Source organism: Musca domestica, unplaced genomic scaffold (genome assembly GCF_030504385.1).
Source record: "Musca domestica strain aabys unplaced genomic scaffold, Musca_domestica.polishedcontigs.V.1.1 133, whole genome shotgun sequence".
NCBI classification, from domain to species: domain Eukaryota; kingdom Metazoa; phylum Arthropoda; class Insecta; order Diptera; family Muscidae; genus Musca; species Musca domestica.
The window spans coordinates 1547079-1619167 of NW_026712178.1; positions in this window are offsets into that span (position 1 = coordinate 1547079).

Below are 72089 nucleotides of genomic sequence, written 5' to 3' on the forward strand. Positions count from 1 at the left end.
ATGATTCAAAAATCTCAAGCCATTGAAGATCAATGATACTGACCCAACTGTCATTTTTCCAAACACATTTTTCGAGTCGCACTCGCACTACAACAGGATCAAAATTGCATGTCTGCAAATTGTTGAACTGAAAATTTTCGGGCAGCAATAGCTTTCGGGAAAGCCTTTTAAGCACCACGCCTCTTTGGGGAAATTTTGATATGAACCGAGACCTATAACTGCCTAAAGGCAAGTGCGTAGCGGAAAGAATCACAAATGTCTAGGAAGAGCTTTGTTTGGTCTAGAGAACAACAGAACCTTATATGGAACTTAGAAAACTGTGATTTTTTTCATTCAGGTACTACGACTTTTAAGGAAACTTCGTTGATGTTCGAGAAACACGATTCCTTAGGGAATCTTGAAAAGCGTTCGTGTACCATGACTGCTTAAAGAAGGGATATAGAATCCTGATGGCTCAGAATAGCATAGGAAACCAGTGATCATTTAAGAAAAGTCGGGTTGATTTGCAAAACTAGGGTACGGGTTGATACTACGATGGATAAGAAAATGTTAGGTTGCGTTACAGAACCAAGTTTGCTTGAAAAAGTTTGGAAAGTTTGATAAAATACCGACGACTTGGAGAAACTTGAGGATACCTCTTCGTTTGCTTAGGAAAATTTTCGAAGGACCACGATTTCTTGGGAAAATAATAACAGCTTTGGAGAACAATGAAACTGTATGTGGATCTTGGACAAATACGCTTTTTGGGACACCAACATCTTCTTTCGCTTTCGGGAACCACGATTTCTTGGGGAAACTTCGCTGATGTTCGAGATCAACGACTTTTTAGCGAAACTTGGAAGAAGTTCGAAAACGAAAACTGCCTAGTGAATCATGAGTAACGGGAATCAGGAGTGTTAGGAAAACTTTGATGGCTTCAGAGAACAAGGAGACTTCCGGCATAACATGGACAGAGTTCTTGCACCTCACTCAGGAGAACCACGATTGCTTACGAAATCTTGGAAAGCGATATAAAATCGTGACGGCTCAGGGAAAATGGGATAGCATAAGAAAGCAGCTGTCATTTAGGAAAACTTGGATTATTTTGGAAAACTATGGTAGCGGTAGACATTACGACTGATTAGGAAAAGTTGGGTTGGTTTGCAGAACCATGACTGCTTGGGAATCTTGACAAAATCTCGACGACTTGCAGAAACTTGTGTTGAGGCATCATCGTTTGCTTAGTTACGATTGCTTCGGAAAAAATGACAGATTTGGAAAACAACGAGACCTTTTGCGGATCTTGGACAAATACGCTTGTTATCCATAGCTTGTTTATCATTCGGTAACTGGGTACGTAGATTTCAGCAAAATTGTGAATGCCAAGAAATGTGAGGGATGAAACATCTATCAAGTCTCATGATTTCCTTTGGGTAGTGAAGACTACCTGTGAGATTGTGGATTCCTGGGAATAGAAATGCCCCGTTAGAAGTCTGATAATTTCCTAGAGATTATAAAGTTTGTAAAGAGACACTGTGCTTTTCCATAGTTAAGAGAGGATGAACGTCTGAGGGTCATTAGATCCGTCGAAGTGTTTTCGACGAACATGGACGCCTAGCAACTATAAACAAAACTAATTTTAGAAGCATATGTTACTAAAGAGAATCAGGACTTCCCGCTGCTGGCAATAGGTAATAAAAAAGGGGATTCCTAAAAGAATTCACATCTTGAAAGAGGACAGGAATCCATGACCCTAAGATATCATTATTTGCTTAAGAGTCGTTTGCCCCCTCGCACAAATATGGGCGTTTGGTAGATTGTTATGCTTTCCTTGGGCTTTTGAAAGCCCAGAAATACTTCTAGCGATCGCTTGAGATCTCCAAATTTCCCCCGCAATAAAGTTTTTGTGATATACTGTGTATAAAATCCGTTGAGGAAAATAATCTGAGGCTCATGGAATCCATAGTGGTGTTTTGGGTGTCTCGGCGAATATGGATGCCTTGCAGCTATAAATATGACTATTTTCAGAATCGTATTTTTCTAAAACGAATCAAAACTTACCGCTGCTGGTCATAGGTAAAAAAATATGACAGCGGATCATTGATACCGCGGCGCTGGGTACGTAGATTTCTGGGAAATTTTGAATGCCAAGAAACGTGAGAAATGAAGATTTCAAGTGTCTTTGGGTAATGAAGACTATCTGTGAGACTGTAATCTCTTGGGACCTTTAAGGGTCACTGAGGGTCCTAAGAATCAACACATACACTGATAAAAAAAATTGAGTAATCCGTACTTAAATGAAGCCGGAGCGGTGTCAAAAGTACGGTAAGTGCGGTTTTTCTTGCACCAAGTTGAAAAAACTTGATTTAAGTACGGTTTTTTCTAGTGTGGACTTCTTAATTTTAGCCCCATTTCAGCCGGATTGTGCTTGATATAAGCTCAAAAAAATCTCGATTTAAGAAAATCTGAATTAATTTAAGTTATTAAAAGTTTAGATCTAAGTACGAAATATACTTCAAAAAAGATCGCTAGGATTGATTTAATTTTTAGTAAAACTTGATTCAACAGCAACGTGGGCTTGATTTAAGAATTATATAGATCAAAATGATCTCACAATATTCATGGTTCAAGATTTTTTTTCTGATTGGTAGCCGAATCCGTGCTTGATTTAATTCAAAAATAAGATTGATTTAAGAAAATGCAGTTATTGAAATGATCCTATAAGATTTTAAATTGAGTTTTCCGAGCTCATTTCCGAGCTTGATATGAAATAAACATGAGTTTGTATACATGAAACATGGTTTATTTGATTTTTAAAGAAAATTATACAGAATTACAAACAATAAATAAAATAACAAAATTCATTTTCAGATCTATATATTATTACATGCTACAAAATAATACTTTACAAATGTTTTACTCGGATATATGTTTTTCCATTATTTAGTGGATATAGATGTAATGGAGGAGTATTAAATTCTGTGATACTTTTTATGGCTATGTCATTAGTTACGGAACCAATTTCATATGCTCGAAAGTGCTTATCAAATTGTATAAGTCTTATCTTTTTACATATTATAAAAATTTTATCGTTGTAACTTACGATTAAGTGAATGATTTTGTATAGTTCAAAATCAGTTGATACAATTCCTAAATAATATGAGGATTTATATCGCGTCCCTTTAAATGTTAAATCAGCACACATTTTGTATCGACCAAGACAAAGATCTTCTATTTTATTAATTTTATCTACATAATCGCTAGTAGCAACTGTAGTATCAGTATTGAAAGACGAACATTCATAAATAGGCTCCAAGCCTGTTCTGCGTTCTAGTAAAAACTTAGCAAATTTTAATCCATTTTTAATTGCGAGGGAATATGGTGGATTTATCCGAGATGTAATGCTATTAAAATAAATTTTAGCATCCTTATGTTTTGCTTCAAAGCGCATGCTCCATATGTATCTTAATGGTCCACATTTTTGTATTGCTGTAGCGTAGTGGACAATGAAATGATGTTTAGGTTTTAATGCTCCGAAAAGTTTTGTGTACAAGGTGTGATGATTTTTTACTAACAGTTTCAGTTTATCTAAGTCACTAGACGTATACTTTGACCTGAACAATAAATCAATAATATCCAACAACAAAAGTAAGAGAAGCCAATTTTGATTATCAGGAGGCACTAAGTCCCCAATCATAAGTGGTAAAAAATGCACAAAACATGCTGATTCACTAGCAGTCATTTTCAACTTACATGACGTTAATCTATTTAAATTTAATGGGGCAGAAGTGTTTCCAATTTCTGTTTCTCCATATGTAAAAAGTTTTTTTCTGCTATTTATTGTATTTAAACATATAATATTTTCATTAATTAGCGCAACTAAAATTTTACAAACATCGTATTCACACACACCTTCGTACACGTCATGCATTATATCAAACGCAAAATTGTCAGCGACATTGAAATATTCTAAATCGTTAAATATACATGAACTTTTCAAACCTGTCTCCTTGTAATTGCCTTCATCTAAATCGTTTTGATAGGTTACATCAGTTCTTATACTTTCTTGTATTTCAGTGCTATCAAATTGCATTTCAGATTTCAGACGTCTACAAGTTCGGCAAAATCTTTTTGCGTTAAAAGACTCCACATAGCCTAAAATACTGTTAACGGCCAAATTGTCCCCTACTATTAAACACAAAATGAAGCGAATTTTTCGGATTTTACCACCTACAAGGACATCTATTCCCATTTCTAATTGCTTTAATTCTTCTGCGAAATGGTAAAACGAGCGTTCATTGCCACACTCCTTAAGATTTGATGTGGATATAAAAGCTGCGGAAAAAATAAACTGAATCTTCGACAATAAATATTTCGGCATTAAAGGGAAATGTATGTAGCAACCACATATGGAATACGTGTGACTGCCAAGAGCATTATTTATCTGAAAGTCGTCGAAATACAATATGTAAGGAATTACGAAAGTAGACCCCAATTGTTCTACCTTTTTTTTGAAAATCTCTCCATTAGCCAGACTGGTATAGTTGCTATCAGATAAACTGTTTTGGATATTTTCCAATGTTTGATTTAACAAATCGGGAATTTCAAAAATAGATTTGATCATAAACTGTAAAGGCATGACAATAACGTCATATGTTTTCACTCCTAAAGTGGGATTTCCATGGCATATTATTTCAGCGATTTTTTCATCAATTGCAATTAATTTTGGATCCTCATATAACATTAGGTTTTTCAATGTTTTAATCATCCTATATTCTGTGGCTATATCTTCGAAAGGATTTTTACAAAAATCTATAATTGTTTTTATATCGCTCTGAATTTGATCGTCTTTAACTAAACTTGAAACTGCAGCTGCGATAGATGAGACTAAAGAAGAAATTGTATTTTGAATTGTAATAACATGGTTTCTTGGCATAGAATTCATATCGTATAAGCTTAAGGATAAATCTAACGCTTTATATTTTAATTCCTGTATAGTAAATGGAACGTGAGTTATTTTTTCAGTAATAACAGAATGTGTTTTCGTAGATGCCACAGTTTCGGAAGAAGAAAATGTATTAGGAGTTTCAGAAAAATTATTTGTATTGCTTTCATTCGTATGCACTTTTTCTAAATGCATACGAAAATAAGAAAAGTTCGTAAAAGTTTGCTTACAAGAATTTTGCATACAAAGAATATTTAGAGATTGTCGAGTTAACAAATGATTAGATTTAAAATGTCTTATTAAGATAGTTGGAGTTTCAAGTTCTTTTCGGCATTTAAAGCAAATATACATTGTGGTTATTTTAGTTGTTATTCAGGAAGTTAACTACTGATGTAACATTTGATGACTTAAAATCAAATTCTGTTTCAATTTCAAAAAATACTTTTGAATGAAAAGCCAAGACTGTTCACATGCAATAGGATATTTTAACGAGAGAACATGAAAGATTTTGAAACACACATCTAGGCTTTGTAAAAATGATTCCAATTTGATTAAGTTTTTATCAAAGTAAATATAAAAACCTTTTACATCCATTTCATTACCTTCCAAAATGAGGAATGGCTGCAGCGTAAGTCCTACGGAATAGTATTTGTTTACCGTTTCTTCAATCTTCCGTTGATAGTCGTTCAGTGTTGTTAAGCGAAGTACGAAACTATCCTGGGAGTCAACAATTGTTACCTTCAAAGTTTTTTTGCCCTGTTTGTTTTTAAATCGTGCGGAGGATGGAAATATTGAATTTAATAAAATTGTTATCAGATAGTCTTCGGAATCTAGAAGAATCGGTATGAAATCAGGGACAATTTAGACAAAAATAAAAACTGATCTGATCTTTACCTATTTGTTGTGTTTCCTTCGCTTTAGAAATTTGCTGCTTGCATGCTTCATTGGTGACGTTTCTTTCGTAGTATCCCAGAATTTTTCCTTTGAAATTTTGCCACTTGGAAAACAACATATGACTCTTGCCTGGATACAAAAGCTCGAAATCAATCTGGATCTGAAAGGATAATACGGAGTATGAAATCTATAGTGGTAAATGTATCAAATTAAACTGGAATGAAGTTTAATAATTGTTACTCTTATTGCAAATCACTATTTAATTAAATGCTTACCAAATCAGCAGCTTTTTGGTGAGAAAATTTAGACCAAGATTCCAAAAAAGCCCCACTGTTTAGTTCTGACAATTCTTGGCGGCGAAGATGAAAAGTTTTTTTCCACTTTTCACAAACATCGGACCAATCAGCCGAATCCCTATTCAAAGAAACCTTTAAAGCTGAAGCAATCGATTCGTCTACTTCAATATTTTCATATATCTGGCTGCTTAATTGGTCAGATGAGCTTTTTCTTTCATTACTTGCATCCCCAATCGAAGCTTTATTGTCATATTTTAATCGCTTAGCTCGGAAGTTTTTATACTTGGAGTACAGTTTTCCGCTAGGACTTCCCTTTTCACCTCTCCGAATAAAATAATAATCCTATAAAAAAGTAGTGATATAAATTATAATATATTATATTAATGCGCAAGCATTCCTCAGAGCTTGACTATCTTAAAACATATGACACGGAGTTTTTACAAAAAAGTATTAAAATATAAACTATTACCAATTTATTAACTGGATATTGAATTCTAAAAATTGTTTGAATTTTCTGTGTCACTGCTAAGAACAAGCTCATGAGATATCGCTTCTTTTGTAATTATTGTTAAAATTATTAAAATTCTACCTGTCACAACAATATATTTATTTACCTGTACGTCTTTTTCGGATGGAAATACCGACACAATTTCATTTAACAATATGGGAAAATCTTGAATTCTAATCGGAATTTGGTTGGAAACGGCTTCTTCGACTATTATCTTTATAAGGGAATTCCTATGATCGGTCGTTAAATTCTTATTTTTGTTCTTGTGTTCTAATAAGGGTCTTGCGCTTGGATATTCTTTCAAAATATTGACCAAACTCTTAAGAATAATAATAATAATATGATAGCGAAATAATAAAATACGTTTTTGTTTTATCTTACCTTATTCAAAACATGTTTGCCATGGAATTCTTTTTCCTTCAACCAATTGTCCACTTTGGACTGCACAGAAATTGTTTCGTCATCGATACCAACTATGATTTAATATTAAAAATCACTTTAATTCGCCAAAATGTATATTTATTAAATCTTCTTACCTGCACTTTTTTCCAAGTGAAAAGTTTTTCTCGAAATTCAATTCGAAGACCAAGAGGAGGTATTGCTTCCTTTATGTCTTCCGCTTGCATGTATTGCAAACTTCTATACGACACTTGAGCAGCTAAATACAAAAAGGTATCAAGTTATTGTCAAACGAAAAAGATAATATGCAAATATTGTCATAAAGCGCAACGACGATAAGACAAATAACAATATCAAAGAAATTCTGTTAAAACCATTTATGCACTTTGACACAATATTAATAAATACACAAGAAACTACATAACTGATAGCATTTTACAACTCAGAACAGAAAAACATACGAAGAGGCCAGCACGCAAACGAATAAATGTAATGAGAAAAGACAAGAGTGTAAATTTGCGTTTTCTTTAACCCTGTTCCCCTCCTAGCTTTAAGAAAAAAACCTATGTAACAGACGGTAACGAAAACTATATAATGAGAATGATTGAGAGTGAATATTTTGGGTTGGCTTCAACTCGGTCTCTCCCACTTACATTAAGTATGTTTCACTTATGTTTAGTATAGGTAGTACTTACAATATATGCGCGTTAAAAATGCAAGAAGTTTATTCTTTATCTAAGAATTTATGCGCTTTGCTTATCGTTTTGAAGATCGCGTTTTTGTTGTGTGGAAATGTGTGTATACTAAGTAGGGGTTTGTGTGTATGTACATACATATATATTTCACACAAACTGTTTGCGAAGCCAAACAGATGTTGTTGAGATTTGTGCGTTGCACATTTTGTTGTCACTTTTTCAAGAAAATACCGTTATGAACATGTGTATCTAGCGTCAATGAATTTGAAACAAGAGTAAATAATTTCATGCGTATAACAAAAAAAAAAAAGAACACGTGCGCACACTTTTATAATCACTTGATAATATTCGAAACCGATTTTTGTTACTTTTTTCACTTACATCTTTGTTATATACTCACCCTTCAAATAATCAAAGACTGACTCCAATTGAAACTCCTGGAGTAATTTGCGCAGGCGGGAGTCGTCGTCCACGGGAGGCGTCTCATCCACAGTTGAAAAAACACTTTCACTCATTTTTACACAGAAAAACAATCAATACTTTAAACACAACCGACCACAGGCACGCGCAAATCAGACTAGTTCTATTTTTTCAAATTTGTCGGTGTCAAAGCTAGAAAGGGACAAAGGCAAACTAAGAACAAACGACAGCCGAGAGAGTTTTTGTATTCCATCTTTTTTTCTCTCAAGGCTTCTTTTAAGAATTTTCTTCTAACTTCAAGTCACATTCGGCTTACTATTCATTAGTGACCGAGAGAGTGAAAATTTTATGCGCTCAAGTTCTTCTCTCAAAGCTTGTTTTAAGAATTTTCTTTTTAACTTCAAGTAAAACATGACTTACTCTTCATTATAAGAAATTGTTTCTTGAATGAAGTACGAAGTTTCACTTAATATCATGCTTGTTTACTTTAGTCAAGAATTCTAAACTTATTCTTATATATTCCGTACTTGATTTTATAATTCTATCCAAATTTTTACTAATTTTAAGAATATCTGAGTACGAAATTTACTTAATTTTTTAAGTGCGATTTTAGTGAAATCTGAGTGTATTCGGCTTAAATTTTAAATGCCATTTTTCTATCAGTGTAGGTTTTAAGTCTGTCGCTTGTTCGGATGAAGGATAAGGTTTGAGAGACGTTAGATCCAAGTAGTATTAGAGTGACTGTTGTTGTCCATATTGAACTAGGATTGCTAAAGTTGCACCTCGGAGGAGATTTTCGGGGGTTTTCCTTTACGGCCATGATCCTGAGAGTCATACCATTTTTTCTAAATCTTTTCACCTCCCCAAACGACGTTATAACTTGCCACCTCCTTTACCAATCGGTTACCCCTCCTCCCACAAGCAAAAGGTCAAACTGACCTTGTTGGTCACCTATTATTTTCCATGTATGTGTGTGCGTAATCCCATGTAAGTCATTTGTTGGCCAAATGGAGTGGTGCACATTTCAAAGCACCAGACATTATCTCAAAATCATATCCTTTGGATGTCGGTTGCAGTCATTCTTCATTTCGTTGCCCTTCGTTGCTTACCTCTCCGTGTCCGTGTGACCCTTGGTTGGATGGTTTCGCACGATATGACATGGCTATGTTGCGAAAGGTGCAAGCGGGTCGACATGCAACCTGCAAGCGAGTCATCGTCATCGTCATCTGTTTTGTTTTACTTCGTTTATTGTGAATTATATTTGACCCAGTTTCCGTTTTGGACGTAACAAAAGCAGCCATAAAAACTGCATGGCAGGGATGCATAGCTGGCGTGGTTTGGATGCCAGCGAGCTATGTGTCTGCATATCTTTGCTATGTATCTGTCTGTCTGTCTCGCCTGTCTCACTGACTGACTGAAGGACTGGGAGTCTGTTCGGATGCCTGTCGGACGGTCGTTCTCTCTGTCTCTCGCTTTATTTGTCCTCTCCATGGTGTCCTGTGTGTGTGTGTGCATGTGCTCGCCTCGCGCAATCCATAACTAAGTGCGAACATAAAATGAACATGAAAAACGCTTGGGAAACTTCTATGCTCTGCGCTCTAACGAGTTACGTGCAAATATAGTTTTGAACAAAACGCTTTCAAATTTAATAGCAGCAATCTACATACATATGTATGTAGGTGTGTGTGTGTACGTGTGAATATATTTGTAGGGGATATATTCAGTTTTATACATCGGATTTATGTTTGTATTTGTTTAGTGCTGCATGTATTTATGTGAAGTTGAGCGAGAATGGATTGGGGATACCTGGATTCTAAAAAGGATTTTGTAATAAAGAAAAATGCTCCAGCATTAGTTTTTAAAGAGAGGGGAATGTGGAGAGATGTGAGACGACAGGGTGGGAGGATTCACAAGCATATTGCTTAGATATATTTTGAGCAACTCGCACCTCAAGAAAAAAGGCAAGGCATGGAGTAGCTGGGCGCATATCTATGATGTGATAAGACTATATATCAGCTGTCCTCAGAGACCCCTGAAGAATATATAGATTAACTGTTTTCATAGCTTGCAATTGGTCAAATAGACCACTACTACTATAATCAGAAATGTTTTAAATTTTTATACGTTGGGCGCCAAATTTATGTTTATTCTACAAAATATAGCTAGAATCTCTCCACCGAAGAAAAGTTGAGGAATCTGGTTTCATAGGTGGCTACAGTATTGTAATCAGCCATAGAGATCACTACAGTAGTCAGGAACGTTTTAAATTCTTGTACCTTTTCTCCGAGAAGACTATTTTTAGCTCTTCAGCAAGTCTGGGAGAGAACCTCCAGGAGACATCTAGCTATTTTCGAAAAAAGACCTCCAGGAATTTTCAGAGAAAATCTCCAGCTCTTCTATGAGAAGACCAGAGCAGCTGTTCTATGAGAAGACCAGAGCAGCTGTTCTATGAGAAGACCAGAGTAGCTCTTCTAGGTGAAGATCAGAGTAGCTCTTCTATGAGAAGACCAGAGCAGCTCTTCTTTGAGAAGACCAGAGCAGCTGTTCTATGAGAAGACCAGAGCAGCTGTTCTATGAGAAGACCAGAGCAGCTGTTCCATGAGAAGACCAGAGCAGCTGTTCTATGAGAAGACCAGAGCAGCTGTTCTAGGAGAAGACCAGAGTAGCTCTTCTAGGAGAAGACCAGAGTAGCTCTTCTAGAAGAAGACCAGAGTAGCTCTTCTAGAAGAAGACCACAGTAGCTCTTCTAGGAGAAGACCAGAGCAGCTGTTCTATGAGAAGACCAGAGCAGCTGTTCCATGAGAAGACCAGAGCAGCTGTTCTATGAGAAGACCAGAGCAGCTGTTCTAGGAGAAGACCAGAGTAGCTCTTCTAGGAGAAGACCAGAGTAGCTCTTCTAGAAGAAGACCAGAGTAGCTCTTCTAGAAGAAGACCACAGTAGCTCTTCTAGGAGAAGACCAGAGTAGCTCTTCTAGGAGAAGGCCAGCAACTCTTCTATGAGAAGGCCAGCAACAGGTCCTCTGGGGAAAGACCATCGTATCTTTTGGAAGAAGTCCTCCAGCTCATCCTAGAAGAACAGGAAAAGAACTGCGGCACTTCTGGTATTCGTAGACCATTCCTCCACCTCTTCTGGTTTACAATTCTTGTAGGAGGAAACTTTCCGTTCTTCTAGGAGAAGACATCTAGCTCCTCTAAGACAAAAACCTACACCCTTTCCACGAGAAGGCTATTTTCAGCTCTTCTGTGGGATGATCTACAGCAGGTCCAGGTCTTCTAGGAGAAGATATGCTAAACTTCCTAGAGGAGACATCTAGCTCTTTTCGGAAAAGACCTCCACTTATTCTCAGAGAGAACCTAAAGCTTTTCTATGAGAAGACCTCCAGTTCTTTTATGAGAAGACCTCCAGCTCTTCTGTCAGAAGTTCTTCAGCTCTTCTCAAAGAAGACCTCCAGCTCTTGTGGGAGAAGACTTTTAGCTCTTCACAAAGAAGACCACCAGCTCTTTTTTAAGAAGATCTCCAGCTCTTCTTAAAGAAGACCTCCAGCTCTTCTATGAGAAGACCTCCAGCTCTGCTATGAGAAGACCTCCAGCTCTGCTATGAGAAGACCTCCAGCTCTTCTATGAGAAGACCTCCAGCTCTTCTGGGAGAATTCCTTGAATTAATTTGGGAGAAGATCTGCAGCTCTTCAGGCGAGACCTCTAGCTCCTCTGTGAGCAGACCCCCAGCTTTTCTGGAAGAGATATGCAGATCTTTTCGGTTAAGTCGTCCAGCTCTTTAACGAAAACTCTTACCGGTCTTCTGGAAGATGACCACCAGCTCTACTGAGAGAAAACCTCCAGCCCTTCTTCAAGATTACTTTCGGGGAAAAAATCTCCACATCTTCTTGGATAAGACCTAGGAGAAAGTCTCTACATCTTCTATGAGAGTTCGAACAAAGCCTCCTGGATGGAGGTCATATCCAGATTTTTTGTGAAAAGACCTTCATCCGAATTTCTATTGGAAGGACTTCCATTAAAATATCTCAGTCCAGTATTTCTTCCAGGCATGGTCTTCTATAAAACCCCTTTCAAACTAAAATTTTTTTCTTTGCTTTTTGGTACAAAAAAATCCTTTTCCTCCATCACCCCTCCTCCACCATCAAAAAACCTGTCTTAGACTTGGACAAATTCTTGTCCTTGTCATAAATATTTAAGCTCATTGCTTTTAATGGAGTTGGCAATGCCACCCGACAACCCCTCCCCCTCAAACAATATTGATTAAAATTTCGGCACGTTTCGCCAAGGTATAGCCAAAGGGGTGCGAGGGGATGTAATTGCAATAAAGCTAAAAACTTTTCCATTTCAAATGATTCGAAGAAAGTTGGAAATTTTTAAAAATTAATGGTGCATGGGTTATGGCCCAAAATCTTTTGTGAAACTCATCTCACCTTACCCCTTGGTCACTCAAGAAACCGGAATGACCATTAAAAGTGGCCACTTTATCTGCCACCTTGGCAAAGGTGTCATTATCCAAAAGAAAAAAGGCAGCGAAACAAATAAGGGTAACATATAAAGAACAATAAATGTCAAATGAAAAAAGAGAGGGGTGAAAGGGGACAGGCCAACAAAAGACCCATTCAGGCCGGAATGTGCCAACAAAGGATAATATTGAATTGAAAAATACCTGCATGGAGCGGCACATACGTTGATGATGGCGGTCGGAATATAAAATTCCATAAAATATTTATAGTATTTTTACACTCAAATGATTCGGCATAATGACCAGCAAATATTACCAGCAGTCCTTGCAAGCCGACCAAGGAGGAGGAGATGAAGGGTAGTAAAGACGAAGGGCGGTAAGGTGAAAAAAGGATAATGTGCCATGAAACTATGAATGGTAAATACTTTTACGTGTATGTGCGGGCTGAGGTTGTTTTAAACAACAACTTTTGTGTTTGCAAAGGCATGGCAACACACATACATAAATCCGATCCCTCTCCCACCTCTAACACATACACACACACATGTATGTTTATGGTCATAACCCAACTATGAATGCCATAGAAAATGAAAACGAAAAAATATTCTCGCACACAAAAGACAAATATGAACTGCCACAGATCCTTCCTGACCATTGCCACTCACACACACACACAAAGACACATATGTGTATGTGTGTTTGTCCATGTGTTCAACCTAGACCAGCTTGCATATCTTTTCCGCCGTAAAGCGTAATAATTGAAGATTTCTTTTTATGGCTCAGCTTTACCTTTTCCCTGTATGTTGCCATAGTATCACAGGATCCCAGGGGAGACTTGATGGAAGCAGCAACAGGCAAACTATTTTCCTCTCTCATACATTTCCTTTATGGCGAACTTGACTGAAAACCGATAGTATCCTTTTAACAGAAAACCACATAATAATCACGTAATACAAAACCTCAATGTAAAAGGATGTAAGAGCAACAACAACAACAACTATAACAAAGGCAACAATGCAGGATTACAATGGCCAGGTGGGCCATGGAGGTGATGGCAAAGGACAGTGAAAAAAATACAATATATTCAAGGCGAAATGGAGGTCTTTCGTGAGAAGACCTTCAGGACTTCTAAAAAATACTTTCAGGTGCTCTGTGAGAAGAGCTCCAGCTCCTCTGTGAGAAGATCTCCAGCTCCTCTGTGAGAAGATCTCCAGCTCCTCTGTGAGAAGATCTCCAGCTCTTTTGTGAGATGATTTCCAGCTCTTCTATGAGAAGACCTCCTGGTCCTTTATGAGAAGACCTCCTGGTCCTCTATGAGAAGACTTCTTGGTCCTCTATGAGAAGACTTCCTGGTCCTCTATGAGAAGACCTCCTGGTCTTCTATGAGAAGACCTCCAGGTCTTCTGTGAGAAGACCTCCAGGTCTTCTGTGAGAAGACCTCCAGGTCTTCTGTGAGAAGACCTCCAGGTCTTCTGTGAGAAGACCTCCAGGTCTTCTGTGAGAAGTCCTCTTGGCCCTTCTATGAGAAGACCTCTTGGCCCTTCTATGAGAAGACCTCTTGGCCTTTCTATGAGAAGACCTCTTGGCCCTTCTATGAGAAGAACCTTCTATGAGAAGACCTCTTGGCCCTTCTTTGAGAAGTCCTCTTGGCCCTTCTATGAGAAGATCTCTTGGCCCTTCTATGAGAAGTTCTCTTGGCCCTTCTATGAGAAGACCTCTTGGCCCTTCTATGAGAAGACCTCTTGGCCCTTCTATGAGAAGACCTCTTGGCCCTTCTATGAGAAGACCTCTTGGCCCTTCTATGAGAAGACCTCCAGGTCTTCTATGAGAAGACCTCCAGGTCTTCTATGAAAGACCTCCAGTCTTCTATGAGAAGACCTCCAAGGTCTTCTATGAGAAAGACTCCAGTTATGAACCTCCAGGTCTTCTATGAGAAGACCTCCAGGTCTTCTATGAGAAGACCTCCAGGTCTTCTATGAGAAGACCTCCAGGTCTTCTATGAGAAGACCTACTGGTCTTCTATGAGAAGACCTCCTGGTCTTCTATGAGAAGACCTCCTGGTCTTCTATGAGAAGACCTCCTGGTCTTCTATGAGAAGACCTCCTGGTCTTCTATGAGAAGACCTCCTGGTCTTCTGTGAGAAGACCTCCTGGTCTTCTATGAGACGACCTCCTGGTCTTCTGTGAGAAGACCTCCAGGTCTTCTATTAGAAGACCTCCAGCTCTTCTATGAGAAGACCTCCAGCTCTTCTATGAGAAGACCTCCAGCTCTTCTATGAGAAGACCTCCAGCTCTTCTATGAGAAGACCTCCAGCTCTTCTATGAGAAGACCACCAGGTCTTTTATGAGAAGACTTCTTGGTCTTCTATGAGAAGACCTCTTGGTCTTCTATGAGAAGACCTCTTGGTCTTGTATGAGAAGACCTCTTGGTCTTCTATGAGAAGACCTCTTGGTCTTCTATGAGAAGACCTCTTGGTCTTCTATGAGAAGACCTCTTGGTCTTCTATGAGAAGACCTCTTGGTCTTCTATGAGAAGACCTCTTGGTCTCCTATGAGAAGACCTCTTGGTCTTCTATGAGAAGACCTCTTCTATGAGAAGACCTCCAGGTCTTCTATGAGAAGACAAGCAGCTCTTCTAGAAGAAGACCAGCAGCTCTTCGAGGAAAAGACCTCCAGCTCTTTGGGAAAAAGACCACCAGATCACTGGTTCTTCTACGAGAAGACCTCCAGGTCTGCTATGAGAAAACCTCCAGGTTTTCTATGAGAAGACCTGTAGGTCATCTATGAGAAGACTTCTAGTTAATCTATGCGAAGACTTCCAAGTCTCCTATGAAAAGTCCTCCAAGTCTCCTATGAGAAGACATCCTTCAGGTCTGCTAGGAGAAGACCTCTAGGTATTCGAATTGAAGACCCCCTGGTCTTCTAGGTGAAGACCTACAGGTCTTCTATCTAAAAACCTCCAACTCTAGCAGATTACCTCCAGCTCTAGCAGAAGACCTGCAGTTCTAGTAGAAGACCTTTAGGTCTTCTAGTTTAAGACCACTTATTCTTTAAGGTGAAGACCTCTAGGTCTTCTAGGTGAAGTCCTTTAGGTCTTCTAGACCTCCATCTCTTGTGGAGAAAGATGGCCTCGAGCTCTTCTGGACAAAGCTCTTCAGGTCTTCTGGGAGAAGAGCTCCAGATTTTGCAGAAAAAGACCTCCAGACGAGAAGAAGGCTTGCTGCTCCCGTTCCCTTCCTTTCGGTCCACTGTCAAATCTTTGAACCTTATAAATAACATTAACACGGTTATGGTTTGGTGTCAGTGTCACACAATCCAGAGACGAAACAACATTCATAGCCATGTCAATGTTTACCATAACCTGACTCTCTTCTCTCTTTCGTTTCCTTCCTCTCTCTCTCTTCAAGCAACTGCTCCCATATGGAATGTATATTTGGGGTTTTATGAAGACCCCAGGGGAGATATATGTGGAGGGGTGTGTTAGTTACACTTTTCGACATTTATTATTGAAAAAAAGGAACAAGCGGAACTTATTCCAGAGTTTACGAGAGTTGTTCGTAAACTAAAGAGAAGAAAAACTTTGTTTTCCCTTCATTTTTTCCCATTAACTTTTCACATAAGTCGTTGTAATATTTACTGGCATGGCCAAACATGTGGGACCCTTTACTTTTGCAGAGCCAGTGACATATAAATCTACTTTGGCCCATTCATACAGTCAACCAGTCAGCCAGCCATCTTCTCGTCTCTTTGTTCCTCCATTCAGCCAGCCATCCTGAGATGAAAAGGAATTTAAATATGACATTAACCGGTGAAAATGAATACAAAATAAAAACACCAACAAAGTGTCGCACACACGACACACGACATTACAGAGCTGTTTGTGTCAACTTTCCTCCTGGCTGCGGGTTCGGTTAAAAAAAAACTGCTGCTGCAGTAAAAACGAAGAAGAAGAAGGAGAAGCCTTATGGAATTCACAACTTTTGGTTTCTGAGTTTTTTTATTATTATTTTCCCATTTAAATATGCCATCTTTGACTTAGCGTTCTCTCTCTCTCTTGTTTACACATGACTTATACGACCGCGGAGATTACTTGTTGTGTGCATTGGAGTACCTGGCTACGATGGCGCCCAAATGCTGCCATGCAATTTCACTGAATTCTTGCTTTGAACATCGGCTGAATGGCGTTCAACTATTCAATGTCAAGATAAGGTGGCATGGGGGGTTGGTTTCCATAACTGAACTGAACGACTTGAAATGTGTGCCACCCCCACCTCGTGACACTCCAAGAAAGTCGTTGTGTTTAACCAAGGATAAGTGTAATAAATCTATGGCCAAAGAGGCATATTAAGGCCAAGGTTTTTAAAAAATATATATATAATTCCTTAAGACAAAGTTTCATGGTGGGGCTGCAGGCACTCCATGGGGGAGGTTTACTTTCTATTTTCATTTTATAGAGAAGGGTGGGGGGATGGAAGGAAAAAATGTTTGTTTAAAATTTTTCAATTTTGAAGGAGGCCAAAAGTTATTTTATAATAAGAAGATGTTTTTTTAAGAAGGTCTACCAGGTCTCCTTATAGAAGACCTGTAGGTCTTCTTATAGAAGACCTGTAAGTCTTCTTTTAGGAGACAACCAGGACTTCTTAGGGAAGACCTAAGGGTAAGTAAGTCTTCTTAGAGAATACCATCAGGTATCCTTATAGAAGATCATTAGACCTTGTTAGAGAAGACCACCAGGTCTTCTTATAGAAGACCACCACATCTTTTTATAGAGAATCACCAGGTCTTCTAATAGAAGACCAGTAGGTCTTTTTATAGAAGACCTGCAGGTCTTCTTATAGATGAACTACAGTCTTCTTATAGAAGACCACCACATCTTTTTATAGAGAACCACCAGGTCTTCTAATAGAAGGCCAGGAGTTCTTTTTTTTCGGAGACAACCTGGACTTCTTAGGGAAGACCTAAGGGTAAGTAAGTCTTCTTAGAGAAAACCATCAGGTACCCTTACAGAAGATCATTAGACCTTGTTAGAGAAGACCACCATGTCTTCTTATAGAAGACCACCAGGTCTTCTTATAGAAGACCACCACAACTTTTTATAGAGAACCACCATAGAAGACCAGTAGCTCTTCTTATAGAAGACCTGGAGGTCTTCTTATAGATGAACTACAGTCTTCTTATAGAAGACCACCACATCTTTTTATAGAGAACCACCAGGTCTTCTAATAGAAGGCCAGGAGTTCTTCTTATAGAAGACCAGTAGGTCTTCTTATAGAAAACCAGTAGGTCTTCTTATAGAAGACCAGTAGGTCTTCTTATAGAAGACCAGTAGGTCTTCTTATAGAAGACCAGTAGGTCTTCTTATAGAAGACCAGTAGGTCTTCTTATAGAAGACCAGTAGGTCTTCTTATAGAAGACCAGTAGGTCTTCTTATAGAAGACCAGTAGGTCTTCTTATAGAAGACCAGTAGGTCTTCTTATAGAAGACCAGTAGGTCTTCTTATAGAAGACCAGTAGGTCTTCTTATAGAAGACCAGTAGGTCTTCTTATAGAAGACCAGTAGGTCTTCTTATAGAAGACCAGTAGGTCTTCTTATAGAAGACCAGTAGGTCTTCTTATAGAAGACCAGTAGGTCTTCTTATAGAAGACCTGTAGGTCTACTTATAGAAGACCTGTAGGTCTTCTTATAGATGACCTGTAGGTCTTCTTATAGACGACCCTGTAGGTCATCTTATAGAAAATCAGTAGGTCTTCTTAGAGAAGACCACTAGGCCTTCTTATAGAAGACCAGTAGGTCTTCTTATAGAGGTCTTCCTATAGAAGACCTGTAGGTCTTATTATAGAAGACCTGGTTATTCTCTATAAAAAGATGTGGTGGTCTTCTATAAGAGGAAATACAGGTCTTCTATAAGAAGACATGTAGGCGTTCTTATAGAAGACCTGTAGGTCTTCTTATAGAGGACCTGTAGGTCTTCTTATAGAAGACCTGTAGGTCTTCTTATAGAAGACCTGTAGGTCTTTTTATAGAAGACCACTGGGTCTTCTTATAGAAGACCTGTAGGTCTTCTTATAGAAGATCAGTAGGCTTACTTATAGAAGACCTGTAGGTCTTCTTATAGAAGACCAGTAGGTCTTCTTATAGAAGACCAGTAGTGGGTCTTCTTATAGAAGGCCTGCAGGTCTTCTTATAGAAGGCCTGTAGGCCTTCTTATAGAAGACCTGTAGGCCTTCTTATAGAAGACCTGTAGGCCTTCTTATAGAAGACCTGTAGGCCTTCTTATAGAGGACCTCTAGGTCTTCTTATAGAAAACCAGTAGGTCTTCTTTTAGAAAACCTGTAGGTCTTCTTATAGAAGACCTGTAGGCCTTTTTATAGAAGATCAGTTGGTCTTCTTATAGAAGACCAGTTGGTCTTCTTATAGGAGAGCAGTAGGTCTTCTTATAGGAGAGCTGTAGGCCATCTTATAAAAGACCTGTAGGTCTTCTTACAGAAGACCTGTAGGTCTTCTTATAGAAGACCAGTAGTTCTTCTTATGGAAGATCAGTAGGTCTTCTTACAGAAGACCTGTAGGTCTTCTTATAGAAGACCCTTAGGTCTTCTTATAGAAGACCCTTAGGACTACTTATAGAAGACCCTTAGGTCTTCTTATAGAAAACCTGTAGGTCTTCTTATAGAAGACCTGTAGATTTTCTTTTAGAAAACCTGTAGGTCTTCTTATAGAAGACCAGTAGGTCTACTTATAGAAGACCAGTAGGTCTTCTTATAGAAGACCTGTAGGTCTTCTTATAGAAGACCTGTAGGTCCTCTTATAGAAGACCTGTAGGTCTTCTTATAGAAGACCTGTAGGTCTTCTTATAGAAGACCTGTAGGTCTTCTTATAGGAGACCTGTAGGCCTTCTTATAGAAGATCTGTAGGCCTTCTTATAGAAGACCAGTAGGTCTTCTTATAGAAGACCTGTAGGTCTTCTTATAAAAGACCTGTAGGTCTTCTTATAAAAGACCTGTAGGTCTTCTTATAGAAGACCTGTAGGTCTTCTTATAGAGGACCTGTAGGTCTTCTTATAAAAGACCTGTAGGTCTTCTTATAAAAGACCTGTAGGTCTTCTTATAGAAGACCTGTAGGTCTTCTCATATAAATTAGAGTTTTTGCCCTGAATACTTGTTGCTTTTTTCGGAAAAATACTTTCCACCCAATAAACCACAAACAATTCGAATGCCATTTTTCATGTCCTGCCAATAAATGTCCTTGTCCTTTGTTTCGCCAAAAAATTTTATAACAAATGTTATTTTTTGTGGCAGAAAATTCCTATTTTTGATAGAAGTCCTTAATAATGTAATTTTTATTTTCTCTCTGTATGTGTAGGAAATTTGTTTGTTCGGAAATAACAATAACAACAATAACGGCTATCAATGGCAACTCTCCTGGCCAACAAAGGTCCTTTCACACACACACACATACACACATTTATTGTTATATTGGCAATTCATTGATTATTGCTGCCTATGAAATTTCCCAAACAATGTACGACTATTGAGTCCATATATAGTGTGTGAATGTATGTGTGTGTGTGTGCCTACTCATGTATGTGCGTGTGTGTTTGTGTATGGGTTATAAATATTTGATTTTGTGCCGCCCGGGTCAAAATTATAAAAACCCCAAAAAATCGACCTTCTATCCATCCATAAAACAGTTTGCAATTTGTCACACAAGTTCCATAGGCCTTGCGAGTGTGTGTGTGTGCGTTTGCTTGCATGTGAGTGCATGTGTGTGTGTGTTGCTTTGTTTGTTTGTTTCATATTTTTACTCTTTTATGAACTTTGATTTTAATTTATGACCATTCAATGGCCAAACAACAACCCTCATTCATTTTTGGAGGAAATTGCAATCCTTTGTCCATTATACGGCTGAATGAATGAATGACAGACTGCCTGACCGACCGAGAGAGGACTGACCGTCCATTTGTCCTGCCATCCATTGCCACAAAAATTCCATCATAAAACATTTAATATTGAATGAAAAGGAGTCGAAGGAGATGGAGAGGCATGACAATGTGGATTGGATTCTATTCCAAGGGGCCAGGATAATAACTAGTCATCATTGTCATGGAGTAAGTCTCACACACACATACATACATATACGAGTATGTAAAGATGAGATATTTTTACTGTTATTTTGTTTGTTTATTTGTCGGGTTATTTGCCGACCAATAACAACAACGACAACTAAAATCGACACTTAATACCCACATGGATAATATTCGCATGGAATTGATCTCTGCATATGCAGAGGATATGCCACTTTGCATCAGTATAACTATGTGTATAAATGTGTGTGTGAGAGTATCTGTGTGTGTGCCGTAAATTACCTTGACATTTTAGCACTCATAAATATGTAATTTGCAGCAACTTATGAAAATTGCTTCAAGTCCTCCCCATTCCCCACTCCGATTACAATAGTTGTTGTAATTTGGTTGTAGCGAATATTACACCAAAACATAGACAATAATTGTTAATTCCGTAAGTTATTCAATTGTTATTTAAAACCCTAGCTGGATTATGAATATGGCCTCTGGCCATATTCATTGGATTTATTTATGGCGATTTTTTGCATCCTTTGACGAATTTCAATTTAAATACGAAATTGGCAATTTGCATAATGAAGGGATTGGGCATATTTTTGTGAAGGTGTAATGGAGGTTGTTTTTTTTTAAGTTTTCCTGAGAAAGATGTAAATTTGTAAATAGCCGGCTGAATTAAGAGCTTTTCTATAAGAAGACCAAATATTCCTCTATAAAGGAAAAAAATAGCCTCAATAAAATGTGTTAGTAGACTGCTATAGAAAGTCTCGTAGTCTCTTCAAAGAAAAACCAGAGCTCTACTCTTAAATGATATTACTGTCTTCTATAGGAAGACCCAGTGATCTTCTATAAGAAGACCTAGTTGATTTCTTAAGAAGACCTATAGGTCTTCTATAAGAAGACCTAGAGGTTTTCTATGAGAAGACCTACAGGTCTTCTATAAGAAGACTTAGAGGTCTTCTATAGAACACCTACAGGTCTTCTATAAGAAGACCTACAAGTCTTCTATAAGATGACCTACAGGTCTTCTATAAGATGACCTACAGGTCCTCTATAATAAGACCTACAGGTCTTCTATAAGAAGACCTACAAGTCTTCTATAAGATGACCTACAGGTCTTCTATAAGATGACCTACAGGTCTTCTATAAGATGACCTACAGGTCTTCTATAAGAAGACCTACAGGTCTTCTATAAGAACACCTAAGGGTCTTCTATAAGAACACCTACAGGTCTTCTATAAGAAGACCTACAGGTCTTCTATAAGGACACCTACAGGTCTTCTATAACAAGACTTACAGGTCTTCTATAAGAACACCTACAGGTCTTCTATAAGAAGACCTACAGGTCTTCTATAAGAAGACCTACAGGTCTTCTATAAGAAGACCTACATGTCTTCTATAAGAAGACCTACAGGTCTTCTATAAGAAGTCCCACTGGACTTCTATAAGAAGACCTACAGGCCTTCTATGAGAAGACCTACAGGTCTTCTATAAGAAAACCACGTGTTCTTCTATAAGAAAACCACGTGCTTTTCTATTAAAAGACCACGTGTTATTCTATAAGAAAACCACGTGTTATTCTATAAGAAAACCACGTGCTTTTCTATTAAAAGAACCACGTGTTATTCTATAAGAAAACCACGTGCTTTTCTATTAAAAGAACCACGTGTTATTCTATAAGAAAACCACGTGCTTTTCTATTAAAAGAACCACGTGTTATTCTATAAGAAAAACCACGTGCTTTTCTATTAAAAGAACCACGTGTTATTCTATAAGAAAACCACGTGCTTTTCTATTAAAAGAACCACGTGTTATTCTATAAGAAAACCACGTGTTATTCTATAAGAAAACCACGTGCTTTTCTATTAAAAGACCAAGTGTTATTCTATAAGAAAACCACGTGTTATTCTATAAGAAAACCACGTGCTTTTCTATTAAAAGACCACGTGTTATTCTATAAGAAAACCACGTGTTATTCTATAAGAAAACCACGTGCTTTCTATTAAAAGAACCACGTGTTATTCTATAAGAAAACCACGTGTTATTCTATAAGAAAACCACGTGCTTTTCTATTAAAAGACCAAGTGTTATTCTATAAGAAAACCACGTGTTATTCTATAAGAAAACCACGTGCTTTTCTATTAAAAGACCACGTGTTATTCTATAAGAAAACCACGTGTTATTCTATAAGAAAACCACGTGCTTTTCTATTAAAAGAACCACGTGTTATTCTATAAGAAAACCACGTGCTTTTCTATTAAAAGAACCACGTGTTATTCTATAGAAAACCACGTGCTTTTCTATTAAAAGAACCACGTGTTATTCTATAGAAAACCACGTGCTTTTCTATTAAAGAACCACGTGTTATTCTATAAGAAAACCACGTGCTTTTCTATTAAAGAACCACGTGTTTCTATAAGAAACCACGTGCTTTTCTATTAAAAGAACCACGTGTTATTCTATAAGAAAACCACGTGCTTTCTATTAAAAGAACCACGTGTTATTCTATAAGAAAACCACGTGCTTTTCTATTAAAAGAACCACGTGTTATTCTATAAGAAAATCACGTGTTATTCTATAAGAAAACCACGTGCTTTTCTATTAAAAGACCAAGTGTTATTCTATAAGAAAACCACGTGTTATTCTATAAGAAAACCACGTGCTTTTCTATTAAAAGAACCACGTGTTATTCTATAAGAAAACCACGTGCTTTTCTATTAAAAGAACCACGTGTTATTCTATAAGAAAACCACGTGCTTTTCTATTAAAAGAACCACGTGTTATTCTATAAGAAAACCACGTGCTTTTCTATTAAAAGAACCACGTGTTATTCTATAAGAAAACCACGTGCTTTTCTATTAAAAGAACCACGTGTTATTCTATAAGAAAACCACGTGCTTTTCTATTAAAAGAACCACGTGTTATTCTATAAGAAAACCACGTGCTTTTCTATTAAAAGAACCACGTGTTATTCTATAAGAAAACCACGTGCTTTTCTATTAAAAGAACCACGTGTTATTCTATAAGAAAACCACGTGCTTTTCTATTAAAAGAACCACGTGTTATTCTATAAGAAAACCACGTGCTTTTCTATTAAAAGAACCACGTGTTATTCTATAAGAAAACCACGTGCTTTTCTATTAAAAGAACCACGTGTTATTCTATAAGAAAACCACGTGCTTTTCTATTAAAAGAACCACGTGTTATTCTATAAGAAAATCACGTGTTATTCTATAAGAAAACCACGTGCTTTTCTATTAAAAGACCAAGTGTTATTCTATAAGAAAACCACGTGTTATTCTATAAGAAAACCACGTGCTTTTCTATTAAAAGAACCACGTGTTATTCTATAAGAAAACCACGTGCTTTTCTATTAAAAGAACCACGTGTTATTCTATAAGAAAACACGTGCTTTTCTATTAAAAGAACCACGTGTTATTCTATAAGAAAACCACGTGCTTTTCTATTAAAAGAACCACGTGTTATTCTATAAGAAAACCACGTGCTTTTCTATTAAAAGAACCACGTGTTATTCTATAAGAAAATCACGTGTTATTCTATAAGAAAACCACGTGCTTTTCTATTAAAAGACCAAGTGTTATTCTATAAGAAAACCACGTGCTTTTCTATTAAAAGAACCACGTGTTATTCTATAAGAAAACCACGTGCTTTTCTATTAAAAGAACCACGTGTTATTCTATAAGAAAACCACGTGCTTTTCTATAAAAGACCAAGTGTATTCTATAAGAAAACCACGTGCTTTTCTATTAAAAGAACCACGTGTTATTCTATAAGAAAACCACGTGCTTTTCTATTAAAGAACCACGTGTTATTCTATAAGAAAACCACGTGCTTTTCTATTAAAAGAACCACGTGTTATTCTATAAGAAAACCACGTGCTTTTCTATTAAAAGAACCACGTGTTATTCTATAAGAAAATCACGTGTTATTCTATAAGAAAACCACGTGCTTTTCTATTAAAAGACCAAGTGTTATTCTATAAGAAAACCACGTGCTTTCTATTAAAAGAACCACGTGTTATTCTATAAGAAAACCACGTGCTTTTCTATTAAAAGAACCACGTGTTATTCTATAAGAAAACCACGTGCTTTTCTATTAAAAGACCAAGTGTTATTCTATAAGAAAACCACGTGCTTTTCTATTAAAAGAACCACGTGTTATTCTATAAGAAAACCACGTGCTTTTCTATTAAAAGAACCACGTGTTATTCTATAAGAAAACCACGTGCTTTTCTATTAAAAGAACCACGTGTTATTCTATAAGAAAACCACGTGCTTTTCTATTAAAGAACCACGTGTTATTCTATAAGAAAATCACGTGTTATTCTATAAGAAAACCACGTGCTTTTCTATTAAAAGACCAAGTGTTATTCTATAAGAAAACCACGTGCTTTTCTATTAAAAGAACCACGTGTTATTCTATAAGAAAACCACGTGCTTTTCTATTAAAAGAACCACGTGTTATTCTATAAGAAAACCACGTGCTTTTCTATTAAAAGACCAAGTGTTATTCTATAAGAAAACCACGTGCTTTTCTATTAAAAGAACCACGTGTTATTCTATAAGAAAACCACGTGCTTTTCTATTAAAAGAACCACGTGTTATTCTATAAGAAAACCACGTGCTTTTCTATTAAAAGAACCACGTGTTATTCTATAAGAAAACCACGTGCTTTTCTATTAAAAGAACCACGTGTTATTCTATAAGAAAATCACGTGTTATTCTATAAGAAAACCACGTGCTTTTCTATTAAAAGACCAAGTGTTATTCTATAAGAAAACCACGTGCTTTTCTATTAAAAGAACCACGTGTTATTCTATAAGAAAACCACGTGCTTTTCTATTAAAAGAACCACGTGTTATTCTATAAGAAAACCACGTGCTTTTCTATTAAAAGAACCACGTGTTATTCTATAAGAAAACCACGTGCTTTTCTATTAAAAGAACCACGTGTTATTCTATAAGAAAACCACGTGCTTTTCTATTAAAAGAACCACGTGTATTCTATAAGAAAACCACGTGCTTTTCTATTAAAAGAACCACGTGTTATTCTATAAGAAAATCACGTGTTATTCTATAAGAAAACCACGTGCTTTTCTATTAAAAGACCAAGTGTTATTCTATAAGAAAACCACGTGCTTTTCTATTAAAAGAACCACGTGTTATTCTATAAGAAAACCACGTGCTTTTCTATTAAAAGAACCACGTGTTATTCTATAAGAAAACCACGTGCTTTTCTATTAAAAGAACCACGTGTTATTCTATAAGAAAACCACGTGCTTTTCTATTAAAAGAACCACGTGTTATTCTATAAGAAAACCACGTGCTTTTCTATTAAAGAACCACGTGTTATTCTATAAGAAAATCACGTGTTATTCTATAAGAAAACCACGTGCTTTTCTATTAAAAGACCAAGTGTTATTCTATAAGAAAACCACGTGCTTTTCTATTAAAAGAACCACGTCTTATTCTATAAGAAAACCACGTGCTTTTCTATTAAAAGAACACGTGTTATTCTATAAGAAAACCACGTGCTTTTCTATTAAAAGAACCACGTGTTATTCTATAAGAAAACCACGTGCTTTTCTATTAAAAGAACCACGTGTTATTCTATAAGAAAACCACGTGCTTTCTATTAAAAGAACCACGTGTTATTCTATAAGAAAACCACGTGCTTTTCTATTAAAAGAACCACGTGTTATTCTATAAGAAAACCACGTGCTTTTCTATTAAAGAACCACGTGTTATTCTATAAGAAAACCACGTGCTTTTCTATTAAAAGAACCACGTGTTATTCTATAAGAAAACCACGTGCTTTCTATTAAAAGAACCACGTGTTATTCTATAAGAAAACCACGTGCTTTTCTATTAAAAGAACCACGTGTTATTCTATAAGAAAACCACGTGCTTTTCTATTAAAAGAACCACGTGTTATTCTATAAGAAAACCACGTGCTTTTCTATTAAAAGAACCACGTGTTATTCTATAAGAAAACCACGTGCTTTTCTATTAAAAGAACCACGTGCTATTCTATAAGAAAACCACGTGCTTTTCTATTAAAAGAACCACGTGTTATTCTATAAGAAAACCACGTGCTTTTCTATTAAAAGACCAAGTGTTATTCTATAAGAAAACCACGTGTTATTCTATAAGAAAACCACGTGCTTTTCTATTAAAAGAACCACGTGTTATTCTATAAGAAAACCACGTGCTTTTCTATTAAAAGAACCACGTGCTATTCTATAAGAAAACCACGTGCTTTTCTATTAAAAGAACCACGTGTTATTCTATAAGAAAACCACGTGCTTTTCTATTAAAAGACCAAGTGTTATTCTATAAGAAAACCACGTGTTATTCTATAAGAAAACCACGTGCTTTTCTATTAAAAGAACCACGTGTTATTCTATAAGAAAACCACGTGCTTTTCTATTAAAAGAACCACGTGTTATTCTATAAGAAAACCACGTGCTTTTCTATTAAAAGAACCACGTGCTATTCTATAAGAAAACCACGTGCTTTTCTATTAAAAGAACCACGTGTTATTCTATAAGAAAACCACGTGCTTTTCTATTAAAAGACCAAGTGTTATTCTATAAGAAAACCACGTGTTATTCTATAAGAAAACCACGTGCTTTTCTATTAAAAGAACCACGTGTTATTCTATAAGAAAACCACGTGCTTTTCTATTAAAAGAACCACGTGCTATTCTATAAGAAAACCACGTGCTTTTCTATTAAAAGAACCACGTGTTATTCTATAAGAAAACCACGTGCTTTTCTATTAAAAGACCAAGTGTTATTCTATAAGAAAACCACGTGTTATTCTATAAGAAAACCACGTGTTATTCTATAAGAAAACCACGTGCTTTCTATTAAAAAAACCACGTGTTATTCTATAAGAAAACCACGTGTTTTTCTATAAGAAAACCACGTGCTTTCTATTAAAAAAAACCACGTGTTATTCTATAAGAAAACCACGTGCTTTTCTATAAGAAAACCACGTGCTTTTCTATAAGAAAACCACGTGTTATTCTATAAGAAAACCACGTGCTTTTCTATTAAAGAACCACGTGTTATTCTATAAGAAAACCACGTGCTTTTCTATTAAAAGAACCACGTGTTATTCTATAAGAAAACCACGTGCTTTTCTATTAAAAGAACCACGTGTTATTCTATAAGAAAACCACGTGCTTTTCTATTAAAAGAACCACGTGTTATTCTATAAGAAAACCACGTGCTTTTCTATAAGAAAACCACGTGTTATTCTATAAGAAACCACGTGCTTTCTATTAAAAGAACCACGTGTTATTCTATAAGAAAACCACGTGTTATTCTATAAGAAAACCACGTGCTTTCTATTAAAAGACCAAGTGTTATTCTATAAGAAAACCACGTGTTATTCTATAAGAAAACCACGTGCTTTTCTATAAGAAAACCACGTGTTATTCTATAAGAAAACCACGTGCTTTTCTATTAAAAGACCAGTGTTATTCTATAAGAAAACCACGTGCTTTTCTATTAAAAGACCAAGTGTTATTCTATAAGAAAACCACGTGTTATTCTATAAGAAAACCACGTGCTTTCTATTAAAAAAACCACGTGTTATTCTATAAGAAAACCACGTGCTTTTCTATAAGAAAACCACGTGCTTTTCTATAAGAAAACCACGTGTTATTCTATAAGAAAACCACGTGCTTTTCTATTAAAAGAACCACGTGTTATTCTATAAGAAAACCACGTGCTTTCTATTAAAAGAACCACGTGTTATTCTATAAGAAAACCACGTGCTTTTCTATTAAAAGAACCACGTGTTATTCTATAAGAAAACCACGTGCTTTTCTATTAAAAGAACCACGTGTTATTCTATAAGAAAACCACGTGCTTTTCTATAAGAAAACCACGTGCTTTTCTATTAAAAAAACCACGTGTTATTCTATAAGAAAACCACGTGCTTTTCTATTAAAAGAACCACGTGTTATTCTATAAGAAAACCACGTGCTTTTCTATTAAAAGAACCACGTGTTATTCTATAAGAAAACCACGTGCTTTTCTATTAAAAGAACCACGTGTTATTCTATAAGAAAACCACGTGCTTTTCTATTAAAGAACCACGTGTTATTCTATAAGAAAACCACGTGCTTTTCTATTAAAAGAACCACGTGTTATTCTATAAGAAAACCACGTGCTTTTCTATTAAAAGAACCACGTGTTATTCTATAAGAAAACCACGTGCTTTTCTATTAAAAGAACCACGTGTTATTCTATAAGAAAACCACGTGCTTTTCTATTAAAGAACCACGTGTTATTCTATAAGAAAACCACGTGCTTTTCTATTAAAAGAACCACGTGTTATTCTATAAGAAAACCACGTGCTTTTCTATTAAAAGAACCACGTGTTATTCTATAAGAAAACCACGTGCTTTTCTATTAAAAGAACCACGTGTTATTCTATAAGAAAACCACGTGCTTTTCTATAAGAAAACCACGTGATTTTCTATAAGAAAACCACGTGCTTTTCTATTAAAAGAACCACGTGTTATTCTATAAGAAAACCACGTGCTTTTCTATTAAAAGAACCACGTGTTATTCTATAAGAAAACCACGTGCTTTTCTATTAAAAGAACCACGTGTTATTCTATAAGAAAACCACGTGCTTTTCTATTAAAAGAACCACGTGTTATTCTATAAGAAAACCACGTGCTTTTCTATTAAAAGAACCACGTGTTATTCTATAAGAAAACCACGTGCTTTTCTATTAAAAGAACCACGTGTTATTCTATAAGAAAACCACGTGCTTTTCTATTAAAAGAACCACGTGTTATTCTATAAGAAAACCACGTGCTTTTCTATTAAAAGAACCACGTGTTATTCTATAAGAAAACCACGTGCTTTTCTATAAGAAAACCACGTGTTATTCTATAAGAAAACCACGTGCTTTTCTATTAAAAGAACCACGTGTTATTCTATAAGAAAACCACGTGTTATTCTATAAGAAAACCACGTGCTTTTCTATTAAAGACCAACGTGTTATTCTATAAGAAAACCACGTGTTATTCTATAAGAAAACCACGTGCTTTTCTATTAAAAGACCACGTGTTATTCTATAAGAAAACCACGTGTTATTCTATAAGAAAACCACGTGCTTTCTATAAAAAAACCACGTGTTATTCTATAAGAAAACCACGTGTTTTCTATAAGAAACCACGTGCTTTTCTATTAAAAAACCACGTGTTATTCTATAAGAAAACCACGTGCTTTTCTATAAGAAAACCACGTGCTTTTCTATAAGAAAACCACGTGTTATTCTATAAGAAAACCACGTGCTTTTCTATTAAAAGAACCACGTGTTATTCTATAAGAAAACCACGTGCTTTTCTATAAAAGAACCACGTGTTATTCTATAAGAAAACCACGTGCTTTTCTATTAAAAGAACCACGTGTTATTCTATAAGAAAACCACGTGCTTTTCTATTAAAAGAACCACGTGTTATTCTATAAGAAAACCACGTGCTTTTCTATAAGAAAACCACGTGTTATTCTATAAGAAAACCACGTGCTTTTCTATTAAAAGAACCACGTGTTATTCTATAAGAAAACCACGTGTTATTCTATAAGAAACCACGTGCTTTTCTATTAAAGACCAAGTGTTATTCTATAAGAAAACCACGTGTTATTCTATAAGAAAACCACGTGCTTTTCTATTAAAAGACCAAGTGTTATTCTATAAGAAAACCACGTGTTATTCTATAAGAAAACCACGTGCTTTTCTATTAAAAAAACCACGTGTTATTCTATAAGAAAACCACGTGCTTTTCTATTAAAAGAACCACGTGTTATTCTATAAGAAAACCACGTGCTTTTCTATTAAAAAAACCACGTGTATTCTATAAGAAAACCACGTGCTTTTCTATTAAAAGAACCACGTGTTATTCTATAAGAAAACCACGTGCTTTTCTATAAGAAAACCACGTGCTTTTCTATAAGAAAACCACGTGTTATTCTATAAGAAAACCACGTGCTTTTCTATTAAAAGAACCACGTGTTATTCTATAAGAAAACCACGTGCTTTTCTATTAAAAGAACCACGTGTTATTCTATAAGAAAACCACGTGCTTTTCTATTAAAAGAACCACGTGTTATTCTATAAGAAAACCACGTGCTTTTCTATTAAAAGAACCACGTGTTATTCTATAAGAAAACCACGTGCTTTTCTATTAAAAGAACCACGTGTTATTCTATAAGAAAACCACGTGCTTTTCTATTAAAACCAAGTGTTATTCTATAAGAAAACCACGTGTTATTCTATAAGAAAACCACGTGCTTTTCTATTAAAAAACCACGTGTTATTCTATAAGAAAACCACGTGCTTTTCTATAAGAAAACCACGTGCTTTTCTATAAGAAAACCACGTGCTTTTCTATTAAAAGAACCACGTGTTATTCTATAAGAAAACCACGTGCTTTTCTATTAAAGAACCACGTGTTATTCTATAAGAAAACCACGTGCTTTTCTATTAAAAGAACCACGTGTTATTCTATAAGAAAACCACGTGCTTTTCTATTAAAAAACCACGTGTTATTCTATAAGAAAACCACGTGCTTTTCTATTAAAAGAACCACGTGTTATTCTATAAGAAAACCACGTGCTTTCTATAAGAAAACCACGTGCTTTTCTATAAGAAAACCACGTGTTATTCTATAAGAAAACCACGTGCTTTTCTATTAAAAGAACCACGTGTTATTCTATAAGAAAACCACGTGCTTTTCTATTAAAGAACCACGTGTTATTCTATAAGAAAACCACGTGCTTTTCTATTAAAAGAACCACGTGTTATTCTATAAGAAAACCACGTGCTTTCTATTAAAAGACCAGTGTTATTCTATAAGAAAACACGTGTTATTCTATAAGAAAACCACGTGCTTTTCTATTAAAAAAACCACGTGTTATTCTATAAGAAAACCACGTGCTTTTCTATTAAAAGAACCACGTGTTATTCTATAAGAAAACCACGTGCTTTTCTATAAGAAAACCACGTGCTTTTCTATAAGAAAACCACGTGTTATTCTATAAGAAAACCACGTGCTTTTCTATTAAAAGAACCACGTGTTATTCTATAAGAAAACCACGTGCTTTTCTATTAAAAGAACCACGTGTTATTCTATAAGAAAACCACGTGCTTTTCTATTAAAAGAACCACGTGTTATTCTATAAGAAAACCACGTGCTTTTCTATTAAAAGAACCACGTGTTATTCTATAAGAAAACCACGTGCTTTTCTATTAAAAGAACCACGTGTTATTCTATAAGAAAACCACGTGCTTTTCTATTAAAAGACCAAGTGTTATTCTATAAGAAAACCACGTGTTATTCTATAAGAAAACCACGTGCTTTTCTATAAGAAAACCACGTGCTTTTCTATAAGAAAACCACGTGCTTCTCTATTAAAAGAACCACGTGTTTTCTATAAGAAAACCACGTGGTTCTTTAATAGAAAAGCACGTGGTTTTCTATTAAAAGAACCACGTGTTATTCTATAAGAAAACCACGTGCTTTTCTATTAAAAAAACCACGTGTTATTCTATAAGAAAACCACGTGCTTTTCTATTAAAAGAACCACGTGTAATTCTATAAGAAAACCACGTGCTTTTCTATTAAAAGAACCACGTGTTATTCTATAAGAAAACCACGTGCTTTTCTATAAGAAAACCACGTGTTATTCTATAAGAAAACCACGTGCTTTTCTATTAAAAGAACCACGTGTTATTCTATAAGAAAACCACGTGCTTTTCTATTAAAAGAACCACGTGTTATTCTATAAGAAAACCACGTGCTTTTCTATTAAAGAACCACGTGTTATTCTATAAGAAAACACGTGCTTTTCTATTAAAAGAACACGTGTTATTCTATAAGAAAAACACGTGCTTTTCTATTAAAAGAACCACGTGTTATTCTATAAGAAAACCACGTGCTTTTCTATAAGAAACCACGTGCTTTTCTATAAGAAAACCACGTGTTTTCTATAAGAAAACCACGTGCTTTTCTATTAAAAGAACCACGTGTTATTCTATAAGAAAACCACGTGCTTTTCTATTAAAAGAACCACGTGTTATTCTATAAGAAAACCACGTGTTATTCTATAAGAAAACCACGTGCTTTTCTATTAAAAGACCAAGTGTTATTCTATAAGAAAACCACGTGTTATTCTATAAGAAAACCACGTGCTTTTCTATTAAAAGAACCACGTGTAATCTATAAGAAAACCACGTGCTTTTCTATTAAAAGAACCACGTGTTATTCTATAAGAAAACCACGTGCTTTTCTATTAAAAGAACCACGTGTTATTCTATAAGAAAACCACGTGCTTTTCTATTAAAAGAACCACGTGTTATTCTATAAGAAAACCACGTGCTTTTCTATTAAAGAACCACGTGTTATTCTATAAGAAAACCACGTGCTTTTCTATTAAAAGAACCACGTGTTATTCTATAAGAAAACCACGTGATTTTCTATTAAAAGAACCACGTGTTATTCTATAAGAAAACCACGTGCTTTTCTATTAAAAAAACCACGTGTTATTCTATAAGAAAACCACGTGCTTTTCTATTAAAAAAACCACGTGTTATTCTATAAGAAAACCACGTGCTTTTCTATAAAAAACCACGTGCTTTTCTATAAGAAAACCACGTGTTATTCTATAAGAAAACCACGTGCTTTTCTATAAGAAAACCACGTGCTTTTCTATAAGAAAACCACGTGTTATTCTATAAGAAAACCACGTGCTTTTCTATTAAAAAAACCACGTGTTATTCTATAAGAAAACCACGTGCTTTTCTATAAGAAAACCACGTGCTTTTCTATAAGAAAACCACGTGTTATTCTATAAGAAAACCACGCGCTTTTCTATTAAAAGAACCACGTGTTATTCTATAAGAAAACCACGTGCTTTTCTATTAAAAGAACCACGTGTTATTCTATAAGAAAACCACGTGCTTTTCTATTAAAAGAACCACGTGTTATTCTATAAGAAAACCACGTGCTTTTCTATTAAAAGAACCACGTGTTATTCTATAAGAAAACCACGTGCTTTTCTATTAAAAGAACCACGTGTTATTCTATAAGAAAACCACGTGCTTTTCTATTAAAAGAACCACGTGTTATTCTATAAGAAAACCACGTGCTTTTCTATTAAAAGAACCACGTGTTATTCTATAAGAAAACCACGTGCTTTTCTATTAAAAGAACCACGTGTTATTCTATAAGAAAACCACGTGCTTTTCTATTAAAAGAACCACGTGTTATTCTATAAGAAAACCACGTGCTTTTCTATTAAAAGAACCACGTGTTATTCTATAAGAAAACCACGTGCTTTTCTATAAGAAAACCACGTGCTTTTCTATAAGAAAACCACGTGCTTTTCTATAAGAAAACCACGTGTTATTCTATAAGAAAACCACGTGCTTTTCTATTAAAAGAACCACGTGTTATTCTATAAGAAAACCACGTGCTTTTCTATAAGAAAACCACGTGTTATTCTATAAGAAAACCACGCGCTTTTCTATTAAAAGAACCACGTGTTATTCTATAAGAAAACCACGTGCTTTTCTATTAAAGAACCACGTGTTATTCTATAAGAAAACCACGTGCTTTTCTATAAGAAAACCACGTGCTTTTCTATAAGAAAACCACGTGTTATTCTATAAGAAAACCACGTGCTTTTCTATTAAAGAACCACGTGTTATTCTATAAGAAAACCACGTGCTTTTCTATAAGAAAACCACGTGCTTTTCTATAAGAAAACCACGTGTTATTCTATAAGAAAACCACGTGCTTTCTATTAAAAGAACCACGTGTTATTCTATAAGAAAACCACGTGCTTTTCTATTAAAGAACCACGTGTTATTCTATAAGAAAACCACGTGCTTTTCTATTAAAAGAACCACGTGTTATTCTATAAGAAAACCACGTGCTTTTCTATTAAAAGAACCACGTGTTATTCTATAAGAAAACCACGTGCTTTTCTATTAAAAGAACCACGTGTTATTCTATAAGAAAACCACGTGCTTTTCTATTAAAAGAACCACGTGTTATTCTATAAGAAAACCACGTGCTTTTCTATTAAAAAAACCACGTGTTATTCTATAAGAAAACCACGTGCTTTTCTATAAGAAAACCACGTGCTTTTCTATAAGAAAACCACGTGTTATTCTATAAGAAACCACGTGCTTTTCTATTAAAAGAACCACGTGTTATTCTATAAGAAAACCACGTGCTTTTCTATTAAAAGAACCACGTGTTATTCTATAAGAAAACCACGTGCTTTTCTATTAAAAGAACCACGTGTTATTCTATAAGAAAACCACGTGCTTTCTATTAAAAGAACCACGTGTTATTCTATAAGAAAACCACGTGCTTTTCTATTAAAAGAACCACGTGTTATTCTATAAGAAAACCACGTGCTTTTCTATTAAAAGAACCACGTGTTATTCTATAAGAAAACCACGTGCTTTTCTATTAAAAAAACCACGTGTTATTCTATAAGAAAACCACGTGCTTTTCTATAAGAAAACCACGTGCTTTTCTATAAGAAAACCACGTGCTTTTCTATAAGAAAACCACGTGTTATTCTATAAGAAAACCACGTGCTTTTCTATAAAAGAACCACGTGTTATTCTATAAGAAACCACGTGCTTTTCTATAAGAAAACCACGTGCTTTTCTATAAGAAAACCACGTGTTATTCTATAAGAAACCACGTGCTTTTCTATTAAAAGAACCACGTGTTATTCTATAAGAAACCACGTGCTTTTCTATTAAAAGAACCACGTGTTATTCTATAAGAAAACCACGTGCTTTTCTATTAAAAAACCACGTGTTATTCTATAAGAAACCACGTGCTTTTCTATTAAAAACCACGTGTTATTCTATAAGAAACCACGTGCTTTTCTATTAAAAGAACCACGTGTTATTCTATAAGAAAACCACGTGCTTTTCTATTAAAAGAACCACGTGTTTTCTATAAGAAAACCACGTGCTTTTCTATTAAAAAAACCACGTGTTATTCTATAAGAAAACCACGTGCTTTTCTATAAGAAAACCACGTGCTTTTCTATAAGAAAACCACGTGTTATTCTATAAGAAAACCACGTGCTTTTCTATTAAAGAACCACGTGTTATTCTATAAGAAAACCACGTGCTTTTCTATAAAAGAACCACGTGTTATTCTATAAGAAAACCACGTGCTTTTCTATTAAAAGAACCACGTGTTATTCTATAAGAAAACCACGTGCTTTTCTATTAAAAGAACCACGTGTTATTCTATAAGAAAACCACGTGCTTTTTCTATTAAAAAAACCACGTGTTATTCTATAAGAAAACCACGTGCTTTTCTATAAGAAAACCACGTGCTTTTCTATAAGAAAACCACGTGTTATTCTATAAGAAACCACGTGCTTTTCTATTAAAGAACCACGTGTTATTCTATAAGAAAACCACGTGCTTTTCTATTAAAAGAACCACGTGTTATTCTATAAGAAAACCACGTGCTTTTCTATTAAAAGAACCACGTGTTATTCTATAAGAAAACCACGTGCTTTTCTATTAAAAGAACCACGTGTTATTCTATAAGAAACCACGTGCTTTTCTATTAAAAAAACCACGTGTTATTCTATAAGAAACCACGTGCTTTTCTATTAAAAAAACCACGTGTTATTCTATAAGAAACCACGTGCTTTTCTATAAGAAAACCACGTGCTTTTCTATAAGAAAACCACGTGTTATTCTATAAGAAAACCACGTGCTTTTCTATTAAAAGAACCACGTGTTATTCTATAAGAAAACCACGTGCTTTCTATTAAAAGAACCACGTGTTATTCTATAAGAAAACCACGTGCTTTTCTATTAAAAAACCACGTGTTTTCTATAAGAAAACCACGTGCTTTTCTATAAGAAAACCACGTGCTTTTCTATAAGAAAACCACGTGTTATTCTATAAGAAAACCACGTGCTTTCTATTAAAAGAACCACGTGTTATTCTATAAGAAAACCACGTGCTTTTCTATTAAAAGAACCACGTGTTATTCTATAAGAAAACCACGTGCTTTCTATTAAAAAAACCACGTGTTATTCTATAAGAAAACCACGTGCTTTTTATTAAAAAAACCACGTGTTATTCTATAAGAAAACCACGTGCTTTTCTATAAGAAAACCACGTGCTTTCTATAAGAAAACCACGTGTTATTCTATAAGAAAACCACGTGCTTTTCTATTAAAAGAACCACGTGTTATTCTATAAGAAAACCACGTGCTTTTCTATTAAAAGAACCACGTGTTATTCTATAAGAAAACCACGTGCTTTTCTATTAAAGAACCACGTGTTATTCTATAAGAAAACCACGTGCTTTTCTATTAAAAGAACCACGTGTTATTCTATAAGAAAACCACGTGCTTTTCTATTAAAAAAACCACGTGTTATTCTATAAGAAACCACGTGCTTTTTTATTAAAAAACCACGTGTTATTCTATAAGAAAACCACGTGCTTTTCTATAAGAAAACCACGTGCTTTTCTATAAGAAAACCACGTGTTATTCTATAAGAAACCACGTGCTTTTCTATTAAAAGAACCACGTGTTATTCTATAAGAAAACCACGTGCTTTTCTATTAAAAGAACCACGTGTTATTCTATAAGAAAACCACGTGCTTTTCTATTAAAAGAACCACGTGTTATTCTATAAGAAAACCACGTGCTTTTCTATTAAAAGAACCACGTGTTATTCTATAAGAAAACCACGTGCTTTTCTATTAAAAAACCACGTGTTATTCTATAAGAAAACCACGTGCTTTTTATTAAAAAAACCACGTTTATTCTATAAGAAAACCACGTGCTTTTCTATAAAAAACCACGTGCTTTTCTATAAGAAACCACGTGTTATTCTATAGAGAAACCACGTGCTTTTCTTTAAAAGAACCACGTGTTATTCTATAAGAAACCACGTGCTTTTCTATTAAAGAACCACGTGTTATTCTATAAGAAAACCACGTGCTTTTCTATTAAAAGAACCACGTGTTATTCTATAAGAAAACCACGTGCTTTTCTATTAAAAGAACCACGTGTTATTCTATAAGAAAACCACGTGCTTTTCTATTAAAAGAACCACGTGTTATTCTATAAGAAAACCACGTGCTTTTCTATTAAAAGAACCACGTGTTATTCTATAAGAAAACCACGTGCTTTTCTATTAAAAGAACCACGTGTTATTCTATAAGAAAACCACGTGCTTTTCTATTAAAAAAACCACGTGTTATTCTATAAGAAAACCACGTGCTTTTCTATAAGAAAACCACGTGCTTTTCTATAAGAAAACCACGTGTTTTCTATAAAAAACCACGTGCTTTTCTATAAGAAAACCACGTGCTTTTCTATAAGAAAACCACGTGTTATTCTATAAGAAAACCACGTGCTTTTCTATTAAAAAAACCACGTGTTATTCTATAAGAAAACCACGTGCTTTTCTATAAGAAAACCACGTGCTTTTCTATAAGAAAACCACGTGTTATTCTATAAGAAAACCACGTGCTTTTCTATTAAAAGAACCACGTGTTATTCTATAAGAAAACCACGTGCTTTTCTATTAAAAGAACCACGTGTTATTCTATAAGAAAACCACGTGCTTTTCTATTAAAAAACCCCGTGTTTTCTATAAGAAACCACGTGCTTTTCTATTAAAAAAACCACGTGTTATTCTATAAGAAAACCACGTGCTTTTCTATAAGAAAACCACGTGCTTTTCTATAAGAAAACCACGTGTTATTCTATAAGAAAACCACGTGCTTTTCTATTAAAAGAACCACGTGTTATCTATAAGAAAACCACGTGCTTTTCTATTAAAAAAACCACGTGTTATTCTATAAGAAAACCACGTGCTTTTCTATTAAAAAACCACGTGTTATTCTATAAGAAAACCACGTGCTTTTCTATTAAAAGAACCACGTGTTATTCTATAAGAAAACCACGTGCTTTTCTATTAAAAAAACCACGTGTTATTCTATAAGAAAACCACGTGCTTTTCTATTAAAAAAACCACGTGTTATTCTATAAGAAAACCACGTGCTTTTCTATTAAAAGACCACGTGTTATTCTATAAGAAAACCACGTGCTTTTCTATTAAAAGAACCACGTGTTATTCTATAAGAAAACCACGTGCTTTTCTATTAAAAGAACCACGTGTTATTCTATAAGAAAACCACGTGCTTTTCTATTAAAAAAACCACGTGTTATTCTATAAGAAAACCACGTGCTTTTCTATTAAAAAAACCACGTGTTATTCTATAAGAAAACCACGTGCTTTTCTATAAGAAAACCACGTGCTTTTCTATAAGAAAACCACGTGTTATTCTATAAGAAAACCACGTGCTTTTCTATAAGAAAACCACGTGCTTTTCTATAAGAAAACCACGTGTTATTCTATAAGAAAACCACGTGCTTTCTATAAAAAAACCACGTGTTATTCTATAAGAAAACCACGTGCTTTTCTATAAGAAAACCACGTGCTTTTCTATAAAAAACCACGTGTTATTCTATAAGAAAACCACGTGCTTTTCTATTAAAAGAACCACGTGTTATTCTATAAGAAACCACGTGCTTTTCTATTAAAAAAACCACGTGTTATTCTATAAGAAAACCACGTGCTTTTCTATAAGAAAACCACGTGCTTTTCTATAAGAAAACCACGTGTTATTCTATAAGAAAACCACGTGCTTTTCTATTAAAAGAACCACGTGTTATTCTATAAGAAAACCACGTGCTTTTCTATTAAAAGAACCACGTGTTATTCTATAAGAAACCACGTGCTTTTCTATTAAAAGAACCACGTGTTATTCTATAAGAAAACCACGTGCTTTTCTATTAAAAGAACCACGTGTTATTCTATAAGAAAACCACGTGCTTTTCTATTAAAAAACCACGTGTATTCTATAAGAAAACCACGTGCTTTTCTATTAAAAAAACCACGTGTATTCTATAAGAAAACCACGTGCTTTTCTATAAGAAAACCACGTGCTTTTCTATAAGAAAACCACGTGTTATTCTATAAGAAACCACGTGCTTTTCTATTAAAAGAACCACGTGTTATTCTATAAGAAAACCACGTGCTTTTCTATTAAAAGAACCACGTGTTATTCTATAAGAAAACCACGTGCTTTTCTATTAAAAACCACGTGTTATTCTATAAGAAAACCACGTGCTTTTCTATTAAAAGAACCACGTGTTATTCTATAAGAAAACCACGTGCTTTTCTATTAAAAGAACCACGTGTTATTCTATAAGAAAACCACGTGCTTTTCTATTAAAAAAACCACGTGTTATTCTATAAGAAAACCACGTGCTTTTCTATTAAAAACCACGTGTTATTCTATAAGAAAACCACGTGCTTTTCTATTAAAAAAACCACGTGTTATTCTATAAGAAAACCACGTGTTATTCTATAAGAAAACCACGTGCTTTTCTATTAAAAGAACCACGTGTTATTCTATAGAAACCACGTGCTTTTCTATTAAAAGAACCACGTGTTATTCTATAAGAAAACCACGTGCTTTTCTATTAAAAAACCACGTGTTATTCTATAAGAAAACCACGTGCTTTTCTATTAAAAAACCACGTGTTATTCTATAAGAAAACCACGTGCTTTTCTATAAGAAAACCACGTGCTTTTCTATAAGAAAACCACGTGTTATTCTATAAGAAACCACGTGCTTTTCTATAAGAAAACCACGTGCTTTTCTATAAGAAAACCACGTGTTATTCTATAAGAAAACCACGTGCTTTTCTATTAAAAAAACCACGTGTTATTCTATAAGAAACCACGTGCTTTTCTATAAGAAAACCACGTGCTTTTCTATAAGAAAACCACGTGTTATTCTATAAGAAAACCACGTGCTTTTCTATTAAAAGAACCACGTGTTATTCTATAAGAAAACCACGTGCTTTTCTATTAAAAAAACCACGTGTTATTCTATAAGAAAACCACGTGCTTTTCTATAAGAAAACCACGTGCTTTTCTATAAGAAAACCACGTGTTATTCTATAAGAAAACCACGTGCTTTTCTATTAAAAGAACCACGTGTTATTCTATAAGAAAACCACGTGCTTTTCTATTAAAAGAACCACGTGTTATTCTATAAGAAAACCACGTGCTTTTCTATTAAAAGAACCACGTGTTATTCTATAAGAAAACCACGTGCTTTTCTATAAAAGAACCACGTGTTATTCTATAAGAAAACCACGTGCTTTTCTATAAAAGAACCACGTGTTATTCTATAAGAAAACCACGTGCTTTTCTATTAAAAGAACCACGTGTTATTCTATAAGAAAACCACGTGCTTTTCTATTAAAAAAACCACGTGTTATTCTATAAGAAAACCACGTGCTTTTCTATAAGAAAACCACGTGCTTTTCTATAAGAAAACCACGTGTTATTCTATAAGAAAACCACGTGCTTTTCTATAAGAAAACCACGTGCTTTTCTATAAGAAAACCACGTGTTATTCTATAAGAACAACGTGCTTTTCTATTAAAAAAACCACGTGTTATTCTATAAGAAAACCACGTGCTTTTCTATAAGAAAACCACGTGCTTTTCTATAAGAAAACCACGTGTTATTCTATAAGAAAACCACGTGCTTTTCTATTAAAAGAACCACGTGTTATTCTATAAGAAAACACGTGCTTTTCTATTAAAAAAACCACGTGTTATTCTATAAGAAAACCACGTGCTTTTCTATTAAAAAAACCACGTGTTATTCTATAAGAAAACCACGTGCTTTTCTATAAGAAAACCACGTGCTTTTCTATAAGAAAACCACGTGTTATTCTATAAGAAACCACGTGCTTTTCTATTAAAGAACCACGTGTTATTCTATAAGAAAACCACGTGCTTTTCTATTAAAAAAACCACGTGTTATTCTATAAGAAAACCACGTGCTTTTCTATTAAAAGAACCACGTGTTATTCTATAAGAAAACCACGTGCTTTTCTATTAAAAGAACCACGTGTTATTCTATAAGAAAACCACGTGCTTTTCTATTAAAAAAACCACGTGTTATTCTATAAGAAAACCACGTGCTTTTCTATAAGAAAACCACGTGCTTTTCTATAAGAAAACCACGTGTTATTCTATAAGAAAACCACGTGCTTTTCTATAAGAAAACCACGTGCTTTTCTATAAGAAAACCACGTGTTATTCTATAAGAAAACCACGTGCTTTTCTATTAAAAAACCACGTGTTATTCTATAAGAAAACCACGTGCTTTTCTATAAGAAAACCACGTGCTTTCTATAAGAAAACCACGTGTTATTCTATAAGAAAACCACGTGCTTTTCTATTAAAAGAACCACGTGTTATTCTATAAGAAAACCACGTGCTTTTCTATTAAAAAAACACGTGTTATTCTATAAGAAAACCACGTGCTTTTCTATTAAAAAACCACGTGTTATTCTATAAGAAAACCACGTGCTTTTCTATAAGAAAACCACGTGCTTTTCTATAAGAAAACCACGTGTTATTCTATAAGAAAACCACGTGCTTTTCTATTAAAGAACCACGTGTTATTCTATAAGAAAACCACGTGCTTTTCTATTAAAAAAACCACGTGTTATTCTATAAGAAAACCACGTGCTTTTCTATTAAAAAACCACGTGTTATTCTATAAGAAAACCACGTGCTTTTCTATTAAAAAACCACGTGTTATTCTATAAGAAAACCACGTGCTTTTCTATTAAAAGAACCACGTGTTATTCTATAAGAAAACCACGTGCTTTTCTATTAAAAGAACCACGTGCTTTCTATTAAAAAACCACGTGTTTTCTATAAGAAAACCACGTGCTTTTCTATTAAAGAACCACGTGTTATTCTATAAGAAAACCACGTGCTTTTCTATAAAAGAACCACGTGTTATTCTATAAGAAAACCACGTGCTTTTCTATTAAAAGAACCACGTGTTATTCTATAAGAAAACCACGTGCTTTTCTATTAAAAAACCACGTTATTCTATAAGAAAACCACGTGCTTTTCTATAAGAAAACCACGTGCTTTTCTATAAGAAAACCACGTGTTATTCTATAAGAAAACCACGTGCTTTTCTATAAGAAAACCACGTGCTTTTCTATAAAAACCACGTGTTATTCTATAAGAAAACCACGTGCTTTTCTATTAAAAGAACCACGTGTTATTCTATAAGAAAACCACGTGCTTTTCTATTAAAAGAACCACGTGTTATTCTATAAGAAAACCACGTGCTTTTCTATTAAAAAACCACGTGTTATTCTATAAGAAAACCACGTGCTTTTCTATTAAAAAAACCACGTGTATTCTATAAGAAAACCACGTGTTTTCTATAAGAAAACCACGTGCTTTTCTATAAGAAAACCACGTGTTATTCTATAAGAAAACCACGTGCTTTTCTATTAAAAGAACCACGTGTTATTCTATAAGAAAACCACGTGCTTTTCTATTAAAAAACCACGTGTTATTCTATAAGAAAACCACGTGCTTTTCTATTAAAAAACCACGTGTTATTCTATAAGAAAACCACGTGCTTTTCTATTAAAAAAACCACGTGTTATTCTATAAGAAAACCACGTGCTTTTCTATTAAAAGAACCACGTGTTATTCTATAAGAAAACCACGTGCTTTTCTATTAAAAGAACCACGTGTTATTCTATAAGAAAACCACGTGCTTTTCTATTAAAAAACCACGTGTTATTCTATAAGAAAACCACGTGCTTTTCTATTAAAAAACCACGTGTTATTCTATAAGAAAACCACGTGCTTTTCTATAAGAAAACCACGTGCTTTTCTATAAGAAAACCACGTGTTATTCTATAGAGAAACCACGTGCTTTTCTATAAGAAAACCACGTGCTTTTCTATAAGAAAACCACGTGTTATTCTATAAGAAAACCACGTGCTTTTCTATTAAAAAAACCACGTGTTATTCTATAAGAAAACCACGTGCTTTTCTATAAGAAAACCACGTGCTTTTCTATAAGAAAACCACGTGTTATTCTATAAGAAAACCACGTGCTTTTCTATTAAAAGAACCACGTGTTATTCTATAAGAAAACCACGTGCTTTTCTATTAAAGAACCACGTGTTATTCTATAAGAAAACCACGTGCTTTTCTATTAAAAAAACCACGTGTTATTCTATAAGAAAACCACGTGCTTTTCTATTAAAAAAACCACGTGTTATTCTATAAGAAAACCACGTGCTTTTCTATAAGAAAACCACGTGCTTTTCTATAAGAAAACCACGTGTTATTCTATAAGAAAACCACGTGCTTTTCTATTAAAAGAACCACGTGTTATTCTATAAGAAACCACGTGCTTTTCTATTAAAAGAACCACGTGTTATTCTATAAGAAAACCACGTGCTTTTCTATTAAAAGAACCACGTGTTATTCTATAAGAAAACCACGTGCTTTTCTATTAAAAGAACCACGTGTTATTCTATAAGAAAACCACGTGCTTTTCTATTAAAAAACCACGTGTTATTCTATAAGAAAACCACGTGCTTTTCTATTAAAAAAACCACGTGTTATTCTATAAGAAAACCACGTGCTTTTCTATAGTAGTAGAAAAACGTTTCTTCTATAAGAAAACCACGTGCTTTTCTATAAGAAAACCACGTGTTATTCTATAAGAAAACCACGTGCTTTTCTATTAAAAGAACCACGTGTTATTCTATAAGAAAACCACGTGCTTTTCTATTAAAAGAACCACGTTATTCTATAAGAAAACCACGTGCTTTTCTATTAAAAGAACCACGTGTTATTCTATAAGAAAACCACGTGCTTTTCTATTAAAAAACCACGTGTTATTCTATAAGAAAACCACGTGCTTTTCTATTAAAAAACCACGTGTTATTCTATAAGAAAACCACGTGCTTTTCTATTAAAAGAACCACGTGTTATTCTATAAGAAAACCACGTGCTTTTCTATTAAAAGAACCACGTGTTATTCTATAGAAAACCACGTGCTTTTCTATTAAAAAAACCACGTGTTATTCTATAAGAAAACCACGTGCTTTTCTATTAAAAAACCACGTGTTATTCTATAAGAAAACCACGTGCTTTTCTATAAGAAAACCACGTGCTTTTCTATAAGAAAACCACGTGTTATTCTATAAGAAAACCACGTGCTTTTCTATTAAAAGAACCACGTGTTATTCTATAAGAAACCACGTGCTTTTCTATAAAAACCACGTGCTTTTCTATAAGAAAACCACGTGTTATTCTATAAGAAAACCACGTGCTTTCTATTAAAAGAACCACGTGTTATTCTATAAGAAAACCACGTGCTTTTCTATTAAAAGAACCACGTGTTATTCTATAAGAAAACCACGTGCTTTTCTATTAAAAGAACCACGTGTTATTCTATAAGAAAACCACGTGCTTTTCTATTAAAAGAACCACGTGTTATTCTATAAGAAAACCACGTGCTTTTCTATTAAAAAAACCACGTGTTATTCTATAAGAAAACCACGTGCTTTTCTATAAGAAAACCACGTGCTTTTCTATAAGAAAACCACGTGTTATTCTATAAGAAAACCACGTGCTTTTCTATTAAAAGAACCACGTGTTATTCTATAAGAAAACCACGTGCTTTTCTATTAAAGAACCACGTGTTATTCTATAAGAAAACCACGTGCTTTTCTATTAAAAGAACCACGTGTTATTCTATAAGAAAACCACGTGCTTTTCTATTAAAAGAACCACGTGTTATTCTATAAGAAAACCACGTGCTTTTCTATTAAAAGAACCACGTGTTATTCTATAAGAAACCACGTGCTTTTCTATTAAAAGAACCACGTGTTATTCTATAAGAAAACCACGTGCTTTCTATTAAAAGAACCACGTGTTATTCTATAAGAAAACCACGTGCTTTTCTATTAAAAGAACCACGTGTTATTCTATAAGAAAACCACGTGCTTTTCTATTAAAGAACCACGTGTTATTCTATAAGAAAACCACGTGCTTTTCTATTAAAAGAACCACGTGTTATTCTATAAGAAAACCACGTGCTTTTCTATTAAAAGAACCACGTGTTATTCTATAAGAAAACCACGTGCTTTTCTATTAAAAGAACCACGTGTTATTCTATAAGAAACCACGTGCTTTTCTATTAAAAGAACCACGTGTTATTCTATAAGAAAACCACGTGCTTTTCTATTAAAAAACCACGTGTTATTCTATAAGAAAACCACGTGCTTTTCTATTAAAAAACCACGTGTTATTCTATAAGAAAACCACGTGCTTTTCTATAAGAAACCACGTGCTTTTCTATAAGAAAACCACGTGTTATTCTATAAGAAAACCACGTGCTTTTCTATTAAAAGAACCACGTGTTATTCTATAAGAAACCACGTGCTTTTCTATTAAAAGAACCACGTGTTATTCTATAAGAAAACCACGTGCTTTTCTATTAAAAGAACCACGTGTTATTCTATAAGAAAACCACGTGCTTTTCTATTAAAAGAACCACGTGTTATTCTATAAGAAAACCACGTGCTTTTCTATTAAAAGAACCACGTGTTATTCTATAAGAAAACCACGTGCTTTTCTATTAAAAGAACCACGTGTTATTCTATAAGAAAACCACGTGCTTTTCTATTAAAAGAACCACGTGTTATTCTATAAGAAAACCACGTGCTTTTCTATTAAAAAAACCACGTGTTATTCTATAAGAAAACCACGTGCTTTTCTATTAAAAAAACCACGTGTTATTCTATAAGAAAACCACGTGCTTTTCTATAAGAAAACCACGTGCTTTTCTATAAAAAACCACGTGTTATTCTATAAGAAAACCACGTGCTTTTCTATTAAAAGAACCACGTGTTATTCTATAAGAAAACCACGTGCTTTTCTATTAAAAGAACCACGTGTTATTCTATAAGAAAACACGTGCTTTTCTATTAAAAGAACCACGTGTTATTCTATAAGAAAACCACGTGCTTTTCTATTAAAAGAACCACGTGTTATTCTATAAGAAAACCACGTGCTTTTCTATTAAAAAACCACGTGTTATTCTATAAGAAAACCACGTGCTTTTCTATTAAAAGAACCACGTGTTATTCTATAAGAAAACCACGTGCTTTTCTATTAAAAAACCACGTGTTATTCTATAAGAAAACCACGTGCTTTTCTATTAAAAAAACCACGTGTTATTCTATAAGAAAACCACGTGCTTTTCTATAAGAAAACCACGTGCTTTTCTATAAGAAAACCACGTGTTATTCTATAAGAAAACCACGTGCTTTTCTATTAAAAGAACCACGTGTTATTCTATAAGAAAACCACGTGCTTTCTATTAAAAGAACCACGTGTTATTCTATAAGAAAACCACGTGCTTTTCTATTAAAAGAACCACGTGTTATTCTATAAGAAAACCACGTGCTTTTCTATTAAAAGAACCACGTGTTATTCTATAAGAAAACCACGTGCTTTTCTATTAAAAGAACCACGTGTTATTCTATAAGAAAACCACGTGCTTTTCTATTAAAAGAACCACGTGTTATTCTATAAGAAAACCACGTGCTTTTCTATTAAAAGAACCACGTGTTATTCTATAAGAAAACCACGTGCTTTTCTATTAAAAGAACCACGTGTTATTCTATAAGAAAACCACGTGCTTTTCTATTAAAAGAACCACGTGTTATTCTATAAGAAAACCACGTGCTTTTCTATTAAAAGAACCACGTGTTATTCTATAAGAAAACCACGTGCTTTTCTATTAAAAGAACCACGTGTTATTCTATAAGAAAACCACGTGCTTTTCTATTAAAAGAACCACGTGTTATTCTATAAGAAAACCACGTGCTTTTCTATTAAAAGAACCACGTGTTATTCTATAAGAAAACCACGTGCTTTTCTATTAAAAGAACCACGTGTTATTCTATAAGAAAACCACGTGCTTTTCTATTAAAAGAACCACGTGTTATTCTATAAGAAAACCACGTGCTTTTCTATTAAAAGAACCACGTGTTATTCTATAAGAAAACCACGTGCTTTTCTATTAAAAAAACCACGTGTTATTCTATAAGAAAACCACGTGCTTTTCTATAAGAAAACCACGTGCTTTTCTATAAGAAAACCACGTGTTATTCTATAAGAAAACCACGTGCTTTTCTATTAAAAGAACCACGTGTTATTCTATAAGAAAACCACGTGCTTTTCTATTAAAAGAACCACGTGTTATTCTATAAGAAAACCACGTGCTTTTCTATTAAAGAACCACGTGTTATTCTATAAGAAAACCACGTGCTTTTCTATTAAAAGAACCACGTGTTATTCTATAAAAACCACGTGCTTTTCTATTAAAAGAACCACGTGTTATTCTATAAGAAAACCACGTGCTTTTCTATTAAAAGAACCACGTGTTATTCTATAAGAAAACCACGTGCTTTTCTATTAAAAAACCACGTGTTATTCTATAAGAAAACCACGTGCTTTTCTATTAAAAGAACCACGTGTTATTCTATAAGAAAACCACGTGCTTTTCTATTAAAAGAACCACGTGTTATTCTATAAGAAAACCACGTGCTTTTCTATTAAAAGAACCACGTGTTATTCTATAAGAAAACCACGTGCTTTTCTATTAAAAGAACCACGTGTTATTCTATAAGAAAACCACGTGCTTTTCTATTAAAAAAACCACGTGTTATTCTATAAGAAAACCACGTGCTTTTCTATTAAAAAAACCACGTGTTATTCTATAAGAAAACCACGTGCTTTTCTATAAAAACCACGTGCTTTTCTATAAGAAAACCACGTGTTATTCTATAAGAAAACCACGTGCTTTTCTATTAAAAGAACCACGTGTTATTCTATAAGAAAACCACGTGCTTTTCTATTAAAAGAACCACGTGTTATTCTATAAGAAAACCACGTGCTTTTCTATTAAAAGAACCACGTGTTATTCTATAAGAAAACCACGTGCTTTTCTATAAAAGAACCACGTGCTTTTCTATAAAAGAACCACGTGTTATTCTATAAGAAAACCACGTGCTTTTCTATTAAAAGAACCACTTGTTATTCTATAAGAAAACCACGTGCTTTTCTATTAAAAGAACCACGTGTTATTCTATAAGAAAACCACGTGCTTTTCTATTAAAAGAACCACGTGTTATTCTATAAGAAAACCACGTGCTTTTCTATTAAAAGAACCACGTGTTATTCTATAAGAAAACCACGTGCTTTTCTATTAAAAGAACCACGTGTTATTCTATAAGAAAACCACGTGCTTTTCTATTAAAAAAACCAAGTGTTATTCTATAAGAAAACCACGTGCTTTTCTATAAGAAAACCACGTGCTTTTCTATAAGAAACCACGTGTTATTCTATAAGAAAACCACGTGCTTTTCTATTAAAAGAACCACGTGTTATTCTATAAGAAAACCACGTGCTTTTCTATTAAAAGAACCACGTGTTATTCTATAAAAAACCACGTGCTTTTCTATTAAAAGAACCACGTGTTATTCTATAAGAAAACCACGTGCTTTTCTATTAAAAGAACCACGTGTTATTCTATAAGAAAACCACGTGCTTTTCTATTAAAAGAACCACGTGTTATTCTATAAGAAAACCACGTGCTTTTCTATTAAAAGAACCACGTGTTATTCTATAAGAAAACCACGTGCTTTTCTATTAAAAGAACCACGTGTTATTCTATAAGAAAACCACGTGCTTTTCTATTAAAAAACCACGTGTTATTCTATAAGAAAACCACGTGCTTTTCTATTAAAAGAACCACGTGTTATTCTATAAGAAAACCACGTGCTTTTCTATTAAAAGAACCACGTGTTATTCTATAAGAAAACACGTGCTTTTCTATTAAAAGAACCACGTGTTATTCTATAAGAAAACCACGTGCTTTTCTATTAAAAGAACCACGTGTTATTCTATAAGAAAACCACGTGCTTTTCTATTAAAAGAACCACGTGTTATTCTATAAGAAAACCACGTGCTTTTCTATTAAAAGAACCACGTGTTATTCTATAAGAAAACCACGTGCTTTCTATTAAAAAAACCACGTGTTATTCTATAAGAAAACCACGTGCTTTTCTATTAAAAAAACCACGTGTTATTCTATAAGAAAACACGTGCTTTTCTATAAGAAAACCACGTGCTTTCTATAAGAAAACCACGTGTTATTCTATAAGAAAACCACGTGCTTTTCTATTAAAAGAACCACGTGTTATTCTATAAGAAAACCACGTGCTTTTCTATTAAAAGAACCACGTGTTATTCTATAAGAAAACCACGTGCTTTTCTATTAAAAGAACCACGTGTTATTCTATAAGAAACCACGTGCTTTTCTATTAAAAGAACCACGTGTTATTCTATAAGAAAACCACGTGCTTTTCTATTAAAAGAACCACGTGTTATTCTATAAGAAAACCACGTGCTTTTCTATTAAAAGAACCACGTGTTATTCTATAAGAAAACCACGTGCTTTTCTATTAAAAAAACCACGTGTTATTCTATAAGAAAACCACGTGCTTTTCTATAAGAAAACCACGTGCTTTTCTATAAGAAAACCACGTGTTATTCTATAAGAAAACCACGTGCTTTTCTATTAAAAGAACCACGTGTTATTCTATAAGAAAACCACGTGCTTTTCTATTAAAAGAACCACGTGTTATTCTATAAGAAAACCACGTGCTTTTCTATTAAAAGAACCACGTGTTATTCTATAAGAAAACCACGTGCTTTTCTATTAAAAGAACCACGTGTTATTCTATAAGAAAACCACGTGCTTTTCTATTAAAAAAACCACGTGTTATTCTATAAGAAAACCACGTGCTTTTCTATTAAAAAAACCACGTGTTATTCTATAAGAAAACCACGTGCTTTTCTATAAGAAAACCACGTGCTTTTCTATAAGAAAACCACGTGTTATTCTATAAGAAAACCACGTGCTTTTCTATTAAAAGAACCACGTGTTATTCTATAAGAAAACCACGTGCTTTTCTATTAAAAGAACCACGTGTTATTCTATAAGAAAACCACGTGCTTTTCTATTAAAAAAACCACGTGTTATTCTATAAGAAAACCACGTGCTTTTCTATAAGAAAACCACGTGCTTTCTATAAGAAAACCACGTGTTATTCTATAAGAAAACCACGTGCTTTTCTATTAAAAGAACCACGTGTTATTCTATAAGAAAACCACGTGCTTTTCTATTAAAAGAACCACGTGTTATTCTATAAGAAAACCACGTGCTTTTCTATTAAAAGAACCACGTGTTATTCTATAAGAAAACCACGTGCTTTTCTATTAAAAGAACCACGTGTTATTCTATAAGAAAACCACGTGCTTTTCTATTAAAAGAACCACGTGTTATTCTATAAGAAAACCACGTGCTTTTCTATTAAAAGAACCACGTGTTATTCTATAAGAAAACCACGTGCTTTTCTATTAAAAGAACCACGTGTTATTCTATAAGAAAACCACGTGCTTTTCTATTAAAAAACCACGTGTTATTCTATAAGAAAACCACGTGCTTTTCTATAAGAAAACCACGTGCTTTTCTATAAGAAAACCACGTGTTATTCTATAAGAAAACCACGTGCTTTTCTATAAGAAAACCACGTGCTTTTCTATAAGAAAACCACGTGTTATTCTATAAGAAAACCACGTGCTTTTCTATTAAAAAAACCACGTGTTATTCTATAAGAAAACCACGTGCTTTTCTATAAGAAACCACGTGCTTTTCTATAAGAAAACCACGTGTTATTCTATAAGAAAACCACGTGCTTTTCTATTAAAAGAACCACGTGTTATTCTATAAGAAAACCACGTGCTTTTCTATTAAAAGAACCACGTGTTATTCTATAAGAAAACCACGTGCTTTTCTATTAAAAAAACCACGTGTTATTCTATAAGAAAACCACGTGCTTTTCTATAAGAAAACCACGTGCTTTTCTATAAGAAAACCACGTGTTATTCTATAAGAAAACCACGTGCTTTTCTATTAAAAGAACCACGTGTTATTCTATAAGAAAACCACGTGCTTTTCTATTAAAAAAACCACGTGTTATTCTATAAGAAAACCACGTGCTTTTCTATTAAAAAACCACGTGTTATTCTATAAGAAAACCACGTGCTTTTCTATTAAAAAAACCACGTGTTATTCTATAAGAAAACCACGTGCTTTTCTATTAAAAGAACCACGTGTTATTCTATAAGAAAACCACGTGCTTTTCTATTAAAAGAACCACGTGTTATTCTATAAGAAAACCACGTGCTTTTCTATTAAAAGAACCACGTGTTATTCTATAAGAAAACCACGTGCTTTTCTATTAAAAAACCACGTGTTATTCTATAAGAAAACCACGTGCTTTTCTATAAGAAAACCACGTGCTTTTCTATAAGAAAACCACGTGTTATTCTATAAGAAAACCACGTGCTTTTCTATAAGAAAACCACGTGCTTTTCTATAAGAAAACCACGTGTTATTCTATAAGAAAACCACGTGCTTTTCTATTAAAAAAACCACGTGTTATTCTATAAGAAAACCACGTGCTTTTCTATAAGAAAACCACGTGCTTTTCTATAAGAAAACCACGTGTTATTCTATAAGAAAACCACGTGCTTTTCTATTAAAAGAACCACGTGTTATTCTATAAGAAAACCACGTGCTTTTCTATTAAAAGAACCACGTGTTATTCTATAAGAAAACCACGTGCTTTTCTATTAAAAAAACCACGTGTTATTCTATAAGAAAACCACGTGCTTTTCTATTAAAAAACCACGTGTTATTCTATAAGAAAACCACGTGCTTTTCTATAAGAAAACCACGTGCTTTTCTATAAGAAAACCACGTGTTATTCTATAAGAAAACCACGTGCTTTTCTATAAGAAAACCACGTGCTTTTCTATAAGAAAACCACGTGTTATTCTATAAGAAAACCACGTGCTTTTCTATTAAAAAACCACGTGTTATTCTATAAGAAAACCACGTGCTTTTCTATAAGAAAACCACGTGCTTTTCTATAAGAAAACCACGTGTTATTCTATAAGAAAACCACGTGCTTTTCTATTAAAAGAACCACGTGTTATTCTATAAGAAAACCACGTGCTTTTCTATTAAAAAACCACGTGTTATTCTATAAGAAAACCACGTGCTTTTCTATAAAAAACCACGTGCTTTTCTATAAGAAACCACGTGTTATTCTATAAGAAAACCACGTGCTTTTCTATTAAAAGAACCACGTGTTATTCTATAAGAAAACCACGTGCTTTTCTATTAAAAGAACCACGTGTTATTCTATAAGAAAACCACGTGCTTTTCTATTAAAAGAACCACGTGTTATTCTATAAGAAACCACGTGCTTTTCTATTAAAAGAACCACGTGTTATTCTATAAGAAAACCACGTGCTTTTCTATTAAAAAAACCACGTGTTATTCTATAAGAAAACCACGTGCTTTTCTATTAAAAAACCACGTGTTATTCTATAAGAAAACCACGTGCTTTTCTATAAGAAAACCACGTGCTTTTCTATAAGAAAACCACGTGTTATTCTATAAGAAAACCACGTGCTTTTCTATAAGAAAACCACGTGCTTTTCTATAAGAAAACCACGTGTTATTCTATAAGAAAACCACGTGCTTTTCTATTAAAAAACCACGTGTTATTCTATAAGAAAACCACGTGCTTTTCTATAAGAAAACCACGTGCTTTTCTATAAGAAAACCACGTGTTATTCTATAAGAAAACCACGTGCTTTTCTATTAAAAGAACCACGTGTTATTCTATAAGAAAACCACGTGCTTTTCTATTAAAAGAACCACGTGTTATTCTATAAGAAAACCACGTGCTTTTCTATTAAAAGAACCACGTGTTATTCTATAAGAAACCACGTGCTTTTCTATTAAAAGAACCACGTGTTATTCTATAAGAAAACCACGTGCTTTTCTATTAAAAGAACCACGTGTTATTCTATAAGAAAACCACGTGCTTTTCTATTAAAAGAACCACGTGTTATTCTATAAGAAAACCACGTGCTTTTCTATTAAAAAAACCACGTGTTATTCTATAAGAAAACCACGTGCTTTTCTATTAAAAAAACCACGTGTTATTCTATAAGAAAACCACGTGCTTTTCTATTAAAAAAACCACGTGTTATTCTATAAGAAAACCACGTGTTATTCTATAAGAAAACCACGTGCTTTTCTATTAAAAGAACCACGTGTTATTCTATAAGAAAACCACGTGCTTTTCTATTAAAAGAACCACGTGTTATTCTATAAGAAAACCACGTGCTTTTCTATTAAAAAAACCACGTGTTATTCTATAAGAAACCACGTGCTTTTCTATAAAAAAACCACGTGTTATTCTATAAGAAAACCACGTGCTTTTCTATAAGAAACCACGTGCTTTTCTATAAGAAAACCACGTGTTATTCTATAAGAAAACCACGTGCTTTTCTATAAGAAAACCACGTGCTTTTCTATAAGAAAACCACGTGGTTTTCTTATAGAATAACACGTGCTTTTCTATTAAAAAAACCACGTGTTATTCTATAAGAAAACCACGTGCTTTTCTATAAGAAAACCACGTGCTTTTCTATAAGAAAACCACGTGTTATTCTATAAGAAAACCACGTGCTTTTCTATTAAAAGAACCACGTGTTATTCTATAAGAAAACCACGTGCTTTTCTATTAAAAAAACCACGTGTTATTCTATAAGAAAACCACGTGCTTTTCTATAAGAAAACCACGTGCTTTTCTATAAGAAAACCACGTGTTATTCTATAAGAAAACCACGTGCTTTTCTATTAAAAGAACCACGTGTTATTCTATAAGAAAACCACGTGCTTTTCTATTAAAAGAACCACGTGTTATTCTATAAGAAAACCACGTGCTTTTCTATTAAAAGAACCACGTGTTATTCTATAAGAAAACCACGTGCTTTTCTATTAAAGAACCACGTGTTATTCTATAAGAAAACCACGTGCTTTTCTATTAAAAGAACCACGTGTTATTCTATAAGAAAACCACGTGCTTTTCTATTAAAAGAACCACGTGTTATTCTATAAGAAAACCACGTGCTTTTCTATTAAAAAACCACGTGTTATTCTATAGAGAAACCACGTGCTTTTCTATAAGAAAACCACGTGCTTTTCTATAAGAAAACCACGTGTTATTCTATAAGAAAACCACGTGCTTTTCTATAAGAAAACCACGTGCTTTTCTATAAAAACCACGTGTTATTCTATAAGAAAACCACGTGCTTTTCTATTAAAAAACCACGTGTTATTCTATAAGAAAACCACGTGCTTTTCTATAAGAAAACCACGTGCTTTTCTATAAGAAAACCACGTGTTATTCTATAAGAAAACCACGTGCTTTCTATTAAAAGAACCACGTGTTATTCTATAAGAAAACCACGTGCTTTTCTATTAAAAGAACCACGTGTTATTCTATAAGAAAACCACGTGCTTTTCTATTAAAAAAACCACGTGTTATTCTATAAGAAACCACGTGCTTTTCTATTAAAAAAACCACGTGTTATTCTATAAGAAAACCACGTGCTTTTCTATAAGAAAACCACGTGCTTTTCTATAAGAAAACCACGTGTTATTCTATAAGAAAACCACGTGCTTTTCTATTAAAAGAACCACGTGTTATTCTATAAGAAAACCACGTGCTTTTCTATTAAAAAACCACGTGTTATTCTATAAGAAAACCACGTGCTTTTCTATTAAAAAACCACGTGTTATTCTATAAGAAAACCACGTGCTTTTCTATTAAAAGAACCACGTGTTATTCTATAAGAAAACCACGTGCTTTTCTATTAAAAGAACCACGTGTTATTCTATAAGAAAACCACGTGCTTTTCTATTAAAGAACCACGTGTTATTCTATAAGAAAACCACGTGCTTTTCTATTAAAAAACCACGTGTTATTCTATAAGAAAACCACGTGCTTTTCTATTAAAAGAACCACGTGTTATTCTATAAGAAAACCACGTGCTTTTCTATTAAAGAACCACGTGTTATTCTATAAGAAAACCACGTGCTTTTCTATTAAAAAACCACGTGTTATTCTATAAGAAAACCACGTGCTTTTCTATAAGAAACCACGTGCTTTTCTATAAGAAACCACGTGTTATTCTATAAGAAAACCACGTGCTTTTCTATAAGAAAACCACGTGCTTTTCTATAAGAAAACCACGTGTTATTCTATAAGAAAACCACGTGCTTTTCTATTAAAAAAACCACGTGTTATTCTATAAGAAAACCACGTGCTTTTCTATAAGAAAACCACGTGCTTTTCTATAAGAAAACCACGTGTTATTCTATAAGAAAACCACGTGCTTTTCTATTAAAAGAACCACGTGTTATTCTATAAGAAAACCACGTGCTTTTCTATTAAAAGAACCACGTGTTATTCTATAAGAAAACCACGTGCTTTTCTATTAAAAAAACCACGTGTTATTCTATAAGAAAACCACGTGCTTTTCTATTAAAAAAACCACGTGTTATTCTATAAGAAAACCACGTGCTTTTCTATAAGAAAACCACGTGCTTTTCTATAAGAAAACCACGTGTTATTCTATAAGAAAACCACGTGCTTTTCTATTAAAAGAACCACGTGTTATTCTATAAGAAAACCACGTGCTTTTCTATTAAAAAACCACGTGTTATTCTATAAGAAAACCACGTGCTTTTCTATTAAAAAACCACGTGTTATTCTATAAGAAAACCACGTGCTTTTCTATTAAAAAAACCACGTGTTATTCTATAAGAAAACCACGTGCTTTTCTATTAAAAGAACCACGTGTTATTCTATAAGAAAACCACGTGCTTTTCTATTAAAAGAACCACGTGTTATTCTATAAGAAAACCACGTGCTTTTCTATTAAAAAAACCACGTGTTATTCTATAAGAAAACCACGTGCTTTTCTATTAAAAAAACCACGTGTTATTCTATAAGAAAACCACGTGCTTTTCTATAAGAAAACCACGTGCTTTTCTATAAGAAAACCACGTGTTATTCTATAAGAAAACCACGTGCTTTTCTATAAGAAAACCACGTGCTTTTCTATAAGAAACCACGTGTTATTCTATAAGAAAACCACGTGCTTTTCTATTAAAAAAACCACGTGTTATTCTATAAGAAAACCACGTGCTTTTCTATAAGAAAACCACGTGCTTTTCTATAAGAAAACCACGTGTTATTCTATAAGAAAACCACGTGCTTTTCTATTAAAAGAACCACGTGTTATTCTATAAGAAAACCACGTGCTTTTCTATTAAAAGAACCACGTGTTATTCTATAAGAAACCACGTGCTTTTCTATTAAAAGAACCACGTGTTATTCTATAAGAAAACCACGTGCTTTTCTATTAAAAGAACCACGTGTTATTCTATAAGAAACCACGTGCTTTTCTATTAAAAAAACCACGTGTTATTCTATAAGAAAACCACGTGCTTTTCTATTAAAAAACCACGTGTTATTCTATAAGAAAACCACGTGCTTTTCTATAAGAAAACCACGTGCTTTTCTATAAGAAAACCACGTGTTATTCTATAAGAAAACCACGTGCTTTTCTATTAAAAGAACCACGTGTTATTCTATAAGAAAACCACGTGCTTTTCTATTAAAAGAACCACGTGTTATTCTATAAGAAAACCACGTGCTTTTCTATTAAAAGAACCACGTGTTATTCTATAAGAAAACCACGTGCTTTTCTATTAAAAGAACCACGTGTTATTCTATAAGAAAACCACGTGCTTTTCTATTAAAAAACCACGTGTTATTCTATAAGAAAACCACGTGCTTTTCTATTAAAAAAACCACGTGTTATTCTATAAGAAAACCACGTGCTTTTCTATAGTAGTAGTAAAAACTTCTTCTTCTATAAGAAAACCACGTGCTTTTCTATAAGAAAACCACGTGTTATTCTATAAGAAAACCACGTGCTTTTCTATTAAAAGAACCACGTTTATTCTATAAGAAAACCACGTGCTTTCTATTAAAAGAACCACGTGTTATTCTATAAGAAAACCACGTGCTTTTCTATTAAAAAACCACGTGTTATTCTATAAGAAAACCACGTGCTTTTCTATTAAAAAACCACGTGTTATTCTATAAGAAAACCACGTGCTTTTCTATAAGAAAACCACGTGCTTTTCTATAAGAAAACCACGTGTTATTCTATAAGAAACCACGTGCTTTTCTATTAAAAGAACCACGTGTTATTCTATAAGAAAACCACGTGCTTTTCTATTAAAAAACCACGTGTTATTCTATAAGAAAACCACGTGCTTTTCTATTAAAAAACCACGTGTTATTCTATAAGAAAACCACGTGCTTTTCTATTAAAAGAACCACGTGTTATTCTATAAGAAAACCACGTGCTTTTCTATTAAAAGAACCACGTGTTATTCTATAAGAAAACCACGTGCTTTTCTATTAAAAAAACCACGTGTTATTCTATAAGAAAACCACGTGCTTTTCTATTAAAAAAACCACGTGTTATTCTATAAGAAAACCACGTGCTTTTCTATAAGAAACCACGTGCTTTTCTATAAGAAAACCACGTGTTATTCTATAAGAAAACCACGTGCTTTTCTATTAAAAGAACCACGTGTTATTCTATAAGAAAACCACGTGCTTTTCTATAAGAAAACCACGTGCTTTTCTATAAGAAACCACGTGTTATTCTATAAGAAAACCACGTGCTTTCTATTAAAAGAACCACGTGTTATTCTATAAGAAAACCACGTGCTTTTCTATTAAAAGAACCACGTGTTATTCTATAAGAAAACCACGTGCTTTTCTATTAAAAGAACCACGTGTTATTCTATAAGAAAACCACGTGCTTTTCTATTAAAGAACCACGTGTTATTCTATAAGAAAACCACGTGCTTTTCTATTAAAAAACCACGTGTATTCTATAAGAAAACCACGTGCTTTCTATAAGAAAACCACGTGCTTTTCTATAAGAAAACCACGTGTTATTCTATAAAAACCACGTGCTTTTCTATTAAAAGAACCACGTGTTATTCTATAAGAAAACCACGTGCTTTTCTATTAAAAGAACCACGTGTTATTCTATAAGAAAACCACGTGCTTTTCTATTAAAAGAACCACGTGTTATTCTATAAGAAAACCACGTGCTTTCTATTAAAAGAACCACGTGTTATTCTATAAGAAAACCACGTGCTTTTCTATTAAAAGAACCACGTGTTATTCTATAAGAAAACCACGTGCTTTTCTATTAAAAGAACCACGTGTTATTCTATAAGAAACCACGTGCTTTTCTATTAAAAGAACCACGTGTTATTCTATAAGAAAACCACGTGCTTTTCTATTAAAAGAACCACGTGTTATTCTATAAGAAACCACGTGCTTTTCTATTAAAAGAACCACGTGTTATTCTATAAGAAAACCACGTGCTTTTCTATTAAAAGAACCACGTGTTATTCTATAAGAAAACCATGTAGTGTGTTTGATTCATCCATGTTGCCATACCTTCCGTATGACAACGTATCATACTGGTTTACATATTTGTCCAAGTTGGCATACCTTCTGTATCCAACTAATAGTATGCTTTTACTCAAGTTACAATACATTCAGTATGTAACTTACACCCTCACTTTATTGAGGTATGTTGTCCGCACTGCTCCGAGATAGTAAGCGTGCATTATGCTTACTAAGCGTTTCCCACGCTCACTTTATTCTTCATTTACCTTAAGTTAATTTTTGTAAGATAATATTATTTCAGTTCTATTTGAATAAAGTATGGGGAAGTCGCATTTTGCGGCTTCCCCAACAAAACCAGAGAGTTTTCATTTCATGGCGATCCTGCCACAAAAAAAACTTTAAATCTACAAAGTGGTGCACCGTGTATAATGTGATTTCGGATAATCTATATATATTAACGCTTAAACTATGGACCAGCAACACAACCGTGCCAGCTTGTAAATTATAAATAGAAAAAAGAAAGAAAAATGCCTCGGGTTTGCTAAAAAAAACAAAGAAACAATGATTTGATTAATGATCCTTGTTAAGTATCAATCGAAAAAGGATTTAACAACAAACAACTATATGTGAAATTCAAACAAACAAACCAAAAAAAAAATGATTTACAAAAAGATGAATGCCAAAAAAGAAAAGAAAAAAAAATGAATCATTTGAATATGAGAAAGCAGAAGAAAACTTTGCTCAGATAATATCAAACAAACATAAAAAAAAATCTTCAAAAAACACGAGAAAAAAAAACCTAAAACAACACAAGGAAAAATAAGAAAAAAAACGATTTTTTTTGCTAGTTGAAACAAGATAAAAAATTGAAAAAAAGTAAATTCAAACACAAAACAAACAACTTTAAAAAATCCACAAAAATCGTAATATGCCATTTAAAAAATAACTTAAAAATGCAACAAAAAACCAATACAAGGTTAAAATATATTTTTTTTAATACAACAACAAAAAAGAAAAACGTTGACATAATAAAACAAAAGCTGCATGTGACTGATTCTGACATTCTCTATTGTGAACAACAACTATCAGCGAAACACCACATAAACAAACGGGGTCTTGAGATTTCCGAATACACGTATGTGCAGAAGCCAGTATTGAATGAAAAGTTAAAAGAGAACAAAAAGGAGCTGTACACTTTCACTCTCCCAATCTTCTGTCTCTCATCGAGAACAACAGAATTGAAATTAATCCAAAAAAAAAAGCAGATGAAAGGACGAAATTGGCGAAATTGGCGAAGGAAGAACAGTGAAAAGTAGAGAAAAGGAAAGCGTTCGTCTTCATATTCCATATATTGCAGATATTTTTACAAACAAATACCATAATGCCAGAAATTCGCAAATGCTGTATTGTGGGATGCCTGTCGAGTTCTCGAAGAAATACACCAACAATATGAAAATCTATATCTAAGAAAATAAACAAAACAAACAAGCAACTACAATAACAGGTAACCCCCTTTTGTTTTTAAGAAGTGCAACAAGGATAATATCGACCACCCACACTAGCAGAAAATAATGTCCCCTTAAAATTATTATTGTTAAATATTAACTTAACACAACAGCAACACACATTTAGTTCTAGTATTAACCAAAAAACTGCAACAACAACCCCTATACATTATTAAATGCAAATATTAAAACAAAACTATTATATTTATATAGTATATACCACGACAACAAAGGCAAACTATATAAAAAAAAAAAAAACATTTATATATTTATTGTTTCCATTCTGTTTTTGTTTACATGAAATATTTTTGGCGGTGCCTTCGAATTTGATAACATATAATCGGGGATACTTGAATTGATTAATTACATTCAGACAAATTCAACTCAAACATAAATATCATCAAATCTATAAAATCTTTATCAGCTTGGTTTTACATTGTTAAACAATGGGTGGCTCAGAATCTAAAATAGACAAACCGAATGCCAATGTAGTAAATGACATTGTGCTTAAGGTTGAGCATCCTACTATTTACCTTATTATAATTATCGCTTAACTAGCCGCGCAACTACTGGTAACTCTTTACCAGTTGCATAAAAAGACATTGCGAAAATATTATATCAGGGCTGCTTCAGTCGGAAACGGTCTTGATAAGGTTTAACGACCAAAAGAAAGAAAGACCAAACACAAAAAGATAAAAATTAACAAGCGTGTCAGACATTCCTAGGGTCTACGAAACACTAAATGCAAAGGAGGTAAAGAAAAGTGTTCGCCTAAAGTTTTTTCTCTCTGGTACAACTCCAAAGTGTATCCTTAAATATGGGAGAAAAACTTTAGAAAATGTAAAGATTGATGAACTTATTGCTAATGGAAGCTTTGATCTAAGTCAATTCATTCCTAGGTTGGAAAAAATAACCGGTAATAAGGGAATATTCAAATTACAACTCTCATTAAATGAGGATTTATTCAATATGATTCGAATCAATGATTTCAAAAACTGTGCGAACCAGTTATTAAAGAAACTAACAATAGCGTTAACGCCAAAATTAAAGAAAATATCTGCTGACGAGCAGAAAAGAAAACTCCTACAAACGTATCATAATGACCCATTATACGGAGGTCACCCTGGCATCAAAAGAATGTCAGAAAAACTCCGCAATAAATATCGTTGGAAAGGAATGTCTAAAGACATCAAAAACTATGTTAAAAATTGCAGTAAATGCCAAGAGAACAAGTCCCTTAAAAGGACGAAAGAACCTATGTGTATAACGGAAACGCCAGCAAGTGCCTTTGATATTCTCGTTATTGATACAATAGGCCCATTTATTAAGTCAAACAGCGGTAACGAATACGCAGTAACAATAATATGTGATCTCACCAAGTACCTGGTAACTATACCAGTACCCGATAAAACGGCAAAAACAATAGCTACGGCAATATTTGAAAACTTTGTACTTACATATGGACCAATGAGAAAAGTTTTAACTGACAGAGGAACTGAGTATAAAAACCAGACCCTGCAGGAACTTTTTAATATGTTGGATGTGAAACATGCTCCCTCAACAGCATACCACCATCAAACAGTTGGATCCATAGAAAGGTCACATAGGACATTTAATGAATATATTCGTTCTTATGTGTCATTAGAACGAACGGATTGGGACGAATGGCTTAAATATTTTACATACTGTTTTAATACTACTCCATCAACAATCCATGGTATTGTCCGTATGAATTGGTTTTCGGCAAAATTCCAAATATCATTGATTCTATTGGTTTTAACACTGTAGATCCACTTTATAATGTTGACTCTTATGAAAAAGAAGTGAAGTACAGACTCCAAATGGCAAGACAACGAGCTGCCAAAATGATTACTCAATCAAAATTCTCCAATAAATTACAATATGACAAAACGGCTAATCCTTTACACGTACAAATAGGAGATTTAGTACTAGTAGAGAATAATGGCGGCCATAAATTGGAACAATTATTCAAAGGCCCCTATTCTGTCGAAATATAGATTCTAATGGGAATTGCACGCTGTCATCGTCGGACAGAAAAAGTATTGAAGTACATAAAAACCGTTTAAAATTGTTCAATGCATTAAGCAATAACTTGAATTAAGAACAAAAATATTGAAAATATTGTTTTTTTTAACTGCCTTTTAAATATAACTCTGCCTCTAAAATATACGTATATATAAATTTAGCATATACATACAATAAATTATAAAACTTACATAAAACATAGATAACTGGCCAGTACCTATGAAAATATAATAATATAATACATAGTAATAATATAAAACATACATATATATAGTAATACATAGTAATAATATAAAAAACATATATATAGTAATACATAGTAATAATATAAAAAACATACATATATATAGTAATACATAGTAATAATATATAAACATACATATATAGCAATAATCTAAATCTACTTTAGATCATTTAACTTTTCAATTCGACTTAGTAAACTAATATATAAGAATACATCTATTAATTAATAAAAAAATATGATATATGTAAAATAATGAAAAAAAAAAACATATTAAATCACTTATATTAAAATTTAAGATCCCACAACAAAATTTTATAAAATTATATTGAGTTTTACAAATCATAAATTATATTTTATAGATATCGTTTAAGTTCAAAAAAAATTTTTTGCTATTTTTCGTTTCTCATGTAATAATTTTTATTTACTACAACATATATTATAGAACAAAAATTGTAACCGTATTAAATAAGTAAAGTTAAATATATATGTAAGCATTAGTCTTTATACAAAAAAAAAAAAAAACAAATATGAGTAACTTGTAAACATTAAACGTAATTTTAAAATAAACCAGAACTAAATTTAAATAATGCCAGCACTGACTGTTAATTGTAAATTTATGTGAATAAAATTCATGAATTATAAATTATACGAATTAAACTCAACTAAGAATAATCAACTTAAACCGTTGATTATTCTTTGTTAAAAAGGGAGGTGTAGTGTGTTTGATTCATCCATGTTGCCATACCTTCCGTATGACAACGTATCATACTGGTTTACATATTTGTCCAAGTTGGCATACCTTCTGTATCCAACTAATAGTATGCTTTTACTCAAGTTACAATACATTCAGTATGTAACTTTACACCCTCACTTTATTGAGGTATGTTGTCCGCACTGCTCCGAGATAGTAAGCGTGCATTATGCTTACTAAGCGTTTTCCACGCTCACTTTATTCTTCATTTACCTTAAGTTAATTTTTGTAAGATAATATTATTTCAGTTCTAATTTGAATAAAGTATGGGGAAGTCGCATTTTGCGGCTTCCCCAACAAAACCAGAAGAGTTTTCATTTCAACCACGTGCTTTTCTATTAAAAGAACCACGTGTTATTCTATAAGAAAACCACGTGCTTTTCTATTAAAAGAACCACGTGTTATTCTATAAGAAAACCACGTGCTTTTCTATTAAAAAAACCACGTGTTATTCTATAAGAAAACCACGTGCTTTTCTATTAAAAAAACCACGTGTTATTCTATAAGAAAACCACGTGCTTTTCTATAAGAAAACCACGTGTTATTCTATAAGAAAACCACGTGCTTTTCTATTAAAAGAACCACGTGTTATTCTATAAGAAAACCACGTGCTTTTCTATTAAAAGAACCACGTGTTATTCTATAAGAAAACCACGTGCTTTTCTATTAAAAGAACCACGTGTTATTCTATAAGAAAACCACGTGCTTTTCTATTAAAAGAACCACGTGTTATTCTATAAGAAAACCACGTGCTTTTCTATTAAAAGAACCACGTGTTATTCTATAAGAAAACCACGTGCTTTTCTATTAAAAGAACCACGTGTTATTCTATAAGAAAACCACGTGCTTTTCTATTAAAAGAACCACGTGTTATTCTATAAGAAAACCACGTGCTTTTCTATTAAAAGAACCACGTGTTATTCTATAAGAAAACCACGTGCTTTCTATTAAAAGAACCACGTGTTATTCTATAAGAAAACCACGTGCTTTTCTATTAAAAGAACCACGTGTTATTCTATAAGAAAACCACGTGCTTTTCTATAAAAAAACCACGTGTTATTCTATAAGAAAACCACGTGCTTTTCTATTAAAAAAACCACGTGTTATTCTATAAGAAAACCACGTGCTTTCTATAAGAAAACCACGTGCTTTTCTATAAGAAAACCACGTGTTATTCTATAAGAAAACCACGTGCTTTTCTATTAAAGAACCACGTGTTATTCTATAAGAAAACCACGTGCTGTTCTATTAAAAGAACCACGGGTTATTCTATAAGAAAACCACGTGCTTTTCTATTAAAAGAACACGTGTTATTCTATAGAAAACCACGTGCTTTTCTATTAAAAGAACCACGTGTTATTCTATAAGAAAACCACGTGCTTTTCTATTAAAAGAACCACGTGTTATTCTATAAGAAAAACCACGTGCTTTTCTATTAAAAGAACCACGTGTTATTCTATAAGAAAACCACGTGCTTTTCTATTAAAAGAACCACGTGTATTTCTATAAGAAAACCACGTGCTTTTCTATAAAAAAACCACGTGTTATTCTATAAGAAACCACGTGCTTTTCTATTAAAAAAACCACGTGTTATTCTATAAGAAAACACGTGCTTTTCTATAAGAAAACCACGTGCTTTTCTATAAGAAAACCACGTGTTATTCTATAAGAAAACCACGTGCTTTTCTATTAAAGAACCACGTGTTATTCTATAAGAAACCACGTGCTTTTCTATTTAAAAGAACCACGTGTTATTCTATAAGAAACCAAGTGCTTTTCTATTAAAAGAACCACGTGTTATTCTATAAGAAAACCACGTGCTTTTCTATTAAAAGAACCACGTGTTATTCTATAAGAAAACCACGTGCTTTTCTATTAAAGAACCACGTGTTATTCTATAAGAAAAACCACGTGCTTTTCTATTAAAAGAACCACGTGTTATTCTATAAGGAAAACACGTGCTTTTCTATTAAAAGAACCACGTGTTATTCTATAAGAAAACCACGTGCTTTTCTATTAAAAGAACCACGTGTTATTCTATAGAAAACCACGTGCTTTTCTATTAAAAGAACCACGTGTTATTCTATAAGAAAACCACGTGCTTTTCTATTAAAAGAACCACGTGTTATTCTATAAGAAAACCACGTGCTTTCTATTAAAAGAACCACGTGTTATTCTATAAGAAACCACGTGCTTTTCTATTAAAGAACCACGTGTTATTCTATAAGAAAACCACGTGCTTTTCTATTAAAAGAACCACGTGTTATTCTATAAGAAAACCACGTGCTTTTCTATTAAAAGAACCACGTGTTATTCTATAAGAAACCACGTGCTTTTCTATTAAAGAACCACGTGTTATTCTATAAGAAAACCACGTGCTTTTCTATTAAAAGAACCACGTGTTATTCTATAAGAAAACCACGTGCTTTTCTATTAAAAGAACCACGTGTTATTCTATAAGAAACCACGTGCTTTTCTATTAAAAAAACCACGTGTTATTCTATAAGAAAACCACGTGCTTTTCTATTAAAAAAACCACGTGTTATTCTATAAGAAAACCACGTGCTTTTCTATAAGAAAACCACGTGCTTTTCTATAAGAAACCACGTGTTATTCTATAGAAAACAACGTGCTTTTCTATTAAAAGAACCACGTGTTATTCTATAAGAAAACCACGTGCTTTTCTATTAAAAGAACCACGTGTTATTCTATAAGAAAACCACGTGCTTTTCTATTAAAAGAACCACGTGTTATTCTATAAGAAAACCACGTGCTTTTCTATTAAAAGAACACGTGCTTTTCTATTAAAGAACCACGTGTCTTTCTATAAGAAAACCACGTGCTTTTCTATTAAAGAACCACTGTTATTCTATAAGAAACCACGTGCTTTTCTATTAAAAGAACCACGTGTTATTCTATAAGAAACCACGTGCTTTTCTATTAAAAGAACCACGTGTTATTCTATAAAAACCACGTGCTTTTCTATTAAAAGAACCACGTGTTATTCTATAAGAAAAACCACGTGCTTTTCTATTAAAAGCAACCACGTGTTATTCTATAAGAAAACCACGTGCTTTTCTATTAAAAAAACCAAGTGTTATTCTATAAGAAAACCACGTGCTTTTCTATAAGAAAACCACGTGCTTTTCTATAAGAAAACCACGTGTTATTCTATAAGAAACCACGTGCTTTTCTATAAAGAACCACGTGTTATTCTATAAGAAAACCACGTGCTTTTTCTATTAAAAGAACCACGTGTTATTCTATAAGAAAACACGTGCTTTTCTATTAAAAGAACCACGTGTTATTCTATAAGAAAACACGTGCTTTTCTATTAAAGAACCACGTGTTATTCTTAAGAAAACCACGTGCTTTTCTATTAAAAGAACCACGTGTTATTCTATAAGAAAACCACGTGCTTTCTATTAAAGAACCACGTGTTATTCTATAAGAAAAACCACGTGCTTTTCTATTAAAAGAACCACGTGTTATTCATAAGAAAACCACGTGCTTTTCTATTAAAAGAACCACGTGTTTATTCTATAAGAAAACCACGTGCTTTTCTATTAAAAGAACCACGTGTTATTCATAAGGAAAACCACGGCTTTTCTATTAAAAGAACCACGTGTTATTCTATAAGAAAACCACGTGCTTTTCTATTAAAGAACCACGTGTTATTCTATAAGAAAACCACGTGCTTTCCTATTAAAAGAACCACGTGTTATTCTATAAGAAAACCACGTGCTTTTCTATTAAAAGAACCACGTGTTATTCTATAAGGAAAACCACGTGCTTTTCTATTAAAAGAACCACGTGTTATTCTATAAGAAACCACGTGCTTTTCTATTAAAAAACCACGTGTTATTCTATAAGAAAACCACGTGCTTTTCTATAAGAAACCACGTGCTTTTCTATAAGAAAACCACGTGTTATTCTATAAGAAACCACGTGCTTTTCTATTAAAAGAACCACGTGTTATTCTATAAGAAAACCACGTGCTTTTCTATTAAAAGAACCACGTGTTATTCTATAAGAAAACCACGTGCTTTTCTATTAAAAGAACCACGTGTTATTCTATAAGAAAACCACGTGCTTTTCTATTAAAAGAACCACGTGTTATTCTATAAGAAAACCACGTGCTTTTCTATTAAAAGAACCACGTGTTATTCTATAAGAAAACCACGTGCTTTTCTATTAAAAGAACCACGTGTTATTCTATAAGGAAAACCACGTGCTTTTCTATTAAACGAACCCGTGTTATTCTATAAGAAACAACCACGTGCTTTTCTATTAAAAGAACCACGTGTTATTCTATAAGAAAACCACGTGCTTTTCTATTCAAAGAACCAGTGTTATCTATAAGAAAACCACGTGCTTTTCTATAAAAGAACCACGTGTTATTCTATAAGAAAACCACGGCTTTTCTATAAAAGAACCACGTGTTATTCTATAAGAAAACCACGTGCTTTTCTATTAAAAGAACCACGTGTTATTCTATAAGAAAACCACGTGCTTTTCTATTAAAAGAACCACGTGTTATTCTATAAGAAAACCACGTGCTTTTCTATTAAAAGAACCACGGTTATTCTATAAGAAACCACGTGCTTTTCTAGTAAAAAACACGTGTTATTCTATAAGAAAACCACGTGCTTTTCTATAAGAAAACCACGTGCTTTTCTATAAGAAAACCACGTGTTATTCTATAAGAAAACCACGTGCTTTTCTATTAAAAGAACCACGTGTTATTCTATAGAAAACCACGTGCTTTTTATTAAAAGAACCACGTGTTATTCTATAAGAAACCCACGTGCTTTTCTATAAAAGAACCACGTGTTATTCTATAAGAAAACCACGTGCTTTTCTATTAAAGAACCACGTGTATTCTATAAGAAAACCACGTGCTTTTTCTATTAAAGAACACGTGTTATTCTCTAAGAAAAACCACGTGCTTTTCTATTAAAAGAACCACGTGTTATTCTATAAGAAAACCACGTGCTTTTCTATTAAAAGAACCACGTGTTATTCTATAAGAAAACCACGTGCTTTTTCTATAAGAAAACCACGTGCTGTTCTATAAGAAAACCACGTGTTATTCTATAAGAAACCACGTGCTTTTCTATTAAAAGAACCACGTGTATTCTATAAGAAACCAAGTGCTTTTCTATTAAAAGAACCACGTGTTATTCTATAAGAAAACCACGTGCTTTTCTATTAAAAGAACCAGTGTTATTCTATAAGAAAACCACGTGCTTTTCTATTAAAGAACCACGTGTTATTCTATAAGAAAACCACGTGCTTTTCTATAAGAAAACCACGTGCTTTTCTATTAAAAGAACCACGTGTTATTCTATAAGAAAACCACGTGCTTTTCTATTAAAAGAACCACGTGTTATTCTATAAGGAAAACCACGTGCTTTTCTATTAAAGAACCACGTGTTATTCTATAAGAAAACCACGTGCTTTTCTATTAAAAGAACCACGTGTTATTCTATAAGAAAACCACGTGCTTTTCTATTAAAAGAACCACGTGTTATTCTATAAGAAAACCACGTGCTTTCTATAAGAAAACCACGTGATTTTCTATAAGAAAACCACGTGCTTTTCTATTAAAAGAACCACGTGTTATTCTATAAGAAAACCACGTGCTTTCTATTAAAAGAACCACGTGTTATTCTATAAGAAAACCACGTGCTTTTTCTATAAGAAAACCACGTGATTTTCTATAAGAAAACCACGTGCTTTTCTATTAAAAGAACCACGTGTTATTCTATAAGAAACCACGTGCTTTCTATTAAAAGAACACGTGTTATTCTATAAGAAAACCACGTGCTTTCTATTAAAAGAACCACGTGTTATTCTATAAGAAAACCACGTGCTTTTCTATAAGAAAACCACGTGATTTTCTATAAGAAACCACGTGCTTTTCTATTAAAAGAACCACGTGTTATTCTATAAGAAAACCACGGCTTTTCTATTAAAAGAACCACGTGTTATTCTATAGAAACCACGTGCTTTTCTATAAGAAAACCACGTGTTATTCTATAAGAAAACCACGTGCCTTTCTATAAGAAAACCACGTGATTTTCTATAAGAAAACCACGTGTTATTCTATAAGAAAACCACGTGCTTTTCTATTAAAAGAACCACGTGTTATTCTATAAGAAAACCACGTGCTTTTCTATTAAAGAACCACGTGCTATTCTATAAGAAAACCACGTGCTTTTCTATTAAAAGAACCACGTGTTATTCTATAAGAAAACCACGTGCTTTTCTATTAAAAGTACCACGTGTTATTCTATAAGAAACCACGTGCTTTTCTATTAAAGAACCACGTGTTATTCTATAAGAAAACCACGTGCTTTTCTATTAAAAGAACCACGTGTTATTCTATAAGAAAACCACGTGCTTTTCTATTAAAAGAACCACGTGTTATTCTATAAGAAAACCACGTGCTTTTCTATTAAAAGAACCACGTGTTATTCTATAAGAAAACCACGTGCTTTTCTATTAAAAGAACCACGTGTTATTCTATAAGAAAACCACGTGCTTTTCTATTAAAAGAACCACGTGTTATTCTATAAGAAAACCACGTGCTTTTCTATTAAAAGAACCACGTGTTATTCTATAAGAAAACCACGTGCTTTTCTATTAAAAGAACCACGTGTTATTCTATAAGAAAACCACGTGTTATTCTATAAGAAAACCACGTGCTTTTCTATTAAAAGAACCACGTGTTATTCTATAAGAAAACCACGTGCTTTTCTATTAAAAGAACCACGTGTTATTCTATAAGAAAACCACGTGTTATTCTATAAGAAAACCACGTGCTTTTCTATTAAAAGAACCACGTGTTATTCTATAAGAAAACCACGTGTTATTCTATAAGAAAACCACGTGCTTTTCTATTAAAAGAACCACGTGTTATTCTATAAGAAAACCACGTGCTTTTCTATTAAAAGAAACCACGTGTTATTCTATAAGAAAACCACGTGCTTTTCTATTAAAAGAACCACGTGTTATTCTATAAGAAAACCACGTGCTTTTCTATTAAAAGAACCACGTGTTATTCTATAAGAAAACCACGTGCTTTCTATTAAAAGAACCACGTGTTATTCTATAAGAAAACCACGTGTTATTCTATAAGAAAACCACGTGCTTTTCTATTAAAAGAACCACGTGTTATTCTATAAGAAAACCACGTGCTTTTCTATAAGAAAACCACGTGCTTCTCTGTTAAAAAACCACGTGTTCTTCTATAAGAAAACCACGTGCTTTTCTATTAAAAAAACCACGTGCTTTTCTATTAAAAAAACCTCGAGTTCTTCTATAAGAAAACCACGTGCTTTTCTATTAAAAAAACACGTGTTCTTCTGTTAGAAAACCACGTGTTCTTCAATAAGAAAACCAAAACCATTAGAAAACCACGTGCTCTTCTATAAAAAGTGCACTTCCGAAAGATTTCCTATCGAAATCTCCTTTTAGTTGGAGCTGAAATTAAAATGTCCTTTAATTGGTCTCCTTTTCCTTTTGAAGACTCTTTTGCATTTTCCCTGAATCTACATTTTTAATTTAATCAACATTTTTTTCATTAAATTCTCTTTAAATTCACTGCTCTGTTCTGTCCGGTCTCTGACTTAACAACTTAATTTCGGAAATTCGTTTCTCTCCTTTCTACCTAAAATGTCTGATGGACTTTTGTGTGGAGCTACATTTCCAGTTGGCAATAGAATGTGATTGGAATGCTAAACAGAATAATCGAAAACAAAAACTCAACACATTTTCTTTATCCCCCAAAAAGAGCTTTGAGTAGGGGACATAGAAGAGGGTAAGAGAAGGGGTGGAGGGGTCGCAAAAATAGAATCAAAAATGCATTTCATTGCCATAAAATTCTAGAGCGTGTAAATGTTTATCAGTTTTGGGCGAAAATGTCGATGTTTTAGCAAAAGCTGAAACTAAAACAAGTTGTCAGGAATCAATGGCTGGTTGGTCGAGGTGGCAGGGTGAAGAGAGGGAGGTGCCAGGGGAGACACATTCAAATTGTATTGCTGCTGTTGGCTGGCTGGGTCCAAAAATTGTTTCTGTTTTTTTTAAACCAGCTTTAAGTGGACACGTCCGACAAATGTAAACACCAGCAATAACTTCATGGATTTAATGGGGAGGGTGGGCCAGGGGAGGGAGAGATGGGTAATTCATTTGTTGAACATTTGAAAACCAACTCGAATTGTTGGAAATGTTGATGGAGAGTCAGTCATTCACTGAATGAATAAAAATACTGCTGCTGCTGCTGCTGACGCTGTTTGTCTGAATGCCGTTGCATACTTTTAGGCGTGTAAATTTCTATTATCCCTTCTAAGTCCCTTTTCATAGCCC